The sequence below is a fragment of the Oryx dammah genome, unplaced genomic scaffold (genome assembly GCF_014754425.2).
Source record: "Oryx dammah isolate SB20612 unplaced genomic scaffold, SCBI_Odam_1.1 HiC_scaffold_5, whole genome shotgun sequence".
Lineage (NCBI taxonomy): Eukaryota > Metazoa > Chordata > Mammalia > Artiodactyla > Bovidae > Oryx > Oryx dammah.
The window spans coordinates 47,920,829-47,981,776 of NW_024070189.1; the positions used below are offsets into that span (position 1 = coordinate 47,920,829).

General features: G+C 40.8%; 1 protein-coding gene across 2 annotated transcripts; it reads left to right on the top strand.

Moving 5' to 3' along the window:
* The first annotated feature begins 27,463 nt into the window (after window positions 1-27,463).
* DCTN4 (dynactin subunit 4) lies at window positions 27,464-60,620 on the top strand. Of its 2 annotated transcripts, XM_040239601.1 has the most exons (14): window positions 27,500-27,670; window positions 30,650-30,720; window positions 32,860-33,038; window positions 37,902-37,945; window positions 40,028-40,135; window positions 41,311-41,331; window positions 41,721-41,794; window positions 42,015-42,127; window positions 42,421-42,530; window positions 46,287-46,360; window positions 49,582-49,636; window positions 50,662-50,769; window positions 55,189-55,286; window positions 58,028-60,620. In XM_040239601.1, the coding sequence occupies exons 1-14, from the start codon at window positions 27,536-27,538 to the stop codon at window positions 58,239-58,241; spliced, it is 1,404 nt and encodes a 467-aa protein (XP_040095535.1). In that variant the 5' UTR covers window positions 27,500-27,535; the 3' UTR covers window positions 58,242-60,620. The 2 variants fall into 2 exon arrangements, with proteins under 2 accessions (XP_040095537.1, XP_040095535.1); XM_040239603.1 differs by lacking the exon at window positions 41,311-41,331 and having other exon boundaries at window positions 27,464-27,670; window positions 58,028-60,612.
* The last annotated feature ends 328 nt before the right edge of the window (window positions 60,621-60,948 follow it).

Below are 60,948 nucleotides of genomic sequence, written 5' to 3' on the forward strand. Positions count from 1 at the left end.
TAATGTGAGGGAATGCTCTAACTTCATTGCTTTACACGTGGCTGTCCAGCTTTTCTAACACCACTTGCTGAAGAGAGTATCTTTTCTCCATTGTATATTGATGCCTCTTTTGTTGAAGAGTAATTGACCATAGGCGTGCGGGTTTATTTCTGGGCTATCTATTCTGTTAGGATCCCATTTTATTCAATATAATGAAAACAAGAAAAATCTTTTTGAGATACACAAAATAAGATACAAGCAAACATATGAACCTATCACTTTTCTAGAAGAAAAGAATCTAGTTGTGATAATGTCAGTTCTCTTCAAATAAATGTATAAATTTTAAAAAGTTTTAATTTATATAGGCCATTGAAACTATATTAAGAATTGAAGTAGCAAAGAAATATGAAGTGTATGTAAGATTATGAGCATGGTTTTATCAACATAAAAGAGCAATTTGTCTTGAAGTAAAATAAATGACTGTGTCAGGATGTGAAAGATTAGTAAGAGACAAAATTTGAATGAGTACACTGTAGAAGTTTGAGGGAAAGAAAACTTTGTTTTCTATGGTTTATAATACCCACAAATAATAAGTCTCAAAAGAAGCAATGAAATACATTAAAACTTTTGACAAAATTGGTTCTTCTTTACTGGGCTTGTTACTCATAAGACTTGTTAAAAAGCTCTTTGATGCCAACTGTTATATTAATACAAGAGTAGAATTTGATTTTTTTCTCTATGTTAAAATGACAAACTTGTCTTGGACTATTCAGTTTGTGGGCTTCTCTTCTGGTTCAGCTGGTAAAGAATCCACCTGCAATGTGGGAGACCTGGGTTCAGTCCTTGGGTTGGGAAGATCCCCTGGAGAAGGAAATGGCAACCCACTCCAGTATTCTTGCCTGGAGAATCCCCATGGGCAGAGGAGCCTGGCAGGCTATAGTCCATGGGGTCGCAAGAGTTGGACACAACTTAGCAGCTAAACCACCACCACCACCACCATTCAGTTTGTTCTCAACGAGAGATAGTAAAAGTTAATTTCTGTGTAATCTTCCCAGATATCAGATATTATATATCTAACCAGAAGAAACTGTCTGTACTTTCTGCTGACTTTGTCATGCCCTTGATTATTTCAAAACAAAACAATAGCAGAAGTTCCTCACTTTTTAAACAGTTGAAGTTCCTTATAATTATACCCACAGTTATGTTTATTTAGTACCAGTATTCCCTGGTAGCTCAGCTGATAAAGAATCCACCTGCAATGCAGGAGACCCAGGTTTGATCCCTAGATCAGGAAGATCCCCTGGAGGACAGCATAGCAATCCACTACAGTATTCTTGCCTGGAGAATCCCATGGACAAAGGAGCTCGGCAAGCTATAGTCTATGGGGTCGCTAGAGTCAGACATGACTAAGCATAACTAAGCAAGCAAGCATTGTCACTCCGGTTAATAGGTAGCCAAGCTACAACCATTCATTGTCCCCAGGCATCTGTGCTTCTGTTTTAAGCTATTGATGGTTCTTTGAAAATTCTTTTCAGTATTACATTCCCAAGATCTGTTTTGTAGCTTATAAAAATGTAAATATTAATGTGTTTTTACATGTCAAACCATCTTTGTTGTTTTCTATTTTAGATGACTAAAATATCAAAGGCTTGGCCTCTTACCTTATAACCTATAGTTTGCCATTCACAGTCACGAAGGATAAGAAAGTTACTTAGGGGTGTTTGATATGCTCTGTTTTCTTAATTGGATTAATACCGTTGTAGGATACACATTATATATTAAGCCCACAAAATGGGACAAGCTGTCCCATCAAAAAAAGAAGTTCTGTCTTCCCTATGTCCATTTTTTGAAGTAGATTTATCAGTATCCCCACATCCACAGTATATTCTTACCTTTGAGGAAACCCTGACAAAGTCTGCAATCCAATAGGATTTTAGAATAAAATCAGTATTAGTTGTTTTCTCAAGTAAATTAACAGAGCCATCAGTCTGATCAAGATCAAGAGGTTTTGGCTTTCCTTGCATGCTTACCTCAAGACTTCTACTGCATGCTTAAGTCTTCAACCAAAGACAGTCCCAGTGTCTTGGTGGGAAAGATTGCACCAGGCACCACTTCTCCATACTAGCTGGCGTTGCAGCCACAAGTAGATACCTATAGACTGAACTACAGCACTGAGGCAGGATTGCCAGGACTCTTGCTGGTCCACAAGTGAAAACCTCATGGAAGTAGGCTTCTGGCCCAAGATTTGTGAGTCAAGGACAAGTCATATAAGCCTAATAAGTTGATGAGGGGAGCATAATTGTGGACTGTGGTAATTTGTTGTAGAATATTGTCATTGGACCATTTTTAATGTTTTATATTTGTTGTGCCTGTGAGAATAGCCTTTTTTCTCTTTTGCTCTTTTGCTTTCTTCCTGATCTCTCTAACCCCCAATATGGCAAGCTATGCTTATACAAACTAAAAGGAAATATTTTAAAATGATACTTCATTCTCACTGACCCCTTGGAATTCAAAAGTGAATACTTTTAGTGAGCCCCTAGTAATTATTTGCAAAGAATAATGGCCAAGAATCAAAGAATCTGCCCTTAATCTCTATCAGGATGAAACTGAACAAATCTATTACACAAACAAAGCCATTCAAATAATTTTACTTTTGAGAAAATATGATCATGTAACGGTTTTTCCAATAGTCATGTATGGATGTGAGAGTTGGACTGTGAAGAAGGCTGAGCACCGAAGAATTGATGCTTTTGAACTGTGGTGTTGGAGAAGACTTTTGAGAGTCCCTTGGACTGCAAGGAGATCCAACCAGTCTATTCTGAAGGAGATCAACGCTGGGGTTTCTTTGGAAGGAATGATGCTAAAGCTGAAACTCCAGTACTTTGGCCACTTCATGAGAAGAGTTGACTCATTGGAAAAAACTCTGATGCTGGGAGAGATTGGGGGCAGGAGGAGAAGGGGACAACCGAGGATGAGATGGCTGGATAGCATCACGGACTCGATGGACGTGAGTCTGAGTGAACTCCGGGAGTTGGTGATGGACAGGGAGGCCTGGTGTGCTGCAGTTCATGGCGTCGCAAAGAGTCGGACACGACTGAGCGAATGAACTGAACTGAACCGAAACATTAAGGACCAGGAGTTGTACTTCCTTGTGGAAGCTAGACCATGAATCCTCCCAGGAAATTGGTCTGATAAACCTATTTTATGGCTTACAGAGCTCAGCATTATGCTAGTAAGATAGTAAGAAGTTCACTTGCTGGCAGATCAGGAAGCTTAGCAAATGTTGGGGGCCTTGAGAAAAGATGAAGTCACTTACTTTTAGGGACTGCAAGTAAAACCTGATAGAGGTTAAAATCTTAGCTTTGGGTTTCTCAGACTGGAATAGATGAGCAAAGAAGAGCGATTTTTAAATATCATTAAATTATAGAAAATACTACTTGATACAAAAGAAAACAGTAAAGGAGGAATAAAAGAACAAAAATGTATATGAGATCTTTAAAAAATGAAATGGCAGGTGTACATCCAACTATACAAAAAGAGCCACTTTTATAATGGGTCAATCCATCAGGAAATTATAAACATATATGCACCTAGCAACAAGACCACAGATACCCAAAAGCATGGCCAAGTGGGACTTATCCCAGAAATACGAGGTTGTTTACCATCCAAAAATCAATGTACTATGCCACATCAAGAGAGCCAAGGACAAAATAACATGATCATCTCAATAAATACACATCTGATTCAATTTCTATCAAAAGCCCAAGTGTATTTTTCACAGAAATGGACAAGCTTGTAAATTAAATTCATATGAAAATGCAAGGGACCTTAAGTACCCAAAACAATCTTTAAAAATAAGAACAAAGTTGGAGTATTCCCATTTTTCAATTTCAAAACTTACAAGGTTACAGTAATCAAAACAGTGCAGTATTAGAATAATGATAGGCAAATAGATCAACGAAATAAAAGTGAAGAGTCAGAAATAAACCTTCACATTTACAATCAACTAGTTATAAGGGTGCCAAAACAATTAAGTGGGGAAAGAACAGTCTCTTCAACAAAAGTGCTGAGACAACAGGATATCCTCGTGCCAAAGAGTAAAACTGGATTCCCACCTCACACCACATACAAAAATTAACTCAAAATGGACCAAAGGCATAAATGAAAGAGTTAAAACTGTGAAACTCTAAAAGGAAAATAGAGTAATTCTTCATGACTTTACAATGGAATATTACTCAGCAATAAAAAAAAATGTACTGGTGCAGACTTCAAGATGAACCTTGAAAATATCATGCTAAATGGAAGATGCCAGTCACAAGGGACCACATATTATGTGATTCCATTCACACAAAACATCAAAAACAAGTGAATCAATAGAGGTGGAAATATTAATGGTTTCCTAGGGCTCAGAGTCGGAGAAGGCAATGGCACCCCACTTCAGTACTCTTGCCTGGAAAATTCCATGGACAGAGGAGCCTGGTGGGCTGCACTCCATGCGGTCTCTAACAGTCGGATATGACTGAGCGACTTCCCTTTCACTTTTCAGTTTCACGCATTGAAGAAGGAAATGGCAACCCACTCCAGTGTTCTTGCCTGGAGAATCCCAGGGACAGGGGAGCCTGGTGGGCTGCCGTCTGTGGGGTCGCACAGAGTCAGACATGACTGAAGCGACTTAGCAGCAGCAGGGCTCAGAGTAGTTAGGGGGTTGAGGAGCAACACCTAAAGAAGGTGAGATTTCTTTCTGGAATAATGAAAATCTTCTAGAATTGATTGTTATGATAGTTGCACAGCTTTGTGGACATATTAAAAGCCAACGAACTGTACACTTTAAGTGAATGAAGTGTGTGATATGTGAATTATATCTCAGGCAAGTTAAACATATATTCGGAATGATAGTGGGTAATGAACATTCAGTGCTAGCTTCTTGTGAAATCTCAAGCAGAAGTCAGTCCTCCAGCTGTGGTAGTTGTTCAGCACCATGTGTTCCAGATTTGCTGACCACCATATAACAAGGAGTCTTCTATGTAAATGAGTCAGGTCAAATATCCCCAATGTATAATGAAACCAGCCATTTTTGTGATCATAAGCAATTTTTAAAGTTTGTCGTCATAGAGATGAACTGATGAAGTTACCCAGAACTCAGGAATAAATCAAAAGGATGACCAGATGTCTTGTCAACATCATACAAGAGCATGGCCTAACAAGCTGCCTAAAGATCATCTGACTCTCTAGAAATATGTATGTTTGTCTGATTTACTATTTACTGTTAATTAGGGTCCAGAGATTGTATAACTGTATAAAGTTAGACGCTAACTTGTAGAATGTTTGATTAGGTATAGTTTGTTTGTTTGGTTAGTTGGTTGGTTTGTCCAGTAGAGATGCAAATTACTCCTGTTTGATAGAAAAGATAACCCCCAAAGTTGTGTTTTTACTGCCCCATGGGGCATTAACCAATTTTGCATCTAACTGTCATCTTATATTTCCTTTGTTTAAACATCTAAATAAAACTTTGATACATGCTTACTGTATATTTGAATACTTGTAGCATTTTCAAAATTATACCTGGACAAACTATTCAGAGAGGATACAGCACTAGGAATAGATCCTAGTTCTGGCAGTTACTAACTACGTGACTTGGGCAAAGCATTTACTATCTATGAGTCTCAATTTTCTCTTCTACAAACTGTGAATGCCAATGCTTACCTCCAAGTGTTTTAATGAAGATAAAATAGAATAAACTCATGAATGTGAAAGAGCTTATGTCTGGTAACACTGCTTGTTGGTATACATCTGTTGTTCAGTCGTGTCCAACTCGTTACAAACCCCTGGACTGCAGAACATTAGGCTTGCCTGTCCTTCACTATCTCACAGAGTTAGTATGAAATACTAACTCTCACACTAACTCTGTGCTCTCATCCTGCTGCCCTCTTTTCCTTTTGCCTTCAATCCTTTCCAGCATCAGGGTCTTTCCAATGAGTTGGCTTTTCACATCAGGTGGCCAAAGTATTGGTGTTTAAGCTTCAGCATCAGTCTTTCCAATGAATATTCAGGGTTGATTGCCTTTAGGATTGACTGGTTTGATTTCCTTGCAGCCCAAGGGATTCTCAAGAGTCTTCTCCAGCACCAGTTAGAAAACATCAATTCTTTGGTGCTCAGCCTTCCTCATGGTCGAACTCTCACATCTGTACATAACTACTAGAAAAACCATAGCTTTGACTATTTGGGCCTTTGTCATCAGCCAAGTGATATCTTTGCTTTTTAATATGCTGTCTAGGTTTGTCATAGCTTTTCTTCTAAGGAGCAAGTGTTTTTTAAGTTCATGGCTGCCGTCACTGTCTGCAATGATTTTGGAACCCAAGAAAATAAAATCTGTCACTGCTTTCACTTTTTCTCCTTCTATTTTTCACGAAGTGATGGGATTGGATGCCATGATCTTAGTTTTTTTGAGTTTTAAGCCAGCTTTTTCACTCCCCTCTTTGACCGTCATCAATAAGCTCTTTAGTTCCTCTTCACTTTCTTTGCTTTTAGAGTGGTATCATTTTCATATCTGAGGTTACTGATATTTCTATCAGCAATCTTGATTCCAGCTGTGATTCATCCAGTTCAGCATTTTGCATGATGTTAAATAAACAGGGTGACAATATACAGCTTTGTCACACTCCTTTTACTATGTATACATAGTGAATATAAATTATATATTCATCTACAGGTTTTTTCCTGAGCCCTAAAGTATATGTTTTTATTGCCCTTTAGAACACTAACCCATTTTGCATCTAATTTTATCAGTCTTATTTCAACATTTTTTTGTCATCCTATTTGTTGCCTGATACTATTTACAGTTCTTCCCTTCCTGAATTTTCAATAAACTAGGACACTGAATATACAAAATCAAAGGGAAAATTAACAATCATCTAATCCAGTTCCCTCCTGTTACAGATGGGGAAACTAAACTGAGGCCCAGGGAGGGTGAGTGACTTCCCAAGGACACCAGCTGGCAATTGTCAAAGCTGGACACGAACCCAGGACTATCCTGATTGCATTGTGTCGTTCTGGCACTCTGCACTATGATTTTGGTCAGAGTATGAATTTAAGGTAAGGTAAGTGAAGTCACCTAGTCGTGTCCGACTCTGCAACTCCATGGACCGTAGCCTACCAGGCTCCTCCATCCATGGGATTTTCCAGGCAAGAGTACTGGAGTAGATTGCCATTTCCCTCTCCAGGGGATCTGGGCAACCCAGGGATCAAACCTGGGTCTCCCGCATTGCAGCCAGATGCTTTACGTTCTGAGCCATGAGTTTATCATGGCCCTAAGTTCAGAACTGCCTTTGCAATATTTTCCTTTCTATCCAGCACTTGGTTCAGAATAATGGTCTCTCTGTTGAGTGAATAAATGAAGGATGCTGAGAGGTCTGAAGTTCTGCCTAAAGGCAAAGTCCTATGCTTGAAAACATATATTAGTCAGGGTTATCCAAAGAAACAGAACCAATTGTGTGTGATAAAGAGAGATGGGGGGAAACAGGGTGATTTATTTTAAGGAATTGGCTCATATCATTGTGGAGGCTGAAAACTTCAAAATCTTTAGGGTAGAATAGCAGGCTGGAGGCCCAGAGGAAGAGTTGTTGGCAGAATTTCCACTTCTTCAGAGGTGCACAGGCTTTTTCTTAAGGCCTTCAACTGATTGCAGGAGGCCCACTCACATTATGGATGATAATCTGCTTTACTAAAGTCTACTTATTAAACTAGCAATCTCATCTAAAAAATACCTTCATAGCAACACCAGGAAGTGTTTGACCAAGTATCTAGGTACTATTGCTCAGCTGATGCACAAAAGTAGGCGTCACATTTGTGTTTCCTTCTAGCCTTCCAGTCTCAAGGAAACCTTAACTAGGTAATTGTGTATGTACTTTACCAACAAAGGTCTGTTTGGTCAAAGCTATGGTTTTTCCAGTAGTCATGTACGGATGTGACAGTTGGACTATAAAGAAAGTTGAGTGCTGAAGAATTGATGCTTTTGAACTGTGGTGTTGGAGAAGACTCTGGAGAGTCCCTTGGACTGCAAGGAGATCCAACCAGTCCATCCTAAGGGAGATCAGTCCTGAATACTCATTGGAAGGACTGATGCTGAAGCAGAAACTCCAATACTGTGGCCACCTGATGCAAAGAACCAACACATTGGAAATGAGAAACTGATGCTGGGAAAGATTGAAGGCAGGAGGAGAAGGAGACAACAGAGGAGGATGAGATGGTTGGATGGCATCACTGACGCGATGGATAGGAGTTTGAGTAAACTCCGGGAGTTGATGATGAACAGGGAAGCCTGGTGTGCTGCAGCCCATGGGGTTGCAAAGAGTTGGACATGACTGAGCGACAGCTTCTAAAGCAGTCCAAAAAATACAGGATTATAAGAAACCAGTATGCAGAGATGGGGGGGTTCTTGGAGGCCATGTGGACTCTGAGCAAAGCTCTAAGGTACACTGGGACAGAGAGAGCCATCTTGAGGGCCAGCCTAGACCCAGAATGTCAGCCAAGGAGAGGCAGTTCTTAGTTCACTCTAAAGAGGAATTCTTTTTGAGCTGTCTGAAAATGGAACAGAATGATCTTTCTTGGGGTGTCATAAGCTCCCTACATTGGAGGTATACAAATAGAGGATTCCATTGGAATGGTGGAAAGTTGGGGAGTCAGAGGGAAGTGAGTGCCCCATGGACACAAAGTAATGGGCATAAAACTACCACTAAATCATACTATATTCTGGCTTCTTCTGCTGGCTCTGACTACCTTGCAAAGTGACCTTCAGTGAGTCCCTACCCCTCTCCGGGTCTTTTGACCTCAAAAGGGGGGGGGGGTGGAGAGAGAGATAAATTAGGTATTCTTTTAAGACACTTATACTTCCAAAATCCCTTAAAAGCTAAGACTCACAGATTATAAGATGACCACAGTTTTGAGTTAAAAGCATATGCATATGGGGTGATCCATCTCATTCCATGTATGGTTGTGGCCTGACTCAGATATAAACTCCCACTTTACAGGTCCCCAGACAGCTCAATTCTTTCCAGAGAGTTCAGGCACTCGGCACCAGGATTCCTCTGATCACTGTGCTCCTCCACTTCCCTTCCCCCTGGAAAAATTCTCAAGGTCTTTGTGCTCTACAGATCCTTGGGCAAAATGCCTTCTTACTCTGGGGAAGCCCCACTTGCTTGCTAACTCTGAAAAGAAATATGCTTTTAGTCTATAAACTGCTGCTGCTGCTAAGTCGCTTCAGTCGTGTCCAACTCTGTGCGACCCCATAGACGGTAGCCCACCAGGCTCCCCCGTCCCTGGGATTCTCCTGGCAAGAACACTGGAGTGCGTTGCCATTTCCTTCTGCAATGCATGAAAGTGAAAAGTGAAAGTGAAGTCGCTCAGTCATGTCCGACTCTTAGCGACCCCATGGACTGCAGCTCACCAGGCTCCTCCGTCCATGGGATTTTCCAGGCAAGAGTACTGGAGTGGGGTGCCATTGCCTTCTCTGAGTCTATAAACTAGATACAGGCATTTTTTAATTGACAACTTTTTTTTTTAACTGCAGCTGAACAAACTTTCTGAACTAATGATTAGGCAAGAAGGTAAAATGAAATTAACCTCTCCAAATATGTGAAATTTGAGAAAAAACAGACTTCTGAAAGTACAGGAATAAAGAAAAGGAAATGAAAGTTTCTGTTTTATAGCTTTCAAGTGGAGTGGCAGTCATGTGGTCTCATTAATGTGGTTATTATTTGAATCAATTCTCATGGCTTAATTCCAGAATGTTCAATTATCACACAGTCATGTAGCTGAAGAGAATGCCTATTACTGGAAGCTATCTCAGTCCAGTTGAACTAATTTTTGAAGTAAACTATGAGCTCAAGAAAAATATATGTAATAAAAGTCTTTGCTTTTTTTTTCCTCAAAAAATTACTTACTTAAAAAACATTTCTTCAAGAGCACATACCATGTAGCTTGGATTTTACATGCATCATAACACTTATTCCTTGCAACAATTCTGTTGTGAGAACGTCCGTACCCTCAATGTTATTAACTTAATCTCCCAAAGAGGATAAGTTCACTTATCTAAGATAACCCAGCCACTAAGTGGGTTGGCCTAAAGCTCAACATTGGTCTAGAGCTCAACATTCAGAAAACAAAGATCATGGCATCTGGTCCCATCACTTCATGGAAAATAGATGGGGAAACAGTGGAAACAGTGTCAGACTATTTTGGGGGGCTCCAAAATCACTGCAGATGGTGACTGCAGCCTTGAAATTAAAAGACGCTTACTCCTTGGAAGAAAAGTTATGACCAACCTAGACAGCATATTCAAAAGCAGAGACATTACTTTGCAGACTAAGGTCCGTCTAGTCAAGGCTATGGTTTTTCCTGTGGTCATGTATGGATGTGAGAGCTGGACTGTGAAGAAGGCTGAGCACCAAAGAATTGATGCTTTTGAACTGTGGTGTTGGAGAAGACTTTTGAGAGTCCCTTGGACTGCAAGGAGATCCAACCAGTCCATTCTGAAGGAGATCAACCCTGGGATTTCTTTGGAAGGAATGATGCTAAAGCTGAAACTCCAGTACTTTGGCCACCTCATGAGAAGAGCTGACTCATTGGAAAAGACTGTGATGCTGGGAGGGATTGGGGGCAGGAGGAGAAGGGGATGACCGAGGATGAGATGGCTGGATGGTATCACTGACTCGATGGACGTGAGTCTGAGTGAACTCCGGGAGATGGTGATGAACAGGGAGGCCTGGCGTGCTGCAATTCATGGGGTTGCAAAGAGTTGGACACAACTGAACGACTGAACTGAACTGAACTGAAGTGGCAGAACTGATTCTAAATGCCCTGGACCCAGCTGACTTTTACTGAGTTAAGTCCTCTCTGGGCCTCTGTTTTCTGCTTCATGTACTGGAGTAATTCCTGCCATGGTTATTGCACAATCAGACCACTAGATGCATGACAGTGATAGAGGAAATAATTGTGAGACTCAAAAGGAAAAGTAGTTTTGAAAGCAAACAGTGCTACTAAATTTTACAGAGTTTTCGTAAATGTTGTTGTTCAATCACTCAGTCATGTCTGACTCTTTGAGACCCATGGATTGCAGCATGCCAGGCTCCCCTGTCCTTCACCATCTCCCAGAGTTTGCTGAAACTCATGTCTATTGAGTCGGTGATGCCATCCAACCATCTCATCTTCTGTTATCTCCTTCTCCTCCTGCCTTCAGTCTTTCCCAGCAGCAGGGTCTTTTCCAATGAGTCAGTTCTTTGCATCAGGTGGCCAAAGTATTGGAGCTTCAGCTTCAACATCAGTACTTCCAGAGACTGTGCAGGGTTGATTTCCTTTAGAATTGACGGGTTTGATCTCCTTGCTTGTCTTAAAGACTCTCAAGAGTCTTCTCCAACACCACAGTTTGAAAGCAGCAGTTCTTCAGTGCTCAGTCTTTTTTACAGTCTGGCTCTCACATCTGTACATGACTGTTGGAAAGACCATAGCTTTGACTACATGGATCTTTGTCAGCAAAGTGATTACCTAGTTACTTTAGATATGCATGTAAGTTTTATTTGTCCCTCCAGATCCACCCTTCACACACTTCTCCACTCCGTGTTGTATACAGGGAGGGGCATCTCTACTGCATCCAGCCCACATCACTGGGCCCTGTAGCAGACCCTTTTGATGCCCTGCCCAAAACGTTCAGACTTCACCCTCTTCGGTTCTCTACAGACTTCCAACTGCTACTGTATCTGCATCTTTGTGTCTGAGGGCTTTCCCCAGAACCACACAAGGCCAATCTGCTGGCCTGGCATTCCATACATACCCAGGAATTAACAGTCATCCCCAGGAACAGCTCTCAACCAAAGACTTTAGAGGTATAAATACCCCCACTCCCTCATCCTTTGGTGGAGTTCTGTAACAGCAGGAATGATGAGACCCTTATGAGGCGTGTATTTATGTTGTTTCCCTGAGTTGCTCTGTGGGACTCAGCTCCAGGCACCCACTGTGATAGTTGATTTAGTATAACACAGTCTTCCTGGCTGTTTTCTCTTCCCTGGGTCACTTCCTCCCTTCTCTACTAGTTTTCCCTGAACCTCTCAAATGAATGACTTTTACTTATGCCTTTATTGCATAGTCTTCTAAGGGAAGTCAAACTAACATAGGTTTCCCTGATGTCTTCCTGCTGGATTTTGCTGACAGAGAAGCACCAGCAGGAACTGAGGTGTTTTGCATTCTACCCTCCTGGCTGGCATGGCATGTCAATGCCTGGCTGGGTCCTGGACCGACAGGTCCAACTCCTGACAGGGGGCCTTCTTCACAGAGTCCTCTCTGTCTCGAGGTGCCAACTAGTGCTCCCTCACTTTATTCCATCAGGCATCAGGCTGTAAACAGCCGCCTACCTCTACTAGTCCTGGGGTACTACAATATTCCTTACCCTCTGCCCTACTCAAACTTTTGCAAGTAGTTGCTTTATTCAGCTTTTCTCAAATTCCAAGTTAAGTCCACAATCTGCTCCAACTGGTACCATGTGTAGTCTAGCAGGTTTGATGACGTCTGAGTTTGACCTCAGGAGTGTTCGTGATGAGGATATATGTGAAGGCACAGGTGATGAGACAAGGGTAGTGGAGGGGACAGAGATGGAACGACAAGTGACAATGCAAAAAAGACTAACTGTTGTAGTGGGAAAGGAAGCTAGCTATTCCTGTGTACAAAGTATCTGAAAATTTAGCAGCTTATCAGAAGAAAAAGAAGGCACTACCTTGAAAAGAGATCTACACCCCCGTGTTCATTACAGCATTATTTACAGTAGTGAAAACAAGTATCTAGCCAGGATGAAAAAAGTGTGATAGATATGTATGTATGTTATTCATGGCAACATGAAGAGTTGTCACGAGTCCGTTGGCACATTCAGTTGTAAAGAAAACAATTTCTAGACTCTTGAATTCCTACCCTAGACAGCATATTAAAAAGCAGAAACATTACTTTATCAACAAAGGTCCAAATAATCAAAGCTATGGTTTTTCCATTAGTCATATATGGATGTGAGAGTTGGACCATAAAGAAAGCTGACTACCAAAGAATTGATGCTTTTGAACTGTGGTGTTGAAGAAAACTCTTGAGAGTCCCTTGGATAGCAAGGAGATCAAACCAGTCAATTCTAAAGGAAATTAGTCATGAATATTCATTGGAAAGACTGATGCTAAAGCTGAAGCTCCAATACTTTGGCCACCTGATGCAAAGAACTGACTCATTGGAAAAGACCCTGATGCTGGGAAAGATTGAAGGCAGGAGGAGAAGGGGAGGACAGAGGACGAGATGGTTGGATGGCATCACTGACTCAATGGACATGAGTTAGAACAAGCTCTGGGAGTCGGTGATGGACAGGGAAGCCTGGTGTGCTGCAGTCAATGGGGTCACAAAGAGTCAGACATGACTGAGTGACTGAATTGAACTGAACTGACTTCTTTAAATGATGTACCTGAGTTTCTGACAGGTAGGTTCTTCTTCCCCATCTCCTCTTTCTCAACAGCCCTTCTCTCATTTTATAGAAGAAACACAGTCCTCTTTCCCCTTTTCCCACCATGTGGCTGACCTTGGTGCATTGCCCCAGGGGGCAGAAACCTTTGAGCACTAAACAACAGGGCCAGCCAAAATAAGGGTGTTGATATGGGAAAATGAATGACTCTAATCTCTGCCTTACAGGACCTTTTACAACACAAGTGGTTGCTAATTCTTTGCTTTCAACAAAATTGCTGAAGTGACTAATGGAATTGTCAGTTAATGAATCATGAAAATTAATTTTTGAGGATCATGATGGAATTTTTGGTACATAACTCAGAGGAAAGCAATTTTTGGTACATAAAGAATTGTGTGACAGTGCTGTAAGAAAAACTTCATTTCTTCCTACCTATTCATGTGAACAAAGCTTCTTAGCATTTACATTTTTTAAAGGTGAAAGAGTCAAAATAAAATTGATACTGAACCCCATCTCAAAAAAAAAAAAATAGCAGCTTAAAACAACCATTTATTATCTCACAGTTTTGCGTGTCAGAAGTCCAGGAGCTGCTTAGCTAGGTCGTTCTAACTCAGGGTCTCTCAGGAGATTGCAGTCAGGCTATCAGCTGGGTTTGTAGTCATCTCAATACTTGACTAGAACCGGGTAATCCACTTCCAAGCTCACACACTAGTTAGTTGTTGGCAGGCCTTGGTCCTCACTGGCTCTTGGCAGAGGCTTCAGTTCCTTACCACACAAGCCTCTTCATAGGGCTGCTCACAAAACAGCAGCTTGCTTATCCCAAACAAGTAATCTAAGAGAGCCCTATACACAGCAAGAGGGCACCCCGCAGAGAAACCACAGACTTTCATAATGTAATCTCACAAGTGTCACTCCCACTTCTGTTGTATGCTATTGGTCGCACAGACCAAACCTGGTACAGTGAGGAAGGGGAATATACAAGGGTATAATACCGCTGAAGGACAAGCTGCAGGCTGGCTTCTACAGGTAGTCAAAAGTAACAAAATATCCCATTGAACTTCCTTGGGAGGGCAGAAAGATTCTCTGATGCGAAGCAACAGCTCAAAAATCTAAAAGAGCTTCCCAGAAATGAGCTGTAAGAGGCACTCAAGAGGCACAGATAAGAGGGTGGGAAATCCTGGAGATCCCAATTGTCCAAACATAATAAAGGAAAGCAGCTCAGTGTTCACTGAGTAAGCCGGAGATCCATGTAACTTCAGACAAACTCTTCCTCCCTCTGGAACTATTTTCTCACTTGTAAATGAAGAGACTGGGCTAAATTCTGTGGCCTCAGAACAAATACTTAGGTAGCAATTTATCATGTTCTGTCATGTCGCTTTAACTTTCAACACACTTTACTTGCACGATGAAGGGCAAAACTTGTTTGGAAGAGCTCTTGGCACCATTGCAAATGGGTTGGGTGCTCCCACACCAGCTTCCCATTCTCAGCCTGAGCTGGAGCTCTAAAGATCTGATTCATGAGTTTGGTAATGGGCTGGCTCCTTCTCTGGGCCTCTTGTGAAATATGCTTTCCTGTGTGGCAATCATCATGTTTTGTGACTTGGAACACAGTTAACTAGAGACCAAACAAACTAGCTTCATCCACTTCCTTTAAACATAAAACTGTCTAATCCTTTCCGTGATGCTTTTTTGTTTTGATCTCTGGCACAAGAAACAGAGAGTCTTGATAATTTCGGAGGAAATAATCTCCCAGCAGCTGAATTTGACCAAACCATGAAATGGATTTTCCCCCAGCCAAACAAGGACATCTCTGATGAGACTCCAAACTACCCTTCATATGCCAGTCTCTATACACGTCTTTCCAGAGTTTGGCATCAGTAAATCCTGTGAGGTCTACTTCAACGTATAGTCAGAATCCCTGATCCATGACACTGTTGCCTGTTGCTTGGGTCACTGCAGTAATCTCCAGACTGAACCTCCGCTTCTATCCTTGTTCCTCTGAAGTCCATTCCCAAAACAGCATCCAGAGTGACCCTTGTAAAGTGTACTTTAGATCATATCACTGCTCTGTTTGAAATGCTCTCTAATGGCTCCCTACATCTTTCAAAGCAAAATCCAACGTCATTAAAATGCCTTCAAGGTCCTACATGAGCTGTACCCCTATACCTCTCTCCTTTGCTCCCTCCTTCTCAGCCCCACTGCCTCCCTGCTGTTCCTCAGTTAGGCCTTAGAAACTTTGCTCAGACTCTGCTTGGAAACCTTTTTCCCGAGATGGCCACCTGGTCCACTCCCCACCTCCTTCAAATTTTGTTCGTATATTACCTTCTCACAAGCCCAACCCTGACCACCCTATTTAAAATTGTGACCAGGCTCCTTCTCCTCTTTCTTCCTTTACCTTCTTAAAGAAGTTACTTAAAGACCACCCCCCCAAAAAATTTTTTTTTAATTTAGGGGTTTCAGATAGTTGAAGATTGTATTACTGAGTTAGGCTGGAATCTAATTTTCAATTCTCTTTTATTCAATTCAAGCAATACACTGGCGGTCTCCTAGAAGCAAGCTTTAGGGTTGGAAGGTGAACTATAGAGAGATGGAAGTCCAGCTAAATGTGGAAAGGCTATAAAGTTGGAACAGGGATCTGCATTTGAGCCCTAGCTTCACCTCTAATGTCCTTTGGGACTCTGGGGTGGATCTCTTCCCTTCTCTGGGCTTCAGCTCTCCATCTTGAAAATAGGGGGAGAGGATTAATTAATCTCTAAGGTCAGGTCAGGAAGCAACAGTTAGAACTGGACATGGAACAACAGACTGGTTCCAAATAGGAAAAGGAGCACGTCAAGGCTGTATATTGTCACCCTGCTTATTTAACTTCTATGCAGAGTACATCATGAGAAACTCTGGGCTGGAAGAAGCACAAGCTGGAATCAAGATTGCTGGGAGAAATACCAATAACCTCAGATATGCAGATGATACCACCCTTATGGCAGAAAGTGAAGAGGAACTAAAAAGCCTCTTGATGAAAGTGAAAGTGGAGAGTGAAAAAGTTGGCTTAAAGCTCAACATTCAGAAAACGAAGATCATGGCATCTGGTCCCATCACTTCATGGGAAATAGATGGGGAAACAGTGGAAACAGTGTCAGACTTTATTTTGGGGGGGCTCCAAAATCACTGCAGATGGTAAATGCAGCCATGAAATTAAAAGACGCTTACTCCTTGGAAGAAAAGTTATGACCAACCTAGATAGCATATTGAAAAGCAGAGACATTACTTTGCCAACAAAGGTCTGTCTAGTCAAGGCTATGGTTTTTCCAATAGTCATGTATGGATGTGAGAGTTGAACTGTGAGGAAAGCTGAGCACTGAAGTATGGTGCTGGAGAACTATGTGTTAGAGAAGACTCTTGAGAGTCCCTTGGACTGCAAGGAGATCCAACCAGTCCATTCTGAAGGAGATCAGCCCTGGGTGTTCTTTGGAAGGAATGATGCTAAAGCTGAAACTCCAGTACTTTGGCCACCTCATGTGAAGAGTTGACTCATTGGAAAAGACTCTGATGCTGGGAGGGATTGGGGGCAGGAGGAGAAGGGGACGACCGAGGATGAGATGGCTGGATGGCGTCACTGACTTGATGGACATGAGTCTGAGTGAACTCCGGGAGTTGGTGATGGACAGGGAGGTCTGGCGTGCTGCGATTCATGGAGTCGCAAAGAGTTGGACATGACTGAGCAACTGAACTGAACTGAACTGAAGGTCACTTTTGGCTCTACAGTTCCATGACTTTGCCCTTTTCTTACTGAGAGCTATGACTTCTTGTGTCAGTTGCGAGTTCTCAGGGTTGAGTAGACAAATAAGCAGGAGTAAGGGATCAGTGGTACAGAGCCTGCATGGCCATGAAATATCTCTTATGAGCCAGTGTTGGGACCTAACAAATGCCATAATAGGTTTCAGGGACTAAGGTAGGACTCACGGGAAAAGCTGAGTCATTGCCCAGTGAGGTCATCCCGGCAGATGCCAGGACTTGTCTAATCAGCATACTCCCCGTAACCTGAGTTTGGGGAGTTTATCAGGACGTAAAAGACATCCCTCTGCAGCCAATAGCCAATTAGTAAATACCGGGAAACCCCTGCAGCCAATAAAGATTAGCCAATTAGTAAATACTAGGAAACTCCTGCAGCCAATCAGCCCTTGCCAACTCTCTGTTCTAAAACCTACAAACACTGCTGTAAATCTGGGCTCGGGGCTCTTGCTCCACTCTACTGCATTGGATGTGGTGGGAGCCCTAGCTCAAGCTAGAAATAAAACCCCTTCATGCTTTTGCATTACTGTGGACGTCTTATTCTCTCAGTTTTGGGGACTCGGACTCTGGGCATAACATTTGGGGGCTCATCTGGGATCCCTTTAACTGGGAAGAATAACACTCTCCCGGTAGAAGGGGTTTCCTCACTAGGAGGAAAGATATCTGAACACCGGTGTTAAGTCTGGTTAAGTCCAGCGTAAGGCCGAGGCCCAGCATATGCACTGGAAGGCAGCTGGCTCTTGTTAGGCCTAATCAGAGGTGAATTAGTCGTCCTAGCCAGTGTAAGACCGAGGCCCAGTGAGCACACTGGAAGGCAACTGGCAACCAGCATAAGACCAGGGCCCAGCATTTGCGCTGGAAGGCAGCTGGTTCTGTGAGGGATTGGGAAGGAACATCTCTCCCAACTCCGAATCTGGTGGGCAGTGGACGCCATTCGGTGAGATAACATTGGGAAGCAAGACAACAGTAACCCGGGATAGACCTAGTTCTGTGTTTTCGGCCGATATTTGTCTTCTGTCTCACCTTTCTTTGTGTGCTGGTGCCATTTTTGTTTTTTGTGTGTGTTCATTGTGAGCTCCGTCATTATGGGTCAAAGCCCTTCCACCCCTCTGTCTGTAATGATTGACCATGAAGATCGGGAGAGTCAGAAGAAGAAGCTGATACTCCAGGAATCCTCTTTATATCCTAGCCTGATTGACTTAAACACTGAAATCTCACCTCCCCCATATATGCAGCCACCCTTGCCCCCGCAGGTACCGCATGTGTCGACCATATAACAAAGGAGGGACCCAGAACCCTCGGCTCCGCCATGGGAAGGGGAGCCGGCCCAAGGAACTTGCGGAAGGACTCAAAGGGGCAGAGACTTGCCTGAGGACAGAAGCCGGGAGGCTCCTTCATCCACTGTTCGGGCATTCCCTATCCGGGTAGGGCCAGCAAATCCCGGTGGGGAGTGAACATACCAGTACTGGCCGTTTTCTACGAGTGATTTATATAACTGGAAAACTCAAACCCCGTCTTTTTCCGAAAAAACCCAAGGTCTTATTGATCTCTTAGATTCTATCCTGTTTACTCACAATCCTACTTGGGATGATTGTCAGCAGCTGTTGCAGGTGCTCTTAACCACGGAGGAACGGGAGCGAATTCTATCGGAAGCACAAAAACATGTTCCAGGAGTGGATGGAAGACCCACCACGAAGCCCCACCCCACCTAATCGAGGAGGGGTTTCCTTTGATGCGACCGAACTGGGATTTTGAACGTGATGAAGGTAGGGAGCGTCTCCGAGTGTACCTACAGACTCTGATGGCTGGCCTCCAGGCAGCCGCCAGGAAACCAACAAATTTGTCTAAGGTAAATTTGATAAGGCAGGAGCCAAATGAGAGCCCGGCAGCCTTTTTAGAGAGGTTAACGGAGGCTTTCAGGCAGTATACGCCCATGGACCCTCAGGCTGATGAGTCACGCGCAGCAGTCTTGCTAGCCTTTGTTAATCAGGCAGCTCCGGATATCAGGAGGAAGTTTTGAGGACAGAGAGGCTGGGAGAACAGTCAATACAGGATCTGGTGAGGGCAGCTGAGAAAGTGTTTAATAACAGAGAGACCCCTGAGGAAAGGGAGGAACAAATTAGACGGGAGGAAAGGGAATTTAGAGCTAAGGAAAACCGAAGAAATCAGAAAGAGCTGGCTTAAATTTTCTTTGCGGGGACGAGACTGGGACCTGATTCCTGGAAGACTCGAGATACCCAGCCGAAAGGAAGGGAGAAACCAGCCAGACCGACCCTAAAGAGAGACCAATGCGCCTATTGCAAAGAGCAAGGGCACTGGGAAAATGAGTGCCCCAAGAGAAACCTGAAAAAAAGGACCATAAGAAAAGAAGAGTCTCCCTCAGGTACCCACATTTTATATGCAAGAGAAGATAGTGATTAGGGGGGTCAGGGCCCAGCACCCTTCCCCGAGTCCTGGGTAACTATTAATGTGGAGGGGAAACCGGTCGGCTTCATGGTGGATACGGGAGCCCAATACTCGGTCCTCAATCAAAAATTCGGGCCAATGTCCAAGAAGACTAGCTTGGTCCAGGGAGCCACCGGGACAAAAAGATATTACTGGACTACTAAACAAAAAGTGGACTTGGGAGCCCAACGGGTGTCCCACTCATTTCTGGTGATCCCGGAATGTCTGGCCCCTTTATTAGGAAGAGACCTATTGTCCAAAGTCAATGCGCAAATTCACTTTGACTCTGGAGGGATATCAGTCACAGACGGGCTTGGACAACCAATTTATGTTTTATCCCTGGCACTGAGAGATGAATACAGACTATATTCACTAAAACCCCCTGCAGCTGTGGACCCAGCTATGCTACAATGGATTCAAAAACACCCTCTGGCCTGGGCCGAGACGGCAGGAGTAGGACTGGCAAAACAAAGACCTCCCATCATTGTTGAATTAAAAGCAAATGCTACCCCTGTGAAGGTAAAGCAGTACCCCATGAGTCAGGAGGCCCGGCAAGGAATCACGCCACACATATAGCGCCTCCTGAAGGTAGGGATTCTTAAAAAGTGCCGGTCCCCATGAAATACTCCCCTGCTGCCTGTGAAAAAGCCCAGGGGAACGGATTTTAGACCCGTCCAAGATCTTCGTGAAGTCCACAAACGGGTGAGTGACATTCATCACACTGTCCCTAACCCATGCACCCTCCTGAGCAGCTTGCCACCAGACTACATCTGGTATACAATCTTGGACTTAATCTTTTTCAGTTTGCCTCTGGCCCCCCAGAGCCAAGAAATCTTCGCACTCAAATGGACTGACAAAGAGTCAAACTGTAGGACAGCTGACCTGGACTCGCCTTCCACAGGGATTTAAAAACTCGCCAACGTTGTTCAACGAGGCTCTAGGCGAGGACCTCTGTGAGTACCGGACTAGCCACCCCGATGTTGTCCTTTTCAATATGTGGATGACCTCATGCTGGCCGCTACTACCAAGGAGGTATGCCTAGAGGCCACAGGCGACCTCCTTCAGACTTTGGGGACATTGGGGTACTGGGCGAGTGCAAAGAAGGCCCAAATTGCTAAACAGGAAGTCGTTTACTTGGGGTACAAAATAAAACAGGGGCAAAGATGGTTGACTCAGGCTATGAAAGAGACTATTTTACAGATCCCCGAGCCAACAACTCCTTGGCAAGTGAGGGAGTTCTTAGGGACTGTTGGGTACTGCAGGCTATGGATCCTGGGGTTTGCAGAAAAGGCCCATCCTCTATATGAAGGAAGTAGAGAAAATAAGAACTGGACTTGGACTGAGCCAATGAGGCGGGCGTTTCAGGAACTCCGGCGGGCATTGCTAGAAGCCCCGGCCCTAGCTCTCCCTGACCCGCTAAGCCATTTCAACTGTTTGTGGATGAAAAGCAGGGAGTGGGAAAGGGAGTCCTGACACAGCAATGGGGACCTTGGAGGCGGCCTGTGGCACACCTCTCTAAGCGGCTAGACCCGGTAGCTGCTGGATGGCCGCCCTGTCTCCGTTTCATCACAGCCGCTGCTCTCCTTGTCCATGACGCTGACAAGTTGACTTATGGACAGCACCTCCTGGTCTACACTCCCCATGCCATAGAGGGGATCCTCAAACAGCCACTGGGTAAGTGGATTTCTAACGCTCGCTTAACCCATTACCAAGCCCTGCTGTAAGATGCTCCCCGGATACACTTTCAGACACCTTGTTTTCTAAATCCTGCTACTCTCTTGCCCATCCCGGAGGAGGATGGGCCTCTCCATGACTGTGTTGAAGTATTGGCTGAGGTAACCGCCCTACGAAGAGACCTCAGCAACATACCATTAAAGGACAGTGAGCTGATATGGTTCACAGATGGGAGCAGTTATATAAAGGATAGGCAGAGAAAAGCGGGGGCAGCCATAGTAGATGACGCTGGGAGGGTCGTCTGGGCCGAGGCTTTGCCCCCTGGAACATCTGCCCAAAAAGCAGAATTGATAGCTGTGATACAAGCACTAGAGAGGGCGAAAGGAAAAAAGATCACCATTTACACTGACAGCCAGTATGCATTCGGCACCATGCATATTCAAGGCCCTATATATAAAGAATGGGGGCTCTTGATGGCAGAGGGAAAAGAGATTAAGAACCTACCTGAAATAAACAGACTCTTGGCAGCGGTCCACTTGCCCCGGGCAGTAGCCATAGTACATGTCCCAGGACACCAGAAAAGAGAAGATGCCCGGGCCCGAGGCAACCGTGCTGCTAAAGCAGCAGCCCGCGAGGTGGCCACTGGATACTGCCAAGCTCATGTGCTGGCTGTAGGATTACCACCGCCGGGGATGGGGACTCTCCCCCCAAGCCCTATATACTCCCCCTGTGATTTAAGCTGGATGCAGGATAACACCAACCACCCTGCGGGCAAGGATGGATGGTATCAGGACCAGGATGACAACCTGTTGCTTCCTGCCGACCTGGGCAGACATCTCTGTACCCATTTACATCAAACCATCCATTTGGGAGAGAAAAAGACTTTGATGCTTCTACAAGCAGTGCAGCTGCGGTTTCCCCGACAAAAGAAAACCATACGGGACATAGTCCACACCTGCAAGGCCTGTCAGATGATGAGACCAGGAAAAGGACAGCACACGGGTGTAAGATACCAGGGGGAAAGGCCGGGACAGCACTGGAAGATAGATTTTACAGAGGTAAGGCCAGGCAAGTATGGCTATCGTTACCTGTTAGTTTTGGTTGATACATTTTCTGGGTGGGTAGAAGCTTACCCCACTAAAAATAGCAATAATAGTGGCTAAGAAGCTCCTAGAAGAGATAATACCTAGGTTTGGGCTGCCGGCATCTATTGGCTCTGATAATGGACCTGCATTTGTGAGCAAAATTGTTAAAGGTCTGGTCTCAGCCCTGGGGACCAAATGGAAGCTACATTGTGAGTACAGTCCCCAGAGCTCAGGACAAGTAGAAAGAATGAATCAGACCCTAAAAGAAACTTTAACAAAGCTGGCAATAGAGACTGGCAGGTACTGGGTAACCCTCCTTCCCTTTGTGCTTTTTCGGGCACGCAATGCCCCCTATAAACTAGGTTTGACTCCCTTTGAAATTGTATATGGAAGTCCACCCCCCGTTTGTTCAGCGTTTGAGGGAAAGACTAAACCATCTCCCTTGCTACGCATGTTCCAACAAGAGATGCTGGCTTTAAGTAAAGTGCATAAACATATCTGGTCACTGATATGAGAAGTTCATGAGGGCCAGAGTAAAGGAATAATCCCGTCCCATGATATGGGCCTGGGAGATTGGGTCTGGGTTAAGAGACACCAGTCAAAAACCTTAGAGCCAAGATGGAAGGGCCCCTATGTTGTTTTCCTTACCACCCCCACTGCCCTAAAGGTGGATGGAATTGGACCCTGGGTGCACTGCAACCACGTGCGTCGTGCCACCCCAGAGGAACAAGAAAAGGCCCAAAAAGAATGGAAGGTGATGCTGCATCCCACCAACCCCTTAAAAACGAAGCTCGTCCACCAGCTGGCCCCAGACGAATCCTCCTGACTCTCCTGTTGGTGGCCCTCCTTCTCCACTCCGGAACTGCTGGTGCTAACCCACATCAACCTGCTAAGACCATCTGGACACTTTGTAATGGACTAACCCATGAGGTACTCAATTCGACTACTGGAATCCCCCCAATACTTGGTGGCCAGATTTATTCTTCGACCTTGGACCTTTGTAAAAAGAACATATCAGTACAGTTCAAGTGATGATGCTGAGACAACAATATCAGGCAATGTCTCAGAATGAAGAGGAGGATTCCTCTCCATGATCAAAGGACAGGGGGGAATGTTGGGACCCAACAAACGCCATGATAGGCTTCAGGGACTAAGGTAGGACTCATGGGAAAAGCTGAGTCATTGCCCAGTGAGGTCATCCCCGCAGATGCCAGGACTTGTCTAATCAGAATATTCCCTGTAACTTGGTTTGAGTTTATCAGGACATAAAAGACATCCCCCTGCAGCCAATAGCCAATTAGTAAATACCAGGAAACCCCTGAAGCCAATAAAGATTAGCCAATTAGTAAATACTAGGAAACTCCTGCAGCCAATCAGCCCTTGCCAACTCTCTGTTCTAAAACCTATAAATACTGCTGTAAATCTGGGCTCGGGGCTCTTGCTCCACTCCACTGCATTGGATGTGGCAGGAGCCCTAGCTCGAGCTAGAAATAAAACCCCTTCATGCTTTTGCATTGCTGTGGACATCTTATTCTCTCAGTTTTGGGGACTCGGACTCTGGGCATAACACCAGCACCTGAGGGGCCTGAGGTCTGCCTTCAGCACCAGCAGCAACTGGGTAACGGCTGCAGTGTTTAACCTAAAGTCACCTCTGCAAACTTCAGCCAAGAGGATTCCATCTCAGCTCCCTGCATCCTCACCAGAGCACAGAGGAAGTGTTCCCTGCTGCCAGACAGTAGACTTGTAAATTTGGAAAACTCAGCAGTGGCCACAGGACTGGAAAAGGTCAATTTTCATTCCAATTCCAAAGAGAGGCAATACCAAAGAATGTTCAAACTACTGCACAATTGCACTCATCTCACACGCTAGCAAAGTAATACTCAACATTCTATAAGCTAGGCTTCAACAGTATGTGAACCGAGAAATTCCAGATGTTCAAGCTACATTTAGAAAAGGCGAGGAACCAGAGATCAAATTGCCAACATCCACTGGATCATAGAAAAAGCAAGAGAGTTCCAGAAAAACACCTACTTCTGTTTCATTGCCTACACTAAAGCCTTTGACTGTGTGGATCACAACAAACTGTGGAACATTCTTAAAGAGACAGGAACACAAGACCACCTTACCTGCCTCCTGAGAAATCTGTATGCAGGTCAAGAAGCAACAGTTAGAACCAGACATAGAAAAATGGACTGGTTCCAAATTGGGAAAGGGGTACATTAAGGCTGTATATTGTCACAATGCTTATTTAACTTCTATGCAGAGTACATCATGCGAAATGCCAGGCTGGATGAAGCACAAGCTGGAATCAAGATTGCTGGGAGAAATATCAATAACCTCAGATATGAAGATGACACCACCCTTATGGCAGAAAGTGAAGAGGAACTAAAGAGCCTCTTGATGAAAGTGAAAGAGGAGAGTGAAAAAGCTGGCTTAAAACTCAGCATTCAAAAAACTAAGATCATGGCATCTGGTCCCATCACTTCATAGTAAATAGATGGGGAAACAGTGGAAACAGTGTCAGACTTTATTTTCTTGGGCTCCAAAATCACTGCAGATGGTGACTGCAGCCATTGAATTAAAAGACACTGCTCCTTGGAAGAAAAGCTATGACCAACCTAGACAGCATATTAAAAAGCAGGAACATTACTTTACTGACAAAGGTCCAAATAGTCAAAGCTATAGTTTTTCCAGCAGTCACGTATGGATGTGAGAGTTGGACTAAAGAAAACTTAGCACAGAAGAATTTATGCTTTTGTGTGATGCTGGAGAAGACTCTTGAGAGTCCCTTGGACTGCAAAGAGATCAAACCAGTCAATCCTAAAGGCAATCAGTCCTGAATATTCATTGGAAGGACTGATGCTGAAACTGAATCTCCAATACTTTGTCTACCTGATGCAAAGAACTGGCTGCTTGGAAATGACCCTGATGCTGGGAAACACTGAAGGCAGGAGGGGAAGGGGATGACAGAGGATGAGATGGTAGGATGGCATCACCAACTCAATGGAAATGAGTTAGAGCAAGATCTGGGAGTTGGTGATGAACAGGGAAGCCTGGAATGCTGCAGTCCATGGGGTCACAAAGAGTCAGACATGACAGTGACTGAACTGAACTGAAAGTTAGTCTACCAAGCAGAGGAAGTGGGGGGAAAGGGATAAGCCTTGGTTAGGCTTGAGGTATTCTTGGGAAATTCCTGTTGAAACCAAGCAGAGAGCACTCTAGAGATGTGAAACTCATGTGTCCCAAATGGGAATGATGCAATCCCAGCAAACTTCCAGGACAAAAATGAGCAGGCTATCCATTAATGTTCCACTTTCCCTTGCATTTGCTTTCTTCTCTTTTTAGAACAGCAACTGGTTTCCTACTCAACTGTAAATATGAATGAACCGACACAGTGTGGGAGGAACTGCATTTGTGGAATCAGAAAACAGAATACTACTCTACCAGGAGTGAGAAAACCTGGGGCATGTTCCTTTGACTCTTGGGACTTCATTTTCTCTATTTGAAAACTATAAGGATTGAACTAGGATCTTTCTAGTATATGATAATTCTCAGTTACCCAGTCTACTACCCCAGGAAGCAATAGCACGCATCAGCAAACTCCAACCTGTGGCTGTTGTCTGTTTTGGTAAAAACCTGCCAGCACCACTGATGCAGGCTGGCCCTGTGAGCCTCAGAAATCACGCTGGGTATCCTCCTGTGGCTCACTTTCCTTCTGTTCCCAGGGCCTGCCTCCCATGCTAGTGCCTCGGCCTTGCTGCTGTTCAGGGCCCACGCTGGTCACTACACTATGCATTAGGGATTCTGCTACTGGTGGCTACTAGTCACAGAGCAGAGGAAATCTGTCTGCCTCAGTTATGGCCAGGCTTTCCAGGGAGAAGAGAAGAGCACTGAGATCTCAATTTCCTGCATTGTGAGATAAAAATAATGATAGCACCTGCCTTCTGGAGCTCTGGTGAAAATTAAATGAGCCTACGTAGTTTTGACACAGTGTCCTGCATTCAGTAAGTGCTCAATAAACGTTAACTATTATTACTATTCAGTTCTATTTCTTCTCAGTCACCAACTCTAATATCAGATAGATAGTAACACAACACTGGGCTTCCCTTGTGGCTTAGCTGGTAAAGAATCCACCTGCAATGCAGGAGATCTGCGTTCAATCCCTGGATTGAGAAGATCCCCTGGAGAAGGAAAAGGCTACCCATTCCAGTATTCTGGCCTGGAGAATTTCATGGGTATAGTCCATCGGGTTGCAAAGAGGTGGACACTACTGAGCGACTTTCACTTTCAATTCTAGTACAAAGAGAAAAGCAGTGAACTGAAGCAGGCAGCATGGGCTCCAGTCTCTGCCAGCCTAGCTGTAAGTGGTCATTTTACATGTCTAAGCCTTAATGCATGCACTAGAAAAATGTAAATGACACCTAGCAACACTATTCATTGATTTCATTGCTTCATTAACTTCCACAATATAGACTTGGTTCTCATGCTACATACGGAAAACCAGGAAATGAGATACAGCTTCTGCGTGCAAGAGCTCGATCTAAGAAACTACAAAAGAGATAGTGTGAAAGTTTCCTATAGGTCAATAGTAAGATTGTCGGAAGAAGTGCTGGTGTGGACTCTTCAAGTTTCTAGTTTCCAAGAAACTCTGTCTCAGAAACCCTCCATCTAACTTCTGGAGATTTGTTTGGAAGGTGAGAGCGGGAGAGGCAATTTTAAATAAATGAGCAACCTTCCTGTTAGAAATGAAGGAAAGAACAGTACTGAGTCTGTCTGGATTTGATCTGCGACTCCACATTTAGCAAAACAACGGTCTGAGCTCCGTCCGGGCGGTTGACACTCCCAAAAATGCTGGAGGGGGACGAGCTTGCGGAGCCGAGATTGGGAGGACAGGCCCCAACTTGGGGGGGTGACAGCTGGTATCTCTGGTGAGCATGCGCATTTTGACTTTCGTCTTGCGCAAAGCCTCACTTGCTCGGAAAGCTTACGTCAAAGTCTACGTTGAAAGACGTAAGGAAGGAAGCTAAGTAAACGCCGGCCCTCGGGTCACGTGATGCGACGGGAGCGTCGTTGACTCCTCCCCCACAAGATGGCGTCCTTGCTGCAATCGGAGCGGGTTCTCTATCTAGTCCAGGGAGAAAAGAAGGTTCGGGCCCCGCTGTCGCAGCTTTACTTCTGCCGCTATTGTAGCGATCTGCGGTCGCTGGAATGTGTGTCTCACGAGGTAACGCAGTCGTCCCATGAAGAGTGTGTGTGTTGGGGGATGGGGGAGGCGTTCCCCCTAGTCACCGCGACCAGCGGGGAAGTTCCGTCAGTTGGAGGCGGGTAGTCATTTTCCTAGCATGCTGATTGGCTTTGCCTTCCGTCACTCGGTTTTGTCTGTGATTTAATTTGCTTATAATTTGTCACTTGGAAAGGAGGAGCGGCCTTGGGTGGGGCTGAACGGCCTTTCTGTTCTATAGCGTCTTCTGATTGGACAAGCTAGACTTTGGGGACCCTGGCCATCTACTAGGGGGTTTGGTAATTGGGCGGGTTGTGGGGGGAAAAGGTGTCGGGGTGCTTAGTTAAGGCCCCTTGAGGGGCGAGATACGGTCTTCCCAGGATTGATTGAGGTAGTGGGAAAGTCCGCGGTCGTTCTCATCCAAGCGCCTCCTATCCTGGAAGTTCTGCCCCTCCTTGGGCAGAAACCCGGCCTTCTGACTGCCTTGTTCTGTTGCCCAGCCCAGCCCACGGCCTGCAGCAGAGGAGAGGGTTGGGATGGGGTGAGCTGAGAGAAAAGCGCTTAGAATCGGATCTGTTGTTTAACAAGCTCAAAGTATTATATTTATGACGCTTCTCTTGGGAGTACATGTCTATCCTTCACTGATATAAGTGGGCGTTGGAGGTGGGATTGCTCAGAATGTGAAAGACCCCACCCTGGGGGGAAAAAATCATCAACGAATAACAAAGCCCCCAAACGTCTGCAGCACTTGGCACGTGTTCATTCAGTACGATTTGGGGATTAAAAGACGGGTTAAGACATAAATCCTGCTCTTGAGTTACTTGGAGGCTCCTGAAGGAAAAGCTTATTAGTATTAATAATACATAGTTTGTGCTTATTCAGTACTTTCTGTATGCCATGTGCTTTACATAATCTCCTTTAATCATTCTACCTTTTTTAAAAAAAAACACTTTACCGTTAAGGGGTTTCCTGGTGGCTCAGTCCGTAAAGAATCTGCCTGCAATGCGGGAGACGCTAGTTTGATACCCGGATGGGGAAGATCCCCTGGCAGAGGGTATGACAACCGACTTAAGTATTCTTACCTGGAGAATCCCATGGACAGAGGAGCCTGGTGGGTTACAGCCCAGGGGTGGCAAAGGGTCGGACAGGACTGAAGTGACTGATGACTCTTGTACTTCACAGTTAAAGAAACACGCATAATGTTTGCAGTATGTCACACAGCCAAAAATTTGAGGAAGGGAGGAAGGACCAGGATTTGAAACCGAGCAGCCTGATTCAGTGGACTTCAGTCAGGATCCTTGGACTGTTAAAAATGCTTATGAGAATATGTCCCATACTATAAGCCATTTTACACATTATTAATTACTATTTTATTGAGAATATTTTTCATACTATTCAGAATAGTCAGAGAAAGCTAAATAACACGGGGGGGGGAAGAAAAATCAATGCTGTATTATATACAGCATTTGTTTTTCTCTATTAGCACTTTGTACACTTATCCCTTTGGCAGGCCCTTTCTCTCTATGATGCCTCCCTGTCCCAGCTTCACCTCCAGAATTTACTGATTAGATTCTCATTTGGTGATCAGTAGGGAGCTAGTTTTCATAATCTGTAAGGACACCTTCAGCTAGGACATTCAGTCTGTGACTGTATCTTTTATGGACTGTGTGCACCTGTGAAACAGAAGCCGTTAGGGTTTGGGGAAGGATGATGCCAATGAGGGTTGAAGCAGTCCAGAAAGTTCTAATGGGGAGTCTGGAATTGGAGCGGCACTTGAAGGGAGGAGCATAATTCAGAAAGGAACAGAAGGGAATGAATTACATTTTGCCTTTTATGATGAGTGCATTATGCCTTTTATGATGCACTGAGTGCAAATATAAGTTAACAGTACTGTATTTTGTGTTGCTGGTGACTATTTGAGCAGCAACTTTATCTTTCAAAGGTAGTTCTGTTTATAAGCAGATGATAAAAACAGAAACCAGTTTCTGTCATAGTATTTATGTTCAGGTGAATCTGTCTTTCCATCTGCAGATGCCCAGAGTTCTAGAATTATCAAATAGGCTCTACCTACATTCAAGGAAATAATTATTCAGTCCTTAAAAAAATACAGTGAATTTAATTTTTATACTGTGTTTTCAAGCTAAATACAGTAAGACTATCTTGTTAACCTAGTAGTTTAATTTGCCATTTAAAAATCTCTAGTTGGTTGGCTATAGCTGACTTTGTAACTGTTAATTTATGCTTTTCTTCAGCGAACATGTAATACATCAGTAACGAGAGAACTTTTAAAATCTCTCAACAATTAAAGTGTAGTCCAGTTATTGCAGTCCCATAAAGCTGGGAGCAGGCAATGGCAACCCACTCCAGTATTCTTGCCTGGCAAATCCCATGGAGGGAGGAGCCTGGTAGGCTGCAGTCCATGGGGTCACTAGGAGTTGGATACGACTGAGTGACTTCACTTTCCCTTTTCACTTTCATGCATTGGAAAAGGAAATGGCAACCCACTCCAGTGTTCTTGGCTGGAGAATCCCAGGGAGGGGGTGGGGGTAGGGGCCCTGGTGGGCTGCTGTCTCTGGGGTCGCACAGAGTCGGTCACGACTGAAGTGACTTAGCAGCAGCAAAGCTAGACTAGGTAAAAGGATTTTTGATCACAGCTTCATAACTTGGATTGTTAATCTATTTAAATTATCATAGAGTCTTTTAACATAAACATATTTTAACATGTCTAATACATAAAACTCTGGTGAAAGGGAATAGGAAAATTCAGAAAAGAAAAATGAAAGGATTTCAAGAAATTCAGAGGTTAAGAAAAAAACAGGTGATTTTTATAAGAATAAACCCTATGCTGGAAACAGTCCAGGTTCTTTGCCAGAACGATGGTCTCTCACCTTCTGCTGCAGAATAATGTATTTTAAATTTCACTATTTGTTATAGGTATATACACAAGCCAACATGATTTTTTGATTTCTTGTTTCATTCTAGGTGGACTCCCATTATTGTCCCAGTTGTTTAGAAAATATGCCATCGGCTGAAGCCAAACTAAAAAAGAACAGGTAAGACTGGGATCCATTTTTCCTATTTTCCACAGCTATATTTTAATAGCTGGTAAGAAAACACATGAAATTAGCTGTTTTTCTTTTCTTAGCATCATTTTTTTTTTTTTTTGCCAAAGGTGACTCTTCCATTTAAAAAAAAATAAATTGTATTTTATAACAGTTTTAACTTAAGATTACTGTGAAGATGATACAGAGAATTCCCTTTAATCCTTACCCAGTCTCCCCTATTGTAAATGTCATATATCAGTATGGTATTATTTGTCTCAATTAATGAATATTATTGGTAGCATTATTATTAAATTTAGATTTCCTCAATTTTTCTCCTAATCTCATTTTTCTGTTCTAGGATCCTATTCAGGATACCCACATTGTATTTACTAGTCATATCTCTTTAGGCTCCTCTTGCTGTGAAATTTTGTTAGAGTTTGGTTTTGAGGAGTGCTGGTAAGATATTTTATAGAATGTCCCTTGATTGGAAGTTGTCTGATGCTTTTGTCATCATCTGAGAGAATGTGTTATGGGGAAGAGGATCACAAAGGTAAAGTGCATCTCTCACCACATCATATCAGGGGTGTATGCCACCAATATGACTTTTCACTGTAGATGTTAACCTTGATTACTTGGCTTGAGCTATTGTTTGTCAGATTTTTCTGATGTAAAGTTACGCTTTTTTTTTTTCCCTCTTTTCCTTTTCCATATCATACTCTGGGAAGGAAGTGTACTAGTACAGCCCACACTTAACTAGTAGCGAGTTATACTTCCCTTCCATAAGAGCTGTCTCCATGAATTACTTGGAATTCTTTTACATGGAAGATTTTTCTCTTTTCCCTTTTTTATTTATTTAATCATTTAGTTAAAACAGTGTGGACTTGTGAATATTTTTGTATAGTTTAGGTTATACGCCAATACTACTATTTTTTTTTTTAAACTCAGGTTGTTCCAGCTTTGGCCATTATAACCCTCTTTTAGTAGATTTCGGTCTCCCTTTGGCGTACCCCCATCATTTTATGGCATTGAGGGGGAGGGAAGCGTTATTCAGTTGCTTGAGAACTTTCCTACTTATTCCAGGCTTATCCATATTTTCTGTCCCAGAGCCATTTCTCTAAGGAGCCCTGGCGCCTTTTACTAGATAGAGATTGGTATTAAAAATCAAGATCTGAGTAGTAGATATGGTCATTGTTACTGGTGCCATTTTGGTTTTTAGCATGGTGTGGAAGTCCTTTGCAACCAGTCACACCTTTGTACCTCCGTGGATATAAACCACTATTTGTCCTTCCTGTCCTGGAGAAACAGCTCCATATAAACCAGCTTTGTATGCCATCTATACCTTTGTTTTATCATTTAATCCTCAAAGTATCCCTTTAAGGTAGGTACTGTTATTATTCTTACTTGAGAATATTGTCCAGTAGCAAAATATCACAGAAAATTGGAGTTATGGAACTTTAGAGCAAGTCTATGACTGAAGGTACAATCTTGATCATCTCAGATGGTAAAAAAGTAGAAAACTTTCTACTAGAAACACAAAAAGGCATGGGGGCCCCTGTAAGGGAATGTTGACTGGTTCACTAGGAAAAGTAATGCCTGAAGAGAGCAGAAAGCCCTGAAAATGCCGCACTTCTGAACCATTTCACCTTGGTAGCATTGTTTGGTATCTGTTTCAGCTCTCTGGTACAGCAAACAAGCAGTTATTTTCCAAACCCAATTTCACAGCTTATCAAATTGTTGCCTCTCAGTTTTCCATTGTTCAATTGATCTGTCCTCTCTAAAGTCATAAGCTGTGACGTTTCTTTGTCCCACAGAATCTTTGTGGTCTGTGCAAGCATAAGAAGAGTCTAAAAGTTAACTCCAGACTGTTAACAATGATTCCCTCTGTGAACTAGGCTTAGGTCATGCTGTAGTTATTCAGGAACTTTGGTGATGACTGCACGTTTTAAAAAACAATTAGCATGTAATGCTTTTGAAATTTTAAAACAGTTTGTAAGAGTCTCTTCAGAGTACTTTTTTATTTCCTTTTGTTTGAGAGCCACCCTTCCCTTACAGTTCTCTCTTGAATTCCTGACATATAGAGCAATATCTTGAACATAGTAGGTGCTTGGTAAATATTTGTTGAATGAATCAGTGATTGTTGTATTCTAGATGTGCCAACTGCTTTGACTGTCCTGGCTGTATGCACACCCTCTCCACTCGGGCAACAAGCATCTCTACACAGCTTCCAGATGACCCAGCCAAGACCACCATGAAGAAAGCCTACTATTTGGCCTGTGGATTTTGTCGCTGGACATCTAGAGATGTGGGCATGGCAGATAAATCTGTGGGTGAGTGAGGTGGACTTTAGCATGAGATTTTGTGAAATCAGCAGAGTTGTAATTGCACACAAATCATGAATTCTGTTACTTGTTGGGAGGTAGGTGAGAAATTCAGAGTATTTTGCCACTAAATCTTCTATGTTCCCAAATTCTCACATTTATGAACGTGATATTTCATTGGAAACTGGGTATTCTTAAGGTTGGTAAAATAGCGTTTATATATCTGACATATTTTTTAGAATCAAAAGATTAATGTTCTTCATAAAAAATAATTGCTGCTGATGGTGAAACACACCATGAACAAACTTAAAAGATTAAAGTGGCCAATCTTATATATAACAAACTACAAATAAATAACCAAAAATTAGAAACCCTTATAAATCAATAGGGAAGCTACCCAAGAGAAAAAAAAATGTCAAAGAATATGAACAGCAGCCCTCAGAAATGGGAATAAAAATGTTCAATAACTAAAATGTGCACAAATCATTGGAATTTGTTTTTTTGCACAGAAGTTGGTGAGGTGATTTTTTTTTAAGTCAATAAATATGCAAAAGGATATGTTTCAGTTTTACTAGTAATCAGGAAAATGCATATTAAAACTTAATCCATTGATTTGGGAAAATTTTAAAAATCTGGTAGTATCACAGAAATATAGGAAAATTGTTTTTTTGTCTGCTACCACCTTAGATAGCAGTTTAACATTTATTAAACTTTTAAATTGCTTTTATTCTTTTACCCAAAAATTCCATGTCCGGGTATCTATCCTGAAGCATTCAAATACATGCTTAAAGAGACATCTATATATATCATAAGTGATACAGAAAAGTTATGTGTGTTTGGACCTAAAGACAGTCTAAAATGTTAATTGCCTCTCCATCATTTTTGGGTTTCAAAGCAGAGGTTGCACTTAATCTTTATTAGGAAACTTCCTTAATTTTTTTCATTTTTTGTACTCCGTGGTTAATAGCAGAGAAACACTCTTTATTACAGTCAGTTCAGAATCTTGAGTTGCTATTTGTTTTTTATATCAACAGTAGCATTGCTAACTTTCCATCGTCTTTTTTCTTTCTGAAATTTCATTAATTTTCTGAAAATTTTTTAGACTTGTTAAGAATTACCATTTTTAGATTTTCATTAAAAATGTCAACTTACCAACAAGGACCTGTTGTATAGCACATAGAACTCTACTCAGTGTTATGTCCCAGCCTGGATGAGAGGGAGGTTTGGAGGAGAATGGATACATGTGTATATATGGCTGAGTCCCTTCGCTGTTCACCTGAAACTGCCACAGCATTGTTAATCGGCTGTATCCCAATACAAAATGTTTAAAGTTTGAAAAATAATCAGCTTACTAATACACGAGGAAGCCAATTAAAAAATTACTGTTATATGACATAACTCAAATAAAGATGGACATTAGGTAAAAATTTCCTATAGCTTCTTATATAATTTGGTAGTAAAAACAGGTGAAGTTCTTTCAGATTCAACTCTGTACTTAATTCTTGATTTTCATGAGTTTGCCCTTTGGTGTAGAATGCCTGAGCTCTTGGTTGTTTTCCTAATTTCATACATTATATTGATAAAACATTCTTCAAAAACAAAAAGTTAACAAACAAGTTTCTTAAAGTGTTTGTTGGTGGGTAGGTATTTCCTGAAATATGATTTATATTGGAAAGTTTCTGTACCATCTTTTTAGATTGTCAGTAAATATTTGTGCCTTAATGTCAGTGTAGCAAATAAATTGTTTAAATTTGTTTATGAATTTAAGGTAAATGTAAAAAACAACCTCAAAGGGGCACTTAGTTCAGTGAGTTAAGTGTATTTTTCCATGTTTGTATTTTGTTTCTCTTTATCAGATTAAACAAAACCTAGAAATCCAAATAGATATCTGTTTGTTACTCTTTAAGTCTTTTTTTGTTACTTTTTAGACTATAAACCATTAGGATTGGATAATTTATTTTTTAGACTTTAAAGCCTGTGCTTATTTCTAGAAATCTAGGTTCTCTAAGGGTATCTTGACAATGATAATTGAATACTCAGAGCTCTTAAGAAGTACAGATAATTTCATTTCTTCCATGATGTCATTGGTATCTGAGAAGCCCTGAAACCACTTTAGTTACAACTATTTGTTTATTTATAAGTAAGCCCTTGTGTCATCAGTAATGTGCAAAAACTTATAATGAGATCATAATGGCTCTCAAATTTGTGTTTAGAATCAATCAGCAGTTCTAAAAGTGCAATTAGATAAAACTTAAGATTTTTCTAAAATGTTACTGAAACATTGTTTTCACATAATTATTTTTCATGTTTGCCTTAAGTAAAACAACTTTTAAAATATAAATATTGTACTAAAGGTTGTTACTGCTGCCATTTCCTGCAAGGAGTTACAGTGTCACGTTCAACAGGAGTTGTTTTTATTTGGGAAAAAAGTTATTTTTATAAAAATAATACACATTCATGAACTTAGCACTCAGCTTAAGAAATTAAACAGAACCAAAACAGTGTAAGCCCAGTATAGCCTTCCTCCCACTCCATCTGCCTTCTGTTTCCTCGAGAGAGATGGTTATCAGTCTTGAATTCAGGTTTTCATCAGTTCTTTGCATATTTTTGCAGTTCTCCACATAACGTATGTAGGCATTAGCAAATGTGTTTCTCAACTCGAAACAAACAGAACCTTGTTTTATGTATCCTGCTACAACTTTTCTCTATCCAGTTTGTTTGTGGTGTGTAGTAGTGATGGTCAGTGATTCATGCCTGGCTTAACCACAGTTTACTTCTTTAGTCTCTTCCAAATGGACCTTTAGGTTGTTTTCAATTTTTTGCCTCTGACAACAGTGCTGTTAGAATCATTCTTACATGTGTTTCCTGTCACAGGAGCAAGGATTTCTCTGCGTAATTTAAAGTAAAATTGCTGGTTGTAAGATGTGTACATTATTAGCTCTCCAAAATGCGTTTACCAATTTTCACTCCCACAAATATATGAGTAAACTATTCACTGCTCCACATCCCTGGCAGCTCTTGGTACTGTTGACTTCTTTCAAGTTTTCCCAAACTCATGGTTGTGAAATGGCACCTCCTAGTTTTTTTCTTTTTTTCTGGCATAGCTTTATTGAGATGTAATTTTATGTATAATGAAACTCAGCAATTTTAAGCGTAGAATTCTTTGATTTTGGACGAATGTGTATAGCCACGTAGCCACGTCCACAGTGATCATATAGAATATTTCTGTCACCCCAAAAAAGTTTTCTCATGCCCCAGTCAGTTCCTTCCCTGCACCTCCTGGCCTTTGACTACAACTAATTTGCTTTTTTTCACTGTAATTGTGCCTTTTCTAGAAATTTACATAGTTGGAATGTTTTAATCTTTTGTGTCTGGCTTCTTTCTCTTAGTATAGTGCTTCTGAGATTCTTTCATGTTTTTGCTGGGGTTTTTTTGAGTTGTATTCTATTGTATGGGTATACCATATTTTGTTTATTCATTCTGTAGTTGATAGACACTGAAATTTTTTCCAGTTTGAGGCTCATATGAATAAAACCAGATATGAACATTTGCCTACACATTTTAGTGTAAGTATGTGTTTTAATTTTTCGTATTTACCTAGGAATTGAATTGCTGAGTCATGGAGTTAAGTGTTTGTTTACCTTGACTGAAAACTGTTTCTCTAAGTGGCTGTACAGTTTCAGGTCCTCACCAGTAAAGGAGGAGAGTTCCATTTCCTCAATAACCATTAGTATTGTTGGTCTCTTTCATTCTGGCCATTCTAGTGAGTATAGTGATACTTCACTGTGGTTTTAAGTTGCATTTTCTTAATATGCTTATTTGCCATCTATGTGTTTTCTTTGGTGAAGTGTTCGTACAAATCTTTTGCCTATTTGCCTGTTTTTAAACTGAGCTTTTATCTTTTTGTTGAGTTGTGAGAGGTCTATATTGTGGATACAAGCCCTTTATTGAATATATCTTTCACAGCTATTATCTCCCAGTCTGTGGCTTGCCTTTTTATTTTCTCAAGTGTCTTTTGAAAAACACAAGTTTTTAATTTTGATGAGGTTCAGTTTATCAAAATTTTTTTATATATAATTTGTGCCTTTTGTGTCCTAGTGAAGAAACTTTAGCTTAACCCAAGGTTGTTAAGAGTTTCACTTTTGTTTTCTTCTAGGAATATTATGTTTCAGCTTTTGAGTGTAAGTTTATTACCATTTCATGGTAAATTTTGTAAATGTTGTGAGGTGTAAGGGTTAAGGTTAATTTTTTATAAATTGTGTAAATGGTTACAGTACCATTTGTTGAAAGTATTCATTACGGTTTTACTTTCAGCTTTCTGGAATAATTTTTTCCTTTATGATTTGTTTGTGCTTTTGTTTCTTATGTTAAGAAACTCTTCTCTAAACCGAGGTCATAGAACATAGAAATTGCACAATATTATAGGTAAGAGCAAATTCTCTGGAGTCAGACTACCTGCATTTGAATCGTGGCTTTATTGCTTACTATCTCTGTGACTTTGGGCAAGTTATTTAACTCTCTGAGCTTCAATTTCCTCACTTGTAAAATAAGACTAATAATGAAAGTCCATACCTCAGAGGGTTATTATGAAAATAAAATGAAATTTGATACATTTCAAACACCTGGCAGAGAAATTATACATGTATTAGTTGTAGAGGTGGTCCTTGTGGTGGTTATTGTTATCACCATCATTATATTTAAAGAAAGAATTTGATTCTAAGCACTCTGGCCTATGTAATTCCTAGGACTCTTTCTTGAAAATTCTGCAATTTTGTGTTTTTAAGTTTAAGTCTGTGGCCTGCAGATGACCTGTTTTTTGTGAAAATAAAATCAGATTATGTAAGCCTTGTTTAATATTCCTTTATTTTTCAGCTAGTGGTGGTTGGCAGGAGCCTGAAAATCCTCACACGCAACGGGTAAGTAAAGGGTCATCAGAGAGAGGATGACATGAGGAAAGATGAAGAAAAAGACCCATTTTATCAGTGAATATGGCTTAGGCTTATAAATCCATGATGTGTGTTTTGGTGTCTTTTACATTTAGAAAGTGCTTCTCGTGTAAGACATTAAATCATAATGGCAGTTTTTTCCAGCCTGACTTAAGTTAATAGAGAAACCTAAGAGTAATTTTATTTCTGTACTCTTGTGAATTGGAAAAAGGAAATAATATGTTTCTGTTTTCCATATACCCACAAACTAAGTTAAAGGTCCATTTGTTCTCAGAAATATATCATCAACATGTAAACATATCAGCATATAAACATCTTAAGTCTTGGAAACATCACTAATTTAGAAGATGCTCTTGGAATCAGTAGCAATCATGATTTAGACATCCTTTAATAGTTCACAGTGAATTGATCTCTGCCGTGTAAATTAGGACTGATTTTGTTGCCTCGGAAGCAGAATATTAGAAAGATGGTGAAATGTGATTGAAATGAAGTTATACAGTCAAACTGGAAATTAAATAATAATTAATAATTATTCACTTATGACTCAGCTAAAATTAGAAATACTGAAAATATCCTGGATAGGAGTGTATCCAATTGGATCTTTGCACATACACTATTGTCAGTATGAACTAGTACAGTTTACTTGGTCTCTCAGCAGTATCTACTTCCTGGACTCTGAAGTACAGAAATACTTGTACTTATGCATGAAAATATGTATATTCAGTTACCAAGCAGTTATCAAGCATATGCTCCATTCTGTGTGCCAGGGACCATGCTGAGCAATAGGAATATATGACCTTTCCTCTCACAGAGTTTAAGACTGATGGGAAAACAAAATCAGTTAATCCCCAGATAAAGGAAAAACTCAAAGTAATGTGAAGGAGAGAGAAGCTGTGCGTGTGAGCATTTATTATAGGGAATTTGAACTAGATAAGTCTACATCTGAGGGTTGCACTAGGATCTGAGGACAACAGGCAGAGAAGGAAAAGAATTCAGAGGGAGGAACACCCAAGGCAAAGAGCTTGTAAGTGGAAGGAGCAAGTTGTAGACCAGTGGGCAAGTGTGCCATAGTGGAGCGTTGCAGTAGGTGAATAGAGAAAAGGATTTGGAGCCAAACTGCGCAGAACCATGTGGACCAAGTTAAGGCATCTAAGAAGCCTTTAAAGCAGAAGAGCTGACAGGATCAGATAAGTGTTTCTAAAAAACAATTACTGTTGACTTGATAGAAGAGTGGGTATCAGGAGACATTTAAGTGCTCTCAGAGGAAATGGTTAAATACCTTTAGGACACCTGTACCATTTAATAAGATGTAACCTTTAAAAAGAATGAGGTAAATCTATTAATCTATGTACTGAGTGGAAAATTCACACATAAAGTGAAAAAGTTTTAAAAGAGCAAGTTTTTTCCCCTTATATGAAAAATATAAAGACATATTTATTTTACACATACAAAAATTGTATGTTTATGCATGCATTTTTTAATGTATGCAGAGTATAATATCATACCTGTGTCTGTGTGTGAGAAAGATTTCTAACCTGTATTAGTGGATACCTGTGGTGAGGAGAAGGATGAACATGGGCACAAGAGATAAAAGAGAAATTTTACCTTCTATTCTTTACATTTCTATATTGCTTGAACTTTTCACAGTTGTATGGCTTTTATGATTAAAGAATATTTTTGAAATGAAAATATGCATTGGAGTCGAGGAGAAATAGAATATGAAATGTCACATTGTTGGAAGTAGATGGTCCCGTGGCCATGCCAGGAAAATAGGAGTGGTTGTGAGGGGAAGTAAGCAGTGAAGTAAAAGAGCAGTGAAAAGAGAACATGGAATTTATCAAGCCTTTTCATTGCTCATTTCTTCTGTTGTTGAACTTGAAAGTTCCATTTCAATTCTGAAAATAGATCATGTAAGGAAGACAGATTCTCTTCAGGGAAGAGAAACTTGCCCAGTTTAATGTGTCTTTTCTGTTTATTATATCTCTAGTCAGTTTAGTTGATGAATTTCCTAAGCTTCTTGTTAGCTGTTTCACATACTTTGCTTTCTTACAGATGAACAAACTGATTGAATATTACCAGCAGCTTGCTCAGAAGGAGAAGGTTGAGCGAGATCGCAAGAAACTGGCACGGCGTAGAAACTATATGCCTTTGGCTTTTTCGGTGAGAACTTGGTATAAAGAGGAGTTTGCAATTCACTGATCAAGACCAGTATGGCATAAGAGCAGTAAACATTTCAGAAAGTGGCCATTGTCCCTAGATTCCTGAATGATGGTTAGTGAAAAAAGGTCCCTTAGGTGATAGGTGTCTGAGTCCAACGGATATGCTTTTGCCATATCATTAGGTCTGAGTTCTTTGAGTTTTAAGTACATTTGTGTTTCTTTCTCCATCACTCCCCTCTATCATCTTATTTCCTAAAGAGGCTACTATTAGTTTTGTAGGCACCCACATTTACAGCTTTTGCACATTACAGAAAATCAGAAGAATATGAACAAATGGTAGATTTTATTCATGCTATACATGTAGCCCACCCACCTTTGGCATCCTGGTAGTAGTGATTTCCAGACTTTAGTTATCATAATTTTTTGGCACCTTCCAATATTTCTCCAATGTGAAAAATACTGACTTTTATACTGAGTTTTTTTGTGGTTAAATAAGTAGTAATATATGCAGGTGTAATTTTGATAGAAATTATTGATCAAAGTTATTCTCTACTAGTTTGTAAACTACCAATTAGAAATGAGAAATTAGGGTTTGAAGCTTTTGCTGTTGTCCACCCAAGTTTTATTTGCTCCCAGAATAATTTATTTTTTGTGTGTTTTCTTGGAGCCAAGCAGATAGGCATTTAACAAATAATGTTTCTTGAATGGCAGTGATGTATCAAACTCAGTGCTGAGTTCTTTATACATATTACTGTGCTTAATCCTCACAACAGTCCTGTGTAGTAGGTGGTATATTCCCATTTTACACTGAAGGGAATGAGACTTGTAATGGTTAAATAAATTCTTATACTGCTTCTGCCTGAGAATTAGTTAAGCCATTAAAATCCTAAGAATTGGTAAGAGTCATATAAAAATGTCTTTTAAAAAACTTAATAAAACATTAGAACTTGCAAAGCATCCACATTTGCCAGAGACTCTTATGACGTCTCCATGAATTTTTTGAACAATCCAGTGTTATAATCAGCATATGTAGTAGTGTATTTAGGGAGGAATTTGAATTAAACGTGTTACTCTTCCAACTTTCCCCTATGACCTGCCTGCTGTATGCGTTTGCTTGTATCTTATCCTGCATTTTTTTGTCTCTGTTGCAACCTGCTGCTATTTTGGTGCCTACAGCAACACACTATTCATGTAGTGGTAAGTTCTTTTATGATTCTTGCTGACCCTAAAGTTAGCAGACGATCTTACTGGTGTTCCAAGAAGACATTCATCATGTGTCTTAGATACTTCACATAATTTTCTGGTCTAAGCCATTGCTTAGGTATTTTTAGATTAAAAATCACATTTTGCTCATTTTCACTGTATTAACGTAGTTTCAATCTCCATGTTTGGTGCTTTTGTTGTCATTTTAAAAATAAGATGATGTGGGGCTACACTTACTGTTTTTAAAAGAAGCATTTATTAAATTAGCATTTTTTTTTTTTGCTTATTTCCCTGAGCTTCTCATGCTGTCCCTCCCCAAGTTCTTTGATACAAAACATATATAAAAATAGAATTTCTAAGAAAAATTTCTTAACTCTGTTTAGGACAAATATGGTCTTGGAACCAGGCTTCAGCGACCACGAGCTGGGACAACCATCAGTACCCTTGCTGGACTTTCGTAAGTTTGGACATTAAATGGCTTTGAAGGAAAAAGCTGGTATCAAAATGAATATTGAAGGAATGTGGTTTTAAAGTAACAGTTGCCAGTGGGGAAGAAGATGCTCATACTTAGGAAAAACCTAGCCAGAAAGAATATTCTACAGTAGAGCAGTACTTCAGTTAGCGATCTCATGGACTTTTAGGAGGACCCTTGAGAAATGATTGCTGTTATCTTTTAGCCTTAAAGAAGGAGAGGACCAGAAGGAGATAAAGATTGAGCCAGCTCAGGCTGTAGATGAAGTGGAACCTCTACCGGAAGACTATTATACGAGACCAGTAAATTTAACAGAGGGTAATTTTATACATGATTCTACTTTGCTTCTATTTTACATCTAATTCTGTTTTTGTTACTTCTTTGCCTTGTGATTTTTATTTTTTATTTGAGATTTTTAATGGTATAGTTGTTAGTAGTAAAATGAATCATGCAGAAAATAAGATAAAGGTAATCATTTGAAGAAATGTCTGTCAAATTTCTATATTTTTTTGGAAGTCACAAAGGCAGTGTTATTTTGTGTAGTTATCACATATACATCTGATTTTGAGCAAGTCAGTTAAACCAAGCGTGGTTTCTGCCTTTCATGCTAGTGACCACCCTTCAGCAGCGCCTCTTACAGCCTGATTTCCAGCCAGTCTGTGCTTCACAGCTCTTTCCTCGTCATAAGCATCTTCTGATCAAACGGTCCCTGCGCTGCCGAGTAAGTATTCCTCTCTGTAGAGTTGTCATTTTGTAAGAAAAAAGCAAAAATAAATGCAATTGGGATCTGGTCAGTATCAAAGCCTCTGGAAAATAGTAACTAGAAAATGTTTATAAAGAATGTTCCAGTGTGCAGGCACTGTTTTAAAGCTTTCAGGGTAAGCTTAAAGCCCCTAACTCAGTGAGGTAAGTACTGTTGTTAGCCTTATTTTACAAATGTGGAAGCTGGGGTATCTGAAAGTTAAGTTCATACTGCTAACCCCTAAAAGAGTACGGAAAGAATATAGAGCTTTTAGGAGAGTAGGGAGGAAACAAAAAGGACTGATTTTTAAAAATCAATTTAAAAGAAAAGCAAGAAAGAAGAAAAAGAAGCAAATCCAGGCTCTAGGAATCTATGAAACATCAGAGTCTGTTCAATTAATAAAAGAAATACTGTAAAAGAAAAAATACCCCAAAAAGGGAAAGGAAACATTTTAGATCAATACTATCCAACAGAACTTTCTGTGGTGATGGGAATATTCCTTATCTGTATAGTCCAGCATATTGGCCACAAGTCACATGTAGCCTACTGAGCACTTGAAATATGGTAGTGCAACTGTGGGTCCTGAGTCTCTCTAAGATGAAATTCATTTAAATAATGACATGTGACTAATAGCTGCTATTATCACATAACACAGCATTAGATTAGAAGAGACTTAGGCCTGTCAACCAAACAAATACAGTGTATAGACTTTAATTCCTGATTCAAACAAAGCATAAAAAGAAAGAAGGGAGAGATAGAGGAAGGAAAGGACCAGAGGAAAGAAGAAAATATACCATGCTAATACTAATCAAAAGAAAGCAAGAGTAGCCATATTCATCTCAGAGCAGACTTCAAAGTAAGGTGAGTTAGCAGGGCTAAAGAAGGATATTAAATAATGATAAAGAGGTCGGTTCTCCAAGAAGATATAACCATTCTTAATGTACATTTGCCCAACAATCAATCGTGTGTCAAACCATGTGAGGCAAAGTCTGATAGAGTTATAAGGAGAAATAGATGAATCCGCCATCATAGTTGGAGACTTCAACACCTGTCTCTAGAAATGGACAGATCCAGCAGGTAAAAAATCAGTATTGACCCATCAACCTCCCTGGAGATACACCTCTACAAATACAAACCAAAATATGTAGAGATTAGGATATATCTACCCAGTGAGTACTGTAAATCTATAAGAAACAATGTTGTAACATGGGATGTATTTATAAATGCAAAAAAGCAGGGTGTAGAGCAGGCACATAACTTTTTATGTAAGAAAAGAGGGAATATATATATATATACACACACACATATAAAAAATATTTGTTTATGTTAGATTATGTTATAGACTGTTGAAACAGAATAGAGAAAGCAGAAATAGACTTACGCATGTCAGGAAACTTGATTTTACCAAGTAGTGGCCTTTCAAGTCACTGGGGAAAGAATAGCTTGTGAAATTATCTCAAATGATTCTATGGAAAAAAAAAAAAAAATGGGGCCTCTAACTTAGATGATACACAGAAGTCAATTTTAGGAACCTTAAAAACTTTAAAGAGTAAATATGAAGAGCAATATTTCTAGAAGGAAATATGGGAGACATTCTTTATGGCTTCTGGTTAAGGGAGTAAGTAATCCGTAAGGAAGATAAACCATAAAGGATAAAATTACATATTTGACACATTAAAATTTGTACCCCCATTACAAGGAAAACCCATAAAGAAATGAAAAGGTAGATCATAGACTAAGAGTAATTTGTAAAGTATGTAATTGACAGAGAATAAGTATCCAGAATATATGAAGAAGTGTAACAAATCAGTAAGGAAAAGATAATACCCCATTCTAAAATTGACACGTAGATACTAATGTGCCAGTTATGGCAGAGGGAATTCCAGTTCCCAGTAAAGAGGAGAGATACTCAAACACGTACAGTAATCAGGAAGTGTACATTAAAACTGCAATGAGAAACCATTTCATAATCATCAGATTGGCAGAAGTTAGCAATTTGGCAATATCCATCAAAATAACAAATGCACTTTTAGGAAATTATCCTACAGATTTATATATATGCATGTGGGAAGTGATTTGCATACAAGATTACTCATTGCTGTGTTATTTGTCGTAGCAAAATTGCGGAAGCATTTATCAATTTGGGTCTGGTTAAATAAGTTACAGAATTATTAGATAGGACACAGAGATACCTCTGTGTGTGTGGGTGTGTAATTTCCAAGATAGATTTGGTGGAAAAGGCAGAAGAATATAAAATGTTCTCTTTTGTGTTACTGTGAACAAGAAAGATGATGTATGTGTGTACTTTTTATGCTCGTCAGCTGTACATGAGAAATGGGGGCTCTGAGGAGAGGAGCACTAGGATCAGTAACTGGCATCTTTATACTTTTTTTTCTAGAGTTAAAAAAAATTTTAACTGGATATAGGTGGAGCCTATTCAAGATAATAAGCAAGTAATTGTTTATTGTAAAGCATGAGATCTGGAATCACAGCACTTGGATTTAAATCCCAGCTCCAAGTCTTACCGGCTCTGTGATGTTTGCACAGATTATTTACCTTTCCCGTGCCCCATTTTCATCATCTGTGAAAGACAGACAGTATTTACAGTACCTATACCTACCTCCTACAGTCAGTGTGGTGTGTAAGTTCACTTAAACCAAGAATGGGTATCTTTTAGAATAGTAGAGAGGAAATTAAAAAGGACTAATAAAAATAACATAAAACAAAGAAGGGACTTCCCTGACAGTCCAGTGGTTAGGACACCATGCTTTCACTACAGTGGGTATGGGTTCAGTCCCCGATTGGGGAAGATCCCGCATGCCACTGCAAGCCACAGCCAAAAAGAAAAGAAAACGGGGAAGAGGAAAATCAGCAAAATTGTCCACACTTAATTAGAAGTATGTGTTAGGGACTTCACTGGTGGTGTAGTGGTTTTGAGTCCACCTGCCAATGCAGGGGACCACAGGTTCGATCTCTGATCCGGGAAGATCCTGCATGCTGTGGAGCAACTAAGCCCTCGAGCTGCAACTACTGAGGCCCATGAACCTAGAACCTGTGCTGCTGACACTGCTAAGTCGCTTCAGTCGTGTCCGACTCTGTGTGACCCCATAGACAGCAGCCCACCAATGTCCCCCATCCCTGGGATTCTCCAGGCAAGAACACTGGAGTGGGTTGCCATATCCTCCTCCAATGCATGAAAGTGAAAAGTGAAAGTGAAGTTGCTCAGTTGTGTCTGACTCTTAACGACCCCATGGACTGCAGCCTACCAGGCTCCTGCGTCCATGGGATTTTCCAGGCAAGAGTACTGGAGTGGGATGCCATTGCCTTTTCCGAGAGCCTGTACTCTGCAACAAGAAAACTCACTACAGTGAGAAGCCCCCTAACCACAACTAGAGAAGGCCTGTGCATGGCAGTGAAGACCCAGCATAGCCAAAAATAAATTTAAAAATAAAAAAAAATTTTTTTTAAGTATTTGTTAGTTATTATTTCAATTTGAAGAACTAAGGGTTATAATATTTGATAGTGTGGTTGCTTATTTCCAAAAGTCCAAAACATCATCTTTGCTATATTTTGGTTATCAGTTAATATACACTGTTTTAAAATATATGTGATCTTGCAGCAAAATAAAATCAAACTGTAATAAATGCTGTGCTTTTGAATTTAGCAGCTCTGTGGATCAGCAGATTGTATTCTTGTTTTACTCTGATACATATTATGTATTTTTTTTCTTTTTAGAAATGTGAACATAATCTGAGCAAGCCAGAATTTAATCCAACATCTATCAAATTCAAAATCCAGATGGTTGCTGTGTGAGTATTTGGGATTGGTGTTTCAGGTTACTGTTTTGTTTTTCCCCCACTATGAAATGTGCTTACTCTTGGCTTAAAAGAGGAGAGAGAAGCTACATCAGAATAATCTTGCTATTCTGTTCTTGTTTTGGTTTTAAAATACAGAACAGGAAGTTTAAGGCAAGTCTACAGACACAGAACCCAAGGTGTTTATATCAGGGACATGTAATAGTATGGTCTCTGGCAATGTTGTATGTTGTTGGTTGGAGAGTCATTCATTCCAAATGATAAAGTAGCTAAGTTTGGGAATGATCTCTTTAAAAAATAAAAAAAATAAAAGTATAGCAGATGGAAGAATATCATGTAACACTATTATTGAACTATGTTCTGATAGTGCTTTGTTGCATGGGATGAAAATAATTAAATTCATGTTAACTCACTGGGACTTGTCAGTAGAAGGGAATTTTGTGTATGAAAATCATCTATCAAAAAGAATAATTAGTAAATTATTGTCTTGACTTTAGGGTGAGAGAGCCCTTCCTGAATAAGGCAGGAAGCCCAGAAGCTAGTAAGGAAAATAGCCAGCTTTGACCTTAGCAGAAAAATATGAGTTATAAAAAACAAAATTGACCACAAAGTCCTGAGACAGTCGAGTAAGAAAGAATATTTGCTACTCCATGATAAATAAAACTTGAATATCCCTGGAATGGGTGGGATGGGGAGATGAGGTGGGGCAAAGGATTTGAATATGTAGCTCACAGAATAGAAATTCCAAATGGCTGGTAAATATATGGAAAGATGCTGGGACTTGATAGGAAAATTTTAAATATTAGTTCGGAGTGCTCATGGGAATGTGGGTAAACATACTTGTACATATTGTTGGTAGAGTGAATTGCTAGAGTCTTTCTGGAGAGTGACTTGGAATATCAAGACAAAATGACATACAGATTTTAACCTGGTAGTACTATCTTAGTAATCTATTCTATAGAAATAAAACCAATATATAAAGACCGGTAATATATAAAGATACATTTTTAAAAGATGTGTGTTGTAACATGTTAATGGTAAAAAGCTGGAAACAGTTTTAATGTCAAACTGATTAGCCATTAACAAAGAAATAGTTGATTAGGTGAGATACATGCATGTATAGTATTATACGGCAATTAAAAAGAAATCATTGGCAGTCAAATGGCAGGTAAGTGCTGGTCTGGTAACTTAGGAGGAAGGAACTAGGAGGGCCAGATATGGGTTCTGTCACAGAATTTGTCTAAACTGATTTTCCTCATCTCTGAATGGGCATAACACCAGTCCTACCATCCTCTTGTATTTGTTCAGTTCAGTTCAGTCGCTCAGTCGTGTCCGACTCCTTGCGACCCCATGAATCGCAGCACGCCAGGCCTCCCTGTCCATCACCAACTCCTGGAGTTCACTCAGACTCACGTCCATCGAGTCAGTGATGCCATCCAGCCATCTCATCCTGTCGTCCCCTTCTCCTCCTGCCCCCAATCCCTCCCAGCATCACATCTTTTCCAATGAGTCAGCTCTTCTCATGAAGTGGCCAAAGTACTGGAGTTTCAGCTTCAGCATCATTCCTTCCAAAGAAATCCCAGGGTTGATCTCCTTCAGAATGGACTGGTTGGATCTCCTTGCAGTCCAAGGGACTCTCAAGAGTCTTCTCCAACACCAAAGTTCAAAAGCATCAATTCTTCGGTGCTCAGCCTTCTTCACAGTCCAACTCTCACATCCATACATGACCACAGGAAAAACCATAGCCTTGACTAGACGGACCTTAGTCGGCAAAGTAATGTCTCTGCTTTTGAATATGCTGTCTAGGTTGGTCATAACTTTTCTTCCAAGGAGTAAGCGTCTTTTAATTTCATGGCTGCATTGTTAAGAAGGATCAAATGAACTATTACATATGCAAATGCTTTGTAACTGTAAATCCCCGTACAGTATGTTCTGTTTTCCTAACTACTGGTATTTAATGTGTGACTGAGTAGGACTACAGAAGTGACATGTGGTATGAACTCCTTTCCTAATTAAGAATTACACCCCTTGCAGAAATCCCGAATGGCCAACTGTGCTTCACATCAGTTTCTTAAGAGTTCGTTGGGGGGAAAAGTGTATTTTTTTTTTCTGGCATCATGGCAGAGTCACCAAGGAATCTTAATACATATGTTCTGGCCACAAATCAGACCAGCTAAATCCAAATCTTTGATAGTGGGGCCCTTGAATTTTCTATCAAATTACTCAGATAATCGTGATGACCATCATAAAAAATACCTAGTCTGAAGTTAAAATACCGTAATGCTAAGATGCCCTCCTACACGCACCCTCTTGAAGTGTTTCTACAATAGATTTTGTCTTCAGTTAATATTTGCATGATAACATTTATGCGTGCTTTGTTCTAAGCACTTTTTGTACATACTACTTAATTTATTCTTCACAATAAAAAGGAACTTTCAGTGTTCTCATTTTATGATTGAAGAAACCAAGACACAAAGAGCTAAATATCTTGCCCTGCTCTTTACAAAGGAATATCTTAGTATATAAATACTAAGTTGGAATTTGAACCCCAGTGGTTTTGAACAAGCACACACAAGTACACACAAGTACAATATTCTGTTGTCTTATTCAGAGAGGTAGCATCCAGAGTGGTTAAGAGCAAGACCCTGCAGCCAGACTGCCTAGGTTTGAATCCTGGCCGCTTCCAGCAGACTGCTTCTCCTAAGCCTGGTGTCTTCATCTTTATAATGGGGATAATAGTAATACCTATTTAATGCAGTTGCAATGAGGAGTACATGAATTAATATTTGTAACAAACTTCAAATATTGCCTGGCACGTAGTAAATGCTACATAAAAGTGTTTGGTTAGTATGTGGTATTGTTTTTGTACCCCTGACTGAGCGACTGAACTGAACTGAACTGAATGTATTATAAAATCAGTGTTGGGTCTTATCACCAGTTGCCATATAGATTTACAGAAATGAATTAATAAAAATCTCAAAAGACATATCTAATAAATACATAAGGGAGATATCCACCTTGATGCATGGATATATAGAGGTACACGTGAGATTTCAGAAAGAACTCATTACCAGTTTGATTTCACGTCTTAAATTCTTATTGTAGTAATAGGAAGAATCTTTAAAATTTTCTCTCACTTGTTCTAATTAATAAGAAGAAATCATTTCTTCTAAGAGACTGCAATGAACATTAATGCATTTTTTATTCACTTACAGCAATTATATCCCAGAAGTGAGAATCATGTCAATTCCCAACCTTCGCTACATGAAGGTTAGTACCATGTATATTAATGGGAAGAGAAAGAGTTAATTGATTGAAGAGGTGTGCTTAGTGTATGTGGTGGCTGTGCATATTTGACACGGGATTCAATGAGGAAGAGACAGAAAAGAAGAAAGTTTGAAATAATAAGGGGACTGAGATTTTAAGTGTCCTTAAGCTGGGATTCTTGATTATAGCGTCTTTGAATATATGCAGGAGGAGCAGGGTGCACATTACATGGTGGTAGAATCATGGCTGGTAAAAACGGAGATGTTAGACCCCACAGGCAGCTTCGGGTCTCCTCCTGTGTGTGTGTGTGTGTGTGTGTACACTGTGTGTGTGTGTGCGTGTGCGTGTGTGTGTGATTCTCCACCATCTGTGTGTGTGTGTGTTGTCATAGATTTCTTTGTTACCGCAGCCCCTCTATTCTTTTGAGTCCTTGACTCCCACACATGCCTCCCAACAAATTACAGAATGTTCTACAGCAATAAAGACACTTTTATAGTCCCTATTCATTTCAAAGATTTTTTTTTTTTGCTAATCTAAAGAGCATACCAGAAAAGTTCAAGATATCTTAAAAGTCTTCTATAGTCTTGATATGCCCTTTTTTTTTTTTTTTTGGCTATATTAATACATTTGGCTGGCCTGTGGCTCCTATAGTTTATTTATGAGGGCTTCCTTCTTTTAAGTCCTAGTGACATCCTCGGTAGAGTAAGAGTTACAAACTTTAAACAGTCACTTAGATAATGTATATTTCTCAGAATTTCTGGATCGAGTAACTGGCCCTTTTTATGGAATCTGATCCATTTCCTCAGTGAAATAGCAACTCTAGAGAGGATATAGTCTAGTGTATAAGTAATGTAGGAGTTGACGAGCATTTAAGAGTGCAGCGATGCAGAGGTACAGGTGGGGTGCTCAAGAGTGATGGTGGAGGCGGGGGCCCAGGGGCTGATGATTTTGTGATATAATCATGAGAGAAGGTGGACCTAGGTGGCAGCAGTGTAGCATGTCTGAAAGATACCTTTCCTTTTCCCCAGGAGAGCCAGGTCCTCCTGACTCTCACGAATCCAGTGGAGAACCTCACCCACGTGACTCTTTTGGAGTGCGAGGAGGGGGACCCTGATAATATCAACAGCACTGCTAAGGTAGGAGTGTTTTGCTTCATTCTGAGTGACCCTGACTTTCCTGAAGTGGCCTCATTTGACCTGCTTTAAAGGATTCCACACTCTCGTTTTCACATCCAGTCTTCAGGTTCTCTTGATTTCACCTCTAGAGTTTTCTACTTTATCCGCAGGCACACTGCCACTTGCCCTTTTGAGGATTTCATCATTTCTCACATGGACTAGGACAGTAACTTTCTAACTCCCTGTTTTTAGTTCACCCCCACTTCCACTCCAGCCCATCTTCTGTCTTGCCGTTAGGATGATCTTTCTAAGATTTAGCTTTGATCATGGCAAGCTGCTTGTTTGGTGTCCCTCTGACGTTGGAATAAACTAAATTCCTTGCCATAGCTTAAGAGCTCCTTAATATCCTCATCTCTTTTCTTCCATTATGATCTTCCCTAAAACGACTAAATCTAGCGTTCTATAGATCATTCACGTTAATGGTTGAGATCCAAGCAGATCCAGTGGGTCATAAACTCTAATGTTCCTGGAGAATTACATATGCTACTCATTTTACCTAGAATTCTTCCTTCCCATCCCACTCTTCTGACAGACATGCCCATAGCTCTCTTTCTGCCTGAGACATACTGATTCTTCAAGATGCAAAGGAAGTGACATTTCCTTTTAAAAGCTGATGTGCCTCAGCTAGATGCCCTCTGCTTACATAGAGTATGCAGTGTGCATGCATGCTGAGTCACCTCAGTCATGTCCCACTCTTTGCAACCCTGTGGACCATAGTCCGCCAGGCTCCTCTGTCCATGGGATTCTCCAGGCAACAGTAATGGAGTGGGTTGTCATGCCCTCCTCCAGGGGATCCTCTCGACCCAGGGATTGAACCCGCATCTCTTAAGTCTCCAGCATTGGCAGGCGCGTTCTTTACCACTAGCGCCACCTGGGAAGCCCTACATAGAGTATCAGTTCAGTTCAGTTGCTCAGTCGTGTCCGACTCTTTGTGACCCCATGCATGGCAGCACGCCAGGCCGCCCTGTCCATCACCAACTCCCGGAGTTCACTCAGACTCACGTCCATCGAGGTGGCGAGAGTATACGTGGCACTAAATATTAAAATAGGCGATTCTGACTCTCAGTATTACTTGAATGAATGAACTGAGACCTTTCTACATTTTATTTCATGATTCATCTACTACTTGAAATTTTAGAACAAGAACTTTTCTCTGTAATAGGCCATTTTATTGTCTCATAATTCAGCATGGTGTTCATAACAAATCAGCAGAAAGGATGCCTATATCTTTAATTAGCTGTTATTCAAGTTATGCTTATTAGTAGAGAATTTATCTCTTTATTTTTTCTTCTGCTTTTTAATGATTTCATTTCCCAGCATCACTTCTAAAGAGAGATGACACTCATCTGTCCTTGCTCCTTTTTAAAATATCACTAATGAGCTGTCTATGCAGTGTCTCTATCCAGATAGAAATAAGTGTCTGATAAATATACCCAGCTTATGAATTTGCTGCTTTTCTCTCTCTTTTAGCTCCCCAGCCACATTTATTTCCATAATTAGAAATGTTACTAACATTGTTATCTGTTAACCTCTAACAGAGCAGAGTTGAAGCCTAGTTACAACCAAAGGCTAAGTCTGAAGAAAACTGTTTTTCATGGCCGTAAACATAGGCAATATTCCCATTTCAGAAAATATGTTGGAACCACTGTTTCTCCTTTCAGTTCAGTTTAGTCGCTCAGTCGTGTCCGACTCTTTGCAACCCCATGGACTGCAGGACTCCAGGCTTTCCTGTCCATCAGTAATTCACGGGGCTTGCTCAAACTCCATGTCCAGCGAGTTGGTGATGCCATCCAACCATCTCATCCTCTGTTGTCCCTTCTCCTCCCAGGTTCGATCTTTCTCAGCATCAGGGTCGTTTCCAAGGAGTCAGTTCTTTGCATTAGGTGGCCAAAGTATTGGAATTTTAGCTTCTGCATCAATCCTATCAATAGAATATTCAGGACTGATTTCCTTTAGGCAGTCCAAGACTCTCAAGTGTCTTCTCCAACACTGCAGTTCAAAAGCATCAATTCTTCAGCCCTCAGCCTTCTTTATAGTCCAACTCTCACATCCATACATGTCTGCTGGAAAAAACATAGCTTTGACTAGACAGACCTTTGTCAGCAAAGTAATGTCTCTGATTTTTAACATGCTGTCTAGGTTTGTCATAGCTTTTCTTCCAAGGAGCTAGCATCTTTTTATTTCATGGCTACAGTCACCATCTGCAGTGATTTGGGAGCCCCCCTAAAAGAAACTGTCACTGTTTCCACTGTTTCCATATCCATTTGTCATGAAGTGATGGGACCAGATGCCATGATCTTCGTTTTTTATATGTTGAGTTTTAAGCCAGCTTTTTCACTATCCTCTTTCATTCTCATCAAGAGGCTCTTTAGTTCTTTTTCGCTTTCTGCCTTAAAAGTGGTGTCATCTGCGTATCTGAGGTTATTGATATTTCTCCTGGCAGTCTTGATTCCAGGTTGTGCTTCATCCAGCCTGGGGTTTTGCATGATGTACTCTGCATATAAGTTAAATCAGGGTGACAATATACAGCCTTGACTGATGAACTCCTTTCCCAATTTGGAACCAGTCTGTTGTTCCATGTCTGGTTCTCACTGTTGCTTCTTGACCTGCATGCAGATTTCTCAAGAGGCAGGTAAGCTGGTCTGGTATTCCCATCTCTTGAAGAATTTTCTACAGTTTGTGGTGATCCACACAGTCAAAGGCTTTGGCATAGTCAATAAAGCAGAAGTAGATGTTTTTCTGGAACTTTCTTGCTTTTTTTATAATCCAACAGATGTTGACAGTTTGATCTCTGGTTCCTCTGCCTTTTCTAAATCCAGCTTGAACATCTGGAAGATCACAGTTCACGTACTGTTGAAGCGTGGCTTGGAGAATTTTGAGCATTACTTTGCTAGCGTGTGAGATGAGTGCAATTGTGCAGTAGTTTGGACATTCTTTGGGACTGGAATGAAAACTGACCTTTTCCAGTCCTGTGGCCACTGCTGAGTTTTCCAAATTTGTGGCATATTAAGGGCAGCACTTTAACAGCATCATCTTTTAGGATGTGAAATAGCTCAGCTGGAATTCCATCACCTCCACTAGCTTTGTAGTGATGCTTCCTAAGGCCCACTTGACTTCACATTCCAGGATGTCTGCCTCTAGGTGAGTGATCACACCATCATGGTTATCTGGGTCATGAAGATCTTTTATGTATAGTTCTCCTGTGTATTCTTGCCACCTCTTCTTAATATCTTCTGCCTCTGTCAGGTCCCTACCATTTCTGTCCTTTATTGTGCCCATCTTTACATGAAATGTTCCCTTTGTATCTGTGATTTTCTCAAAGAGATCTCTAGTCTTTCCCATTCTGTTGTTTTTCCTCTATTTCTTTCCATTGATCACTGAGGAAGGCTTTCTTATCTCTCCTAGCTATTCTTTGGAACTCTGCATTCATATGGGTATATCTTCCCTTTTCTCTCCTTTAGTTTATCTTCTTTTCTCAGCTATTTGTAAGGCATCCTCAGACAACCATTTTGCCTTTTTGCATTTCTTTTTCTTGGGGATTGTCTTGATTACTGCCTCCTGTACAACGTCATAAACCTCCGTCCATAGTTCTTCAGGCACTCTGTCTGTCAGACCTAATTCCTTGAATCTGTCACTTCCACTGTATAATCAAAAGGGATTTGATTTAGGTCATACCTGAATGGTCTAGAGGTTTTCCCTACTTTCATCAACTTACATCTGAATTTTGCAGTAAGGAGTTCATGATCTGAGCCACAGACAGCTCCTGGTCTTGTCTTTGCTGACTGTATAGAGCTTCTCCATCTTTGGGTGCAAAGACTATAATCAGTTTGATGTTAGTATTGACCATCTGGTGATGTCCATGTGTAGAGTCTTCTCTTGCATTGTTGGAAGTTTTAAGTTTCCCCTTTATGTGTTTTTCTCCTTTATATGTTTTATGTTTCTCCTTTGTTTTATGTTATATGTTTCTTCTTTATATGTTTTATGTGTTTCTCCTTTTTGTTTTTCTTTTTATACCACAGAGTATAGAGAACAATATATAAACACCCATGTTCCACCAGCCAGAAATAAAACATTGAAGGCACAGTTGAAGCCCCCGTGTCCTCCCACTTGAATTACCCATGGCAACCCCAGTGAACTAAGCACTCTCTTGACTTTTTCATTCCCTTAAATTTCTTTGTTCTTAATCTTTTATCATAAATGTCTGTATTCCCAAACAGTATGTTTTGAAACTTTTTGTAAGTGAAGTAATGTTGTATGTTTCCTGAGACTTGCTGCTTCCTTCGGCGTGTCTGGGTCAGGGCAGTACTGTGCTGTATTCTGTTGGATGCATGTTCAGTGCACTGGCCGCTTCTGAGCCAGCCTCTGTGTGCTGCTCTCCAGGTGGTGGTGCCTCCCAAAGAGCTCGTCTTAGCTGGCAAGGATGCAGCAGCAGAGTATGACGAGCTGGCAGAGCCCCAGGACTTTCAGGACGACCCTGAGTAAGTGATCCTCCTGGGACTTGCCCCCACCCACTCACCCACACACCACAGCTGGCTGGCTTACAGGAAGCCCGCTGATAGATCTGTTTTCTTACCTGAATTCAAGTAATTTTTTCTTCCTATTTATTATTATTAACTGATATATATGAAGATATATTAATGAAGTGAAAGTCACTCAGTCGTGTCCAACTCTTTGCAACCCCATGGACTATAGAGTCCATGGAATTCTCCAGGCCAGAATTCTCCACTCCAGTGGGTAGCCTTTCCCTTCTCCAGGGGATCTTCCCAACCCAGGGATCAAACCCAGATCTCCCACATTGCAGGCATATTCTTTATCCGCTGAGCTACAAGGGAAGCCCATTATTATATGATATATTAAATCATATATATGAAGAAGAAAATAAAACCTCACCACCAGAGATAAACACCAGTAACTTTTCCATAATTAGGATCATTCTGTAAGCACAGTTATTTTAACCTGTGTTTCCCGTGGTAAAAATTTCAGGTGTGTGTTTGTTAATGGTTGTGTACAGGGTACAGTACTCTGTCCGCAGGTTTATTGTTGGATTTATCGACTTCCCTGCCACCTTTCCAGATTTTACTCTCTCATACCTAATATTTCTCACTTATTAACTGAGAAGTAAAAGCCAAGCCTTTCCCAAATGAGGAATACTTTGGTTAGCTTTCAGTCTAAAAAACAGAAATCACATCTGTTATTTGAACAGAGAAAATTTAAGTCTTGTTAACAGGGTAACTTTAAAAGTTAATTTTTTTTTTTTTTTTTTTTTTTTTTTTAACAGGGTAACTTTAAAAGTTAAAAAGAAATCTGAAATATCCCAGAGATGGCAATTCAGTGAAGCAGTTACCATGCCTAAGGCTAAGAGGATAAAGAGAAATGGTTAAAATGATTAGAATTTAGAAGCTTGAAGGAAGGAGGAGTCCCGTGGAGCTGCAGCTCAGACCTCTGGGAAGTGGGGGAGGGAGGGGACACTGCCTGACTAGTGCTGGCATAGCAGGCTGGCAGAGGAGGGGTGGCATGCTGAAGCTGGGTATGCAGTTGGAATATGCACCTGGATATGCCACTTCCTGAGTGAAGACGCATTGCTGGAGTGCTGCCCGCTGGAGCTGCACGGAGATAGGAGGCTCACCCGGAGGAGCAACCCCTTTTTCCCACAGGCTACTGGTCTCTGTTAGAGCCGTTGAAGGGAGCCTGACAGGGAGCCAGCCTAAAAAGCAGGAGTGTGGTTAGCAGAATCCTGTGTCACAAAGCAAGATACAGAAAGTGGGCTTAGGGAATTCCCTGGCAGTCCAGTGGTTAGGGCTCCACACCTCCACTTCAGAGGGGCCAGGTTCCATCCCCGTTTGAGGAACTAAGATCCCACAAGGTGTGTGGTGCGGCCAAGAAAATAAGAAAACAAAGAATGTGCTTTGAGCTGAAAAGCAATAGCATTTAGTACACTAGTATAGGGCATATTTAAGGCTTTTAAACAAAATGATTAAAAGCTTCCTCACCAAGATACTGGAGAGAACAAATATAATAACATGGGACAAACTAGAAAAACCAAGTGACTGCAAAGGTGAGGTTAGTACAGTGATTGCAACACTTGGGTTAACTTCAGAAAGCACCAGGTTGGGTGTTTTAATTTTTTTTTTTTTTTTAAATTCCATATAGAGTACCAGTCCCCACAGCTACTCTTTAGCAGGTCTAGAATCTGAATTTCTTTTTTTTTTAAAAGCTTCCCTGGCATCAGTGGTTGCCTGGGAAACTAAGGCTAGAAAGAATTTTTTTTTAAAACTATTTTTAATTGAGTTTTTTAAATGAATCTAATATAAAAGATTTAGTTGGTTCAAAATGGTTGTGCTAGTATAATGCTTTTTTTCACATTATTGTGCTTTTTAGGACTTCCAGATATCTGGAAATTAATAGTACATAATAGTGGATAATATGAAAATGTTTAGTTTCAGTAACTTTTCTTAGAGTAGTTGAGTATCATTTGGATAGTAGATCACGTTCTGTTTATTTCATTGTTTTTTACTTTTGAAGCTAAACTGTTTAAACACAAACTTCAAGTGCATATCAGAAAACTGAGATGGAAACTTGAACTAGAGACTTTTTTTCTATTCTAAAAATTCCTAATTCACAGAGGCTGTTTACAAGACACACTGATTTATGATATTCCAGAAATTGTTTAAAGCTCTGAGTTAGCATCAGTCTGTATCCTGTAGAAATATTACCACATGTTTATAAAAGTTAATGTGAAGATATGTTTGTAACAGGAAATCAGTGTAAACAAATTATGGTTGCTATGCACCCATTAAGTAAAATGAAGATCTATATATACCAATATGGACAGGTGTTTGTGATAAACAGTGGGAAAAAAACTTGTTACAGAATAGTGTGTCCCTTTTGTATTGGTTAAAAAAGCATAAAAGTGTAAGTGCACGGAAAAATACGTAGTAGGTTAAGAGCTAAACTGTCGACAGTTTTTCTCTGTGTACTGCAGAAGAAAATAAGAAGAAAGATTTACTTATGTCCTTTTTCCTATCTTAAGTTTTATGACTGTATTTTACTTTAGTAATAAGGAGATTGGCATTTTGCTGAAGAAACTTCATTGTTGACAAACGGGATTCTGGTCATATCTTGTTGTCAGAGATTTCCTGTGGGCCATAAAATGACTGTGAGTTTAACTGGCTTGGCTGACCTGTGACCTGCCTAATGCTGTGCTTATTTCCTTCCATAGCATTATAGCCTTCAGAAAGGCCAACAAAGTGGGTATTTTCATCAAAGTGACCCCACAACGTGAGGAGGGAGAAGTGACCGTGTGCTTTAAGATGAAACATGATTTTAAAAACCTGGCCACTCCCATCCGCCCCATCGAAGAAACTGACCAGGGCACAGAAGTCATCTGGCTCACCCAGCATGTGGAACTCAGCTTGGGCCCGCTTCTTCCTTAAAATGTTCCACTGGTGGGCAGATCCCCAAGGACAGTATCACCACGAACCTGCGTTAAAATGTGGAAGCCGCTGCTTCGTTAGACCTTGTTTATAATGATGTACCATGCACTACTGAGTCCTGTTCTAGGAGGGTGGGCGCATAGGCAAGGTGTTAGGAACACAGCAACTGCTGTACCTCTGGCTCTCTCCTCTGTTCACACCCGTAAGTCTGTGTCTCCCTCACTGAACCCTGCACGTTGACTCACAACAGCATAGTTCCATCCCAAGAGAGGATGTGGCTGTTCCTTGGAGTGGCATTCAGTTGACCACTTGAGAAACTGTCCATACTGTCTCCCGACCTGATCTCATAAAGGATCAGTCTCACAGATGAAAACTTGAAATAACTGAAAGTTAGACCTGCTATTGATGACCTGGCACTGGTCTCAGTGTTGTACCAAACGCTTTTTGCATTCCACTGGATATAGTCTAGCACTCTAAATATATATCTGTTCCCTTGCCTCCTGGCTTCCACCCATTTGACAGGAAAATAGAATTGTCATGTTGTCTTTAGTTGTGCGATGATTGGAAAGACCTGTGAAATAGTTAAGGCACCTTCATTTGACTTCTTTAAGTGAATGTAGGATACTTACATATTAGTTGCTTTAAAACTTTTTTTCCCAGCAGAATATGGAACTTTTTCTCCTAGGGAAAATTTGAGAAGGAAGCAATTGCATGTCATGTCACTGGGGTGGCAAATTCTATTCATTTTAACTGTTGCCACAATATCCAGGGATTGATGCTGCCACGGGGAGGCATGCTTTATATGTCTTACTCCATACCCCTTCTCCTCTCTGCCTCTTTAACTCAGTAAGTTGTTGAGTATTTGGAACCCGGAAAGAGCCCAAAGAAAACTTGGTGGGCAAGTTCACTTCTGGAATGCAGAAAATATCTTAAGGGTTAGATTTTTATCATGATCTGAACTAATGTTCTTTCCAGTGATTGAAGAGGAAAGTAGCATTTGTAATCTCTTGAATCCAAAACTGAATATTAAGAAAAAACCTCCTCCTTCCTGAGTTTATGACTTTTATCGTACAGTTTGTCAAATAAGCCCATTTTGATCATAAACCATAAAATAGTTCAACAAGCAGCCCAGAATACTTGCCTAACAACACACATGCTGTTTTCACTTGGTATCCTGGAGTTGGCTTGCCAGCCTTAGTTTCTGTGATGTTTTCTAAAATGAGACTTGACAAAGTAGACCACCAGCTGCACCATATTTCCATAAATGTATTGTTAGCAAGTGGCCAACAGACTTTTGGGGGAAAGAGAAATTTCCTGTTTATACCCTGGTTTTGTTTCTAAGTTCAAGCCTTTAGTTAAAAAAAAATGTATATAGCAATTTAAAATATAGGACACAGTAACTTTTCGGCTCCCCTTGGAAGGTAGAAATATTTAGGAAACCTTTGAAAGACACTAAATAGTACTCTTAAGATCAATATTATGAAACAATATTCCACAGAGTAATATATATGCTGCAGTGTAAGAAAAAAAACTTATATCTCTAATATTATGACAGTAATAAGGCTTAGTCTCTTAGGAGTTGGGGCAGCGTGTTGTATAATGACAACTTTGCAAACTGTAGAAATAGTTTAAGTTTTTGTGACCGTACAAAGTGTCAAATTAATTTCTGTTTCACTACCCGCTACCACCTGCCGTGACGCCAGTGCTGCATATTTGCCAGTGGAGGAGATGAGCCTCAAGGTAGAGAATAACGTCCTGTGTTTACATGTTTGCACAGACTACACACTGTTACGCATTTATGGCATATAGCTGGTGTTTGTTCCCAGCAATAACAATGTTAAGTAACGGGTCTCATCACCCCCATGTGACACAGAAACACAAAAACACTTTTGATCATAGAATTGTTTCCTCAGAAGCCAAATTAGCTTGCAGAATAACTGAGCTCTTGATTTACTGTTTCCTCAAGACAGTTTTCAGTACAGGCTGGTAATTCTGCGTGTTAGTAGAAATGGTTCAATATCTGCAGTTGGTGAATTTGGACTTTAATTTGTTCATTTTTTATATTAGATCAGGTGCAAGGTTTTTAAAGTATGGTGAGTGTGTACTACTGCAAGCAAATTAGATGTCATTAGCACTAGAAACTGCAGTTTGGGGAACTTAATCTGAATTTGTGATTTGATTGGCCCACTAGAGTTTTCTTTTGTTCAGACTGTTTATAGACCTGATGAGCTAAATGTCACGCATGTTTGTAAAGAAATTTCCTTTTTGGTCCATTTTGGGAATGAGAGGCACTCCTTGGTATTTATGAATGACAGGTTACTATTTTGCCTTATTGCTTAACTTCATGTAGTGAAATAAAGCAAACAAAGCTTGAGTGTGTCTTGTTTGGTTTCATGATGGCTGACTGGAGTAGCATGCCAGTGCTTGGGAAGGTGAAGTCAGCAGTTAGCATGAAAGTCAGTGGGGCGTGCCCCCTTCTCATTTCTTAAAATGAACTAAGGTAAAACCTCAACTTAGTTCACTGTAACATTGTATAGATAGATGTTGCTTGAGCTCCCTATCTCAGAACTGTTGTGTAAATGTTACATTGTTACATGTTACTTTTCCTCTGGATCATTGCTTGCAAAGATACCTTTTAAGTGTACAAGTAGCCACTCATCCACTTTCATTTGTACTCAGCTTTTCCCTCCTCTTATTGTAGTGAATT

What these genes read in the sequence shown, in the direction of transcription:
- DCTN4 (XM_040239601.1), top strand. Translation starts at nt 27,536, where the DNA reads ATGGCGTCCTTGCTGCAATCGGAGCGGGTTCTCTATCTAGTCCAGGGA. An exon ending in ATATCAACAGCACTGCTAAG is followed by an intron (nt 50,770 to 55,188) that starts GTAGGAGTGTTT and finishes GCTGCTCTCCAG; the next exon opens with GTGGTGGTGCCTCCCAAAGA. An exon ending in GACTTTCAGGACGACCCTGA is followed by an intron (nt 55,287 to 58,027) that starts GTAAGTGATCCT and finishes TTCCTTCCATAG; the next exon opens with CATTATAGCCTTCAGAAAGG.